The sequence below is a fragment of the Bos indicus genome, chromosome 21 (genome assembly GCF_029378745.1).
Source record: "Bos indicus isolate NIAB-ARS_2022 breed Sahiwal x Tharparkar chromosome 21, NIAB-ARS_B.indTharparkar_mat_pri_1.0, whole genome shotgun sequence".
NCBI classification, from domain to species: domain Eukaryota; kingdom Metazoa; phylum Chordata; class Mammalia; order Artiodactyla; family Bovidae; genus Bos; species Bos indicus.
The window spans coordinates 56,641,280-56,692,686 of NC_091780.1; the positions used below are offsets into that span (position 1 = coordinate 56,641,280).

General features: G+C 36.5%; 1 protein-coding gene and 1 pseudogene across 4 annotated transcripts; one reads left to right on the top strand and one right to left on the bottom strand.

Moving 5' to 3' along the window:
• Positions 1–277: 277 nt before the first annotated feature.
• On the bottom strand, positions 278–44,561 carry TC2N (tandem C2 domains, nuclear). Of its 4 annotated transcripts, none has more exons than XM_019983878.2 (12): positions 44,476–44,561; positions 31,131–31,253; positions 29,542–29,775; positions 21,688–21,855; positions 20,243–20,334; positions 19,097–19,172; positions 18,237–18,337; positions 17,733–17,849; positions 12,726–12,917; positions 7,524–7,638; positions 5,099–5,298; positions 278–2,892 (listed from the first exon to the last, which is right to left on the bottom strand). In XM_019983878.2, the coding sequence occupies exons 2-12, from the start codon at positions 31,195–31,197 to the stop codon at positions 2,782–2,784; spliced, it is 1,473 nt and encodes a 490-aa protein (XP_019839437.2). In that variant the 5' UTR covers positions 31,198–31,253; positions 44,476–44,561; the 3' UTR covers positions 278–2,781. The 4 variants fall into 4 exon arrangements, with proteins under 4 accessions (XP_019839437.2, XP_019839438.2, XP_070631660.1 ...); XM_019983879.2 differs by lacking the exon at positions 44,476–44,561 and adding an exon at positions 44,336–44,469; XM_070775559.1 differs by lacking the exon at positions 44,476–44,561 and adding an exon at positions 43,782–44,260.
• On the top strand, positions 27,918–28,217 carry LOC109575629 (ribosomal biogenesis factor-like; annotated as a pseudogene).
• Positions 44,562–51,407: the final 6,846 nt, after the last annotated feature.

The following is a 51,407-nucleotide window of genomic DNA, read 5'->3' on the forward strand; positions in this document are numbered from 1 at the left end:
ACTTCAGCAGTAAGTTCTCTAGTTCTGCTAAAAAATAATCATAGAAAACCAAACAAAAGCCAAAAAATGAAGTTATATTTCAATACGGACTGCAGCTATTTAATTGTATTAACCTGAAAACTTATAAATAAATGAACTGTTAGAGATTAGCACTGTGCAAGCTGTTAGCTATCAATGTGAACTCTCCCTGCTTTTCTCGGTTGCCCAGCATCATTTTAGTTCCCTCTCATTTATAAGTGGGTAAAGGTAAAAAATGCCAAGTAAGTACAAAGAGAAGTGATTTTTTGCATAGTATTTAAATTTTTATTACAAGTTTCTAATGTTTTTTCTCATGAGTAGCTATTAATACAACAGTGTATTTCTTTTTCTATTTCTAGGTAAAGCTTCAAGGAAACAGTAAGAACATCTCCTAGTCAGTACTACTTTATTTGAAAAAGGCTTAAGTAAACACTAATTAAAATATTTGGGATCTTAGTTGGGTCAAACACTTCTCTAACTGAAGTCCTTAAAATACAAAGATTTTCTTTTAATTTTTTTATTTACCTAGGATTCTAAGACACACAAGAAACCAAGACGTTGTATCTTTCCTTCAAATTATACACTACACACATATTCAAAATATTGATAATTAAAATAATTAGAAGTTTCATTAAATACATGACTACTTGTAATAAATTTAGGAATTGAAAGCATTACTAGTACACAAAAAAATTGCTAAAATAAAATTCTAGATTTTTAAAAAACAATACAGTCTGTTACTTATCTAAAAGACAATGATACATTTACTTCTTTCTTAACTATTCAAATGGTTGTATTTGCAGAGAATTTTTAGGGCAGTGACACTACTCTGCGTGAAATTAGAGTGGTGGATACATGTCATTTGTGTATTTGTCAAACTCATAGAATGTACAACATAAAGAGTGAACCCTAATATAAACTATGGACTTTGGGTGATGATATGTCAATGAAGGTTCAGTGATTTTAAGAAATATACCACTATAGTGCAAGGTGTTGATAGCAAGGAAAGCTGTGTAAATGTGGGGGTAGAGGGTATATGAGAACTCTCTGTACCTTCCTCTCAATTTTGCTGTGAATCTAAAACTGCTCTAAAAAAATAAAGTCTATTTTTTTTAATTGTTTTAAATGACTGCCATGTGTCTTAAAGACTCAAAACACCTCCTCTCAAGGTGATTTCTCTTGAAAGTCCATGAGTACTCACCAATATGCCATTTTTCACAAATCTAAAAAAAAATTATTTCAAAAAGCAGAGTGTCAGAGAGTACCTGTCAACACCTCCAGTATACCGTAACTCTAGAAGCAGAAGCAAAGGGCATGTCAACTATGCATGTTTTGTAGCTTGAGGAGGTGGTACTCAGGAAAAGGGGAATTAGTGTTTATTTGGGAAATCTTAACTGATGCTGGGAAAGATTGAAGGTGGAAGGAGAAGGGGACGACAGAGGATGAGATGGTTGGATGGCATCACCTACTCAATGGACATGAGTTTGGGAGTTGGTGATGGACAGGGAGGCCTGGCGTGCTGCAGTCCAGGGGGTTGCAAAGAGTCGAACACAACTGAGCGACTGAACTGAACTGAACTGAATGAGATATACAGAACAAGAATTAGAAAAAAAAAAAAAAAGAAAGGGCATGCTTAAATTACAGCAAAGTATACTTCTGACCTAAAATATCACTATTTATCTGTTGGCATGTGTGGGACAAGGTAAGAGAGAAAAAAATAGAAGATGAATCACTTAGACTACCCATTAGCAAAAATAAAGTCATATTTTCCAAGATCAGGAATGGTATCACTGATTTCTCCAAATGTGTTTTTTTGATCACAGCTTGTCTGACCAACTAAATTGAAATTATCCCTACATATTGAGTTGTAGTGAGTACCGGAGAAAAACTGTAACAGAAAATATGTATTTGCTACATAATGTTATCATGTATGGTCAGTTTTAAAACATAGGAAAATATTCTAATGTTGTGGATTATAGAACAAGTAATTTATATTTAAAAAACTAAAAACAAATAAGTGATTATCATAAAATATTGAATTTGTTATTTAAGTTCAATTAATTCTGCTAATTAGGATGGGCTATATGGATGATAACCTTACAGAAAAATGTGTGTACACTGAATTTCCAATTAAACTTCAACCTTATGGTGTTTTCATTTATTCTATTCTTGCCAAAATGTAGTTTTCTATGTCTGAGATTTCTTAGAGATAAATAGCTTATAAAGCGGCAATGTGACAACTTATGGGTAAATAATGATAAACATAGGCCACAAAGTTTCCCCAAATAAGAAGAGTTGAAGTGGTTCAATTTATTTTTGCTTTCTGAGGGAAAATATGTAGCAAGGAGTTAAAACAGTAGAGTTAAGCTATAATCAATAATGACTAGCACTGAAACAGTGGCAGTCTTCTATATGTCCACTTGTACTAACAGAGACTTGATATATTGGATTTTTAATATCTATGTAAAGCTTTAAAATACTCATAACTATTATACAGCAGTAACTATCTATGACTGATATTCCTACTGACTTTATAATTTATTTAGTTGCCCTACTGTCTAAAACATTTCCTTTACTTTGGGTATCTGATATAATTCATCCCATTTTTTACCAAGTTTAATTTTCTATTAGATCCATTATATTACTGTAATATGGCCTCCATAAATAAATGTACTGATTTGTTTCTTTAAATTGGTAGCAAATTAAAATCATAAGTCCTCGAAAAGAATGCCAAGTTCGTCACCAAATTAATGTGCGGCGTCTTCAAGATGGATTTAATTTGTGCCACTTAACAACAACCTTTTCTGGATGTGTGACTGTCTCTTTCCACTGGCTCACTGCTTCAGTGTTATTACTGTCTTCACTTATCCAAATCTGTAAAGGAATAGTATAGTCATTTAACTTAACACAATAATGGTAACTGAGTTCATACAACTGATTACTCTCACTAACGAAAGACAATTGGAAGTTTGGGTTACCTATTTTCAACTAAACATATTTCCATTTTTCCAAAAGTTTGTCTCTTTGAAACTTAAATTTTAAAACACTTAATCTAGTCACTGAAGACTATTTTATATCACTCAATTCAATTTAAAAATTCAATGTGAGATATTACAGAATCATTTCCTCCAAAACAGTTTTTAGTATCCTTTCTTAGGCAATTAACCTAGAAGCTCAACTTAAGACTGATCCCAACCACTTAAAAACATTTTTGTAAATACTAATTGAGACTAATTATAATTTAAATTGATTGGTGTGTGCTAAGTTGCTTCAGTCGTATCCAACTCTTTTCGACCCTATGGATTGTAGCCCATCAGGCTCTTCTGTCCATGGGATTCTCCAGGCAAGAACGCTGGAGTGGGTTGCCAGGCCCTTCTCCAGGGGATCTTCCTGACCCAGAGACTGAACCTGCATCTCTGACATCTCCTGCACTGGCAGGCAGTTTTTTCACCACTAGCGCCACCTGGGAAGCTGCAAATTGATTGGTAAGGAATGTGTATTTTAAGTACCTTTATATTAAATACAACTGTAATTTTAATTGAAATCTAATAAATCTAATCTAAATGAAATCATTCTTGATCCATAACTTTCAATAAACCTATCACTTATGTAACTTTAGATAGCATATGTGAGTGAACTTGGAAAAACTGTAAAGCATTATGCAAATATAAGTTATCACATTATATGTTATGTATCATGGAGGCAAGGTGAACAAGGAAACAAACTTGAATTCTCAACTCAGCCATAGCACTAACAAATGATGTTACTTTGGAGTTAACTTCTTTGAAACTCGGTTTCTAATTCTTCTAAATAAATAAATTGGAGCAGGTCACTTCAAAAGGTTTGTTTTTCAAACTTTTCTCTTTTAATTTCTTGGTCTGAAGAACTTTCCTTCAAATAAAATCATATAAAGAATCCCAATATATAAAACATAACAGGAAAGTGCTTTGGCTAATAGACGAGTGGGAGATCTTGTTTCCACATGTGGCTACCTGACCAGGGTGGCTCCCTGAGGCTCCCAGAGGAGCCAGAGGGAACAGATAACCAACAGGAACCTTTCCAGAGTTATTCTTAACTACAATCTCAACTGAGAAAGCGGCATCACCAAAAAACATTATTCTGAAAATTGTCAGGTAAATCTCCTATTCCTTTCATACATGGTAGTTGAGACTTAATGATACAGGAAAACTTTACAGGCCCCATGACTTTGAAAAGTATGCTAGTTATACTAATTCTTGAGTTCAAACTCTTTTCCAAATAAGAATAAATGGAGAACAACAAAAATGTAATATTTTTCACAAACATTTTAGGTAGAATATATGAAGTCAGTTAATATCAATCTTTGAAAATTCACATATAATTTGAAGATTCATGTAAAGCGCTAATAACATCTTGCTGTCAAACAGAAGCTTTTAAAACTAATAATACAGATTTTGGAATTTAAATGTGAGTCAAACAATTGTAATTAGGATAAAAAATAATATACACCTAATACAATGTACCCAATAAGAGAAAAAAAGAACTACAAAAGGAAACAAGTTCCATAGGATTGGCAAGTAAGTAAGTGTTATGCAGTCTTATAAAAATTGCCAAGAATTTTAAAATAGGTTAATCCAGATAACAATATTGACTAAATAATATCACAACCACTGTTAAGATCAATGTTTTCTAGGAATTCAGCTTTACCACAATGGAGCTAATAGCATACAACCATTAAAATGAACATGACACAATAAAGCAAGCGTTAAGAAATCTGATTCAAATACTTAAGAGTTTCCTCTTTCACAAGGAGAGTATTGAAAAACTCAGGGAAAAAAACTCATTTTAAAAATCCTGGTTGCTCAGAAATTAAAACTATTTTTGTATTAAAGCCAAAAGTCTGACAATATTTGATTTTTGCAGTAAATTTTCTTCCTGCAAACTTTTTTTACAGTAAATGTTTTTTTGAGTTTTGCATTGAATTTAACTTTTGATTTCACTCTATTCAGCCTCAGTTTTAACCTATTTTTTTGTTAACCAACTGTTTAAATGCTACTGTTTAAGTGCAAGGAAAGAATATGAGATAAAACTGCCTACTAACCTGTCCCACAAAGTGTCTTCTTCCTACAGAGCTTCGACTATAAAGCTTAATGAGAAAAATAATTTCTTTTTCACTCTGTATAAGTGGAAAAATCATAGTCTCTCCCCACTTTACTCTTCCATTGGAGGCCTTCAGTAAGCGTGTCTTCTTCTTATAAATCAACTCTCCTGAGCTAAACATTGCCACTTTCACAAAAAAACCTAAAGAATAAGAAATTTTGATAAATAAAATTTTAAATGTCATATAGAGATATAATCCATATATTTGTCATAAAATAACAAAATAAGTACTTTTAAAGATCTGATGAGTTACTACCATTAAGAGAAAACTTCTCTAGTAAACTACAATTACTATTGTAATTTACAAATAACTACTGTCACCTAAATGAATCTAATCTTCCTCTACTGCCATTAAAGACTGGAATTGTAGGCATAAATAACAATCAGCAGTAAAGGAGTACACACTGAAAAGGATTATACAAAAGAGAAGTGCCAACTCCTTGGAGAGCTAAAGGAATTATTTCACAATTTATATAAGTAAAATTATTTGCTGAGACTCCAGAAATTAAACACCTGCCCACTAGAGAAAATCTATTCTTTAAGTAAATTTGAGATGTAGAGCTTCCAGTAATGGTAAAATAGCTTATACAAACCCACTTCTCATAGATTATGATTATAAACTGGGGAAAATATTAAAAACAATTGTTCAAGACACTAAACACAGACCAGAAACAGAAAGAAACTATAGGGGTGTCACCTCTTAAAAGATGGGAAGCACACTAAGTAAAATTCGGGTTTATACAGCATTCATCTAAGGCTGCCCCCCAATCTGACATACAGTGCTTACAGCTCAAGCAGAAAGTGCAGTCTGACTAATTCGAGAAGTGATGGTATAGAGATGGGGCTGCCAGACAACAAGAAAGTGAAGAGTTTAGGAGGCAGCCACAAAGTGAGAATTGAGGCTGACCAATATTTATAAAATGGAGATCACTGATAATCCTGATTACCATTAGCCGTTTTGATTAAAGGAAGACACATGTTAATGTATTAAACTGCACTGTTTTTTCCTTGTTTCCTAGACTTAACCTTTTACGGTCCTGGTAATTTAACTTACTCTTTTAATGCCAAGTTGGACTTTACTTATTTTTTATTTTATGATTTTTCCATTTACCTACATAAATAATGGTAGTCTATAGCTATTTTTTGTGTATGCTATCCTTTCCGTTTTGATGTCAAGAATATGCTAACCTCATAAACCATCTTTTTTTCGTTCTGTGGAACAGCTCATATAGAAAAGGAATTACACGTTCCTTGAAAGTTTAGTAGAATCTGCCAGTAAAATCATCTTGGCCCCTGTTTCTGTTAGAGGCAGTTCTTAAAGTGCTTTTACATAGTTACAGTATTGTTCTATTCAGACTCTTCCCTCTTCTGGAGTGAATTCCAACATTTTTTTTCTTAGAAAATCATTTATTTTATATAGCTATTCAAATGAACTGGTATCATTATAAATGGTGTTATCTTATTTTTGAATCTCTTATGAATTTAAAATTATATCCTCTTCCTTGTTCATGTTTTCTTTTATTTTTTGCTTGATCCAGCCTTCTATAGGTTTATCTATTTTAATATTCTTTCCAAAAGAACAATCTTTTGGTTTTATTAATTTTGTGAGGTTTTTGTTTTCTCCATATTTATCAACTCCAACTTTAGCTTTAATTTCTATTTCTAACTTCCTTTGTGTTTGCTGTTGTTTTCCTAGTTTCTTGAATTGTGCTCAACTATATTAATTTTCAATCTTTGTAGTTACAGTAGACATCATTGCTTCTGCCTACCTCCAGATATTTTCTTTTCTTCTAGTAGGAATAAGGAACACTTTTACCCCCACTCTTAGCCCTTTAGGTAGGACTGACCTCAAACCTCCCACTCTAGGAGTAGCCATGTGAACCAGGGCTAGACAACCAAAATGTCAGAAACTCTGAATATACTCAAAGGCACAAGGTGAGAAAGTGTTTTAAGGTTTGTGTTTTTTCAAGATTTTCAAGGTGTGAGTTAGTTTTTTAAAATTAAGTTTCGAGTTAGCAGAGTATCCAAAAAAGGGCATAGACCTAGAGAGAGGATACACCATCTAGGCTGGTGAAACATACCTGACAGTCCTCTGGACACTCAACCTATATTAACTAATGAGATAAATAAAGAATAGCATCAAATGCAAGAAGGTCACAATTGGATAAGAATCAAGAGAGGAGTGGGTTAACACAATGGCTAAAATTTGAAATCCAATAAAGTAATTTTAAGTTGAAAGGTAAGTATATAAGTTAAATAATAAAAATAACTAAGATTATAATCTTCACTGTAAGAAATGTAGGAAAAATCTATCTGTTATAAATATTTTCTGAAGATTTCACTTTAAACCACTTTGACATACTTACTCAAAGTTAGGGGTGTTGATGAACTTGGAAGGTACTGTGCCTCAAGAATTTGTAACTGAATTCTGCTATTCACTGCTTGAAAACAAGTCCCTAGTTCAAGTTCTGCGTGGCAAACCTGCATATTAAAAAAGTGTTATTTGGTAATTAAGAATAAAGTTTGGGGATATTTCAAAATTCAAAAACAAAGAGCTAAGGCTAGACATTCCCAGGTGGCGCTAGTGGTAAAGAACCTGCCTGCCAACCTAGAGACACGAGTTCAATCCCTGGGTTGGAAGATCCCCTGGAGGAAGGGATGGCAACCCACTCCAGTATTCTTGCCTGGAGAATCCCTTGGATAGAGGAGCCTGGCAGGCTATAGTCCATAAGGTCACAAAAAGTTGGATACGACTGAAATGACTCAGCATGAACACATGCTCTTTACTGTCATACAAAGCTAAGTGTTAAAAGAGAATGCTAAATGTCATGAAGTCTGTCAGTATAAAGTACTTACTGACTTTCATAAATTCTGATAATGTAAATTTCACATATATACTGAACCTTCAAAATCAGGGAGACCAAAGACATGCAAATTAAAAAAAAATTAAATTCCTAAGCAGTTTAAGTAGAGAAAATGTCAGAGAAATAAACACCACAAGAGCACATTTTCAAAAGACTTAAACATAGTCATGGGAATAATCTTTTCAAGTGACTGAAATATGATAATATGATATATGAATATATGAAATATGATAAAAATGTTATATATGAAACACATCATTAGTTTTTCCAGTTGTAGAAATCAGAGGTAGTGCTACCAAAATCAGAAGACAAAGGATTACTACAATGAACAGATTTGTTGATTAAAAGTTGAATTACTATGCTAAATGGAAGTAAGCTGATGACGAAAATTGGCAAGAAGGAAGCTAGTGAAAGTGATGAGCCAGTAAATAATAAGGAAAAGGTCAAATAAAGTCTGAGACAAACAATAAAATGAAGGAAATTTAGAAAGGGGGAGAAGCTAAAATGTGCTCTTCAGTATTGCTGAATACTAAGAGCAGAAGAAAGTGAGTAATCTGCCTTACACAAGCGAACTTACTTACATGGATTCCAGGGTTCTTGGAGTAAAAAATAGAAGAAACATAAAGTCAGCCAACACAAAAACATTACTGTTCACATGTTGAAAAGAGTAAATATAAGATTAAAGAAAGAACATAATGTTAACAGATGTCACTAGGGTCAGCATAGATAAACACAAAAGTCTTGGCTAGTGTTGATTCCAACAAAGTTACAGAACAGCTGACCGATACTTCATCAAGTGATTTATATTTGATAATTACCCCAGTAACTGACATATGGATCAGAAAAAAAAGAACCTTTTTATGTACATGCTATTGACTGAATCTTGGATAGTTTCTAAACATGATATTCTGTAATGGTCAAAATGGCCAAAATTGCTCATGCCTTAAGAAATCAAAAGATACAAAGTGAATCACTTAAAAGTTTAAAGTCAACTGTTGAGGTCACTCCTTCTTGAAAAATCTAAAATGATGATAAAAGTTGTCTATTTGGCAATAATTGCTGAATTCTAATAAATAAAAGCAAATTGCTTTTGCTTTTAATAAGAATGGATTAATCTTTTTAGGTGGACTAATTCAATAGCCATAAATAAAATACCTTTGCTGATTAAAAGAACAAATGCTGCCATCCATTTAAAAGTTATTATTTACAAAACACAAAGGAAACCAGGATAACATTTTTTCATTCATTTTTTCATTATGGTTTTCTACCCTTAATATAACAGATGAAAATACTGAAAGATGGCAAAACTTCTCTTAGAGTTACACACTGGTAGAGTTCTCACAAAACAGAGCAGCATTCAGCAGTGGGTTTACCATTTCTTACCAAGGTTATTTCACAAATTCAATTTATACTCCAATATATTAATTCAGATCATGAAAAACTATCCAAAGTGGTTTTCAACATCACAATAACCAATAACTTAAAATTCTAATCAATTAGTAACTATATATTAAAAGCATTTTTAATGATCTCCATTCCTGAATAATGTATCATTTTTTTAAAGAAAAGAAAATCTTTTTTGTCCTTCCTGGAATGACTGTTGAAAGTGAAAAGTTCAGCATAATTAGAGAAATCCCTTATCTGGTGATTTTTGAGAATATCTTCTTAGGGGACAATACAGTGTTGATGAAAGATATTTTCACATATTGAGGTATATAGAATGATTAGAAGTCATTCTAGTTTATATATGAATTAACTTGACTTTTATACTGATTAAAATAGCCCATTTTGGCCTATCAAGTATACATTGTATATCTGCTTTAATTATTAAAGCCAAGTGTGCACTGATCACAAGTAAAGAATAGCCATGTTAAAAATAAAGATTAAATGCCTCCTTTCCTGGGAAGCCATTGCTGGTCCTCCTTCAATGATAAGACTCCCCTCCCAGGAGCCAAGCCAAGGCCATACTGACTTACTGTGCACATGCTCTTTTTTTTTTTTCCTAAACCCTGAAGGAATGTATCCCTGACTTGTTTGACGTTCTATATTCTGATAAGATGTTAAAACAGTGCTGAAAACCATGCTTCTCCTGAGCAGTTATCTGAGAGGCTGTCTTCCAGGCTATAGCCCTCAGTTTGGCTCAAACAACACTCGTTTCTACCACAGACTGTTTATTGATTTTTTCTCATCAATGTGGTAAAATTAAGACAGGTGGCTCTGGAATCAGAATGCCTCCGTTCAAATCCTTCTTCCCCAAGAAAAGGCTATATAAACTCAGGCAAATGCTTCAGGGTTTTGGTCTCCACAATAGGGGTAACAAGAGCAGCAAGCTCATTAAGTTCGTTGTGAGCATTAAATCACTTAGGACCAAGTTAGTCGTATGCGAAGTTTCTTCAAACATCAGATATTAAATAATTCTTCAGGGATACCTTGTCTCTTGCACACTATTCAACACAGAAATTTGAGTTGTCAACTATTTGTTAAGGTCAAAAGCTTCGTGGTGAAGAAATTAATAGCCCTACATGGAAGTTCTGCTGTTCATGATGTCCCTGTGAAGGATGGATATGTAAGTGTGTCTCTTTCAATGTCACAATTAGAATATCAATTTTCCTCTTCAACACAAGAAACAAAGCATATTATTCTTGCTTTTAGTCAATAATATGAACAGTAATATAAATACACTGATCAAAGATAGCCCAAAAGCCCTTCCTTCAAGCCATCTATCTTTGCATCCCTAGCACATGGCATACAAAATGTTTATAAAAGATCTCTGATATGCAAAATGTAATTGTAGAAACTGTGCTATAATCATTCATCCTGATTCTCCAAGGCAGATTCAGATTATAATGTCTCAATTCCCCAGAAAATACATTTGCTGAGTTATCTTCTGATATACTCTACCAGCCTTTAAAGGTTTAATCTATTGATTATCCATTTAAATAGTAATATGTGCCTTCTGTAAAATATGGTTGCAAATTATTGTCTACTAATCCAGTTAAGTGATAAACTCCTGTCACAGTTTCAAAACAAATTTGCTATTTAACAGAAAATAGTAACCTAATTTAGCATGCTTTCATTCATCATTTATTCTTTCCTATCAACCTACATACAAATGTTCAATGCCAAGAATATGACAGGCCCTTACTAAGGGTATAGTAAAATATGAAGAAAAAAGATGGAAGCTCAGGTCTTATTTTCTTTTTAAAATAGTGACTTAAATAATTCTGAAAGTGAAGTGACAGTTGCTCAGTTGTGTCCGACTCTTTGCAACCCCATGGACTATACAGTCCACAGAATTCTCCAGGCTAGAGTACTGGAGTGGGTAGCCTATCCCTTCTCCAGAGGAACTTCCCAACCCAGGAATCAAACCAGGGTGTCCTGCATTGCAGGTGGATTCTTTACTGAGCTATCAGGGAAGCCTAAGTTATAGTAAATGCTGTAAAGAAAACAGATTTGGTATGAAAACAGAAAATAAAAGATCAGAAATAACAAGATTTTTCAACTCTTCTTGATTATAGTAAATGTTCGTTCTTTACTTTTAATCCCTAATTTCACTTCAATTCAGTGGTTCTTAAGCAAAGCTACACATGAAAATCACCTGAGTAACGTGAAAATTACAAATGCCTCTGGCTCACTCCTCCCCAAATTCTGATTTAACGGTTTAAGTGTAGACATGTTTAACAGCTTCGCATGTGATTCTAATGTGTAACCAGCTTAAGAACCACTTCAAGTCACCTTAAATATTTTTGAAAACAGGTAAAATATGACTCCTAAGTAAACTTAAAATCACATGAAAGTTTGACCTTAAAAAGGGTTATGACTGATTTATATATATGTTATCCTAACACAGAAACTACATAATTAAATCATTAGGAATTCCTAGACAACTTAAAGAGTGTTCAGCTGGTTAACTGAAAGAAGCAACTATTGGGCCTCAAAAATCAATCAACACTATAGACAATCATGTCCTTCACAAAAAATATACAGCTGGAAGATCCTCCATTCTACTCAATTTATGGATAGATACAGTAACTACTCATGACTAAAACTTTCCTAACTTATTTCAAGGCAATCTCCCATTGAGTTTGGAGTTTATAATTCTTTCTTGCTTTCCCTATGTTAACAGCTACCTAAAAAAAAAACAAAAAAATAAATAATTTTTAAAAAGTATTCACTTTTAGGGTTATTATGTTGAAGTGCCCTGCTGTGCTTGGTCACTTCAGTCGTATCCAACTAAGCAACCCCATGGACCTCAGCCTGCCAGGCTCCTCTGTCCACAGGATTCTCCATACAAAAATACTGGTGGGTTGCCATGCCCTCCTCTAGTGGAGCTTCCTGACCCAGGGATCAAACAAACCTGTGTTTCCTGCATTGCACGTGGATTCTTTACCACTGAGCCACTGGGAAAGCCCATTATTTTTAAGTATGAAACATTAATAAAACAGGTATTAGGAGAAGGTAAGCCTATTGTGACTTTTCAATGGAGAAAGAAAAGCAGCTCTGTTAACGTTTTATCAATTTCAAAAAAGTTAAATAATGACGTAATTATTACTTTTTTACGTTACATTTATGTTGTTATTGCTTGAGAGCCTTCCTAATCCTCCAGTATATTCTCATGCTCAAATTATACTCCAAAAAAAAATTCATCCAGTAAATAATTCTAAAAACGTGAAATACTTTGACATTACATATTATATCACTTACAGAAATTTTTGAAGGTGGTGATATGTCCAGAGAGTAATCCATCTCCTGTGTGCTAAGAGTTCTGAGTGACAATGAGCATTCTCCAATGGTTTTCTTTCTGGGAGTTTGGGTTTGAATCTTAAATACAAGTCTCACAGTTTGTAGACTTTGGAGTTTAATAGAAAATACAAAAGTTTCCATAAATTCAATATTCTAAAATAAAAATAAATAAAAATATAAAACATGTAAATAGCATATTTTAAAAAGGGTCATATGCCAACACAATATAAGTAAAAATAACATTTTATAATCTAGGAAAGGGAAATTTAATATTTTTATAATAACAAAAAAATATTTTAAAATGAAAATGAGAATGGCCATGACTTGTTTTTCCAAAATTTATTCTAGCTACTATTTGTCTTAGTTTCACAAATCCTTCTAATTACTTAGGAATTTCAGTATTAACACCAGAATATAGCTTTTTCCCTTTTCAGATATGAGGTTGTTCTCCATCTTTGGTTCTGGAGCATCATTCCTACTGTTCACCACAGTTCTTCAACAGTTAATGAGAGTACTTCAAGACTCTCATGCAAGCTCTCTCTGTATGCAAAATCTAACTTGTTCACATTTAGAGACTTGAATTACTTCCTTAAAGGACCTAGTCTGTCTAATGCTTTTCCCATCTAATGTGGGGGTTAATTTATCTTTACTCTTTCCAAAATGAAAATTGATCTCCTTGACAGAGAAGACAAAGCAAAATATGAGTTTCAAGTTCTACCTTCTCTGATAATCTTCCACTGCAGGCAGCAAGTGTTTTCCATGCGCAGACTATTTTCAGATGTTCTTTTTATTTTTTAAATCCTTGGCTTACTGTGAACTAACATCTTCTTGACATTAGACTGTTTTTTGATTGTAAATGTCCTTCTTTCCATCTTTAGTGCATCTTTTTGAAGGGGAATTTTTTTTGCCTTTAGATATCTGGGCAACTAACATCAATGTTTTAGATACTGTGCCAAAGTGTTCACTTTTATTACAATCACTTATATCTGTGTACAGAATTGTGTTTCTGAGAGTCTCCCAACCACCTGAGCTGTCTTTTTCTTTCTGTCTCAAACCATAGATCACATCAATAACACAGTATACATAAAATGTTTAATTTTTAAATTCATATGCAATGAGCTTATAAATGAAGTAAGTGAGCTGGTTTACATTGTCATAATAGAGGACTCCTAAACAACTTGATAAATAATAAATTTTAAAATATTCCACGCAAGTTTTAATATGAAAACATTTCCCCCTAACTTTTCCCAAGTTGGCTTAGTTTTATTTGAAAGTCAAAAAGTTTAATTTGGGAAATATTCATCTGTGAGTGTCAGGATTAAAATTAGAGTTAAGATTTATTTCCATCCAGACTTTCTACAATGCATATTTTCATAAAGTAAGATCCTAATATAACACATAAATTTTGGTTACTGCCTTTTCACTTATTAAGAACATTTTCCCATGTCCTTAAAAACTCTTCCTAAGCATTATTTTTTCATGGCTGCCTAATATTTTATCACATGGTGTTATGGTTCGAATTGTGTCCCCCTGCTAAAAGTTATGTTGAAGTCCTAACCTTCAGTAAGTCAGAATGTGGCCTTATTTGAAAATAGGGTCATTGAAAATGCAATTTGTGAAGTTAAGATAAAGTTACACTGGATAGGTGGACCTCTAATCCAATATAACAGGCATCCTTGTAAGAAGATAGCCATGTGGCATATAGAGACACATGGAGATGAAAGTCACGTAGCTAGGTGAAAATGAAAGTCAATGATTAGAGTGAAGCCCAGGAATGACAGGGATTGCTGGTCATCACCACAAGCTAGGAGAGAGGCATGTTAGAGATGGATCAGATTCTCCTTCAGAGAAGCAACCAACATTGCTGGCACTTTGACTTCAGACTTTCTCCAAAACTGTGAGAGAGAAATATTTGTTCTAAGCTACCTAGTTTGTAATACACCAATTATAAGAAACTAATATACATGGTATACCATGAGTTTTCTCAATCATTCTCCTATGACAAACATTTAGATAGTTTCCAGCTTTCAGCCTATGAACAAAACCGCCAGAAATACTTTATACATATTTTGTTTGCATCTCTATTTCCATGAAGTGATCCAAGTAGAAACACTATGTTAAAACCTATAAATATTTGAAAGTTTTTTTCCGTTAAAAAAATTGTTTATTGAGATACAGTTGATTTACAATGTTGTGTTAGTTTCTGATGTACAGCAAAGTGATTCAGTTATATATATATATTCTTTTTCATATTCTTTTCCATTATGGTTTACTATAGGATATTGAATATAGTTCCCTATGCTATACAACAAGACCTTCTTGTTTATCTATTGTATATATAGTGTTTTATCTGTTGTTGTTGTTTAGTTGCTCAGTCGTGTCCAACTCTTTTGCAAACTCATGGACTTTAGCCTGCCAGACTCCTCTGTCCATGGAATTTTCCAGGCAGGAATACTGGAGTGGGTTGCCATTTCCTCCTCCTGGGCATCTTCCCGACCCAGGGATCAAACCTGCCTCTCTTGTGTCTTCTGCACTGGCAGGCAGATTCTTTACCACTGAGCCTGATAACCCCAAACTCCTAATTTATCCCTCCCTAACCCACTTTCCCTTTGGTAATCATAAATTTGTTTTCTGTCTGTGAGTCTGTTTCTGCTTTGTAAGTAAGTACACTTGTAACATATTTTAGACTCCACATATGAGTGATATCATATGATATTTATCTCTCTGACTTATTTCACTGTATAATCTTATTTTAAAATTTTAATATATATTGTCAAAATAATTGCCAAAATAACTTTATAGGCTAGAGTGCTCATAAAACTTTCCTAATTTTAATAAGCAAAAAACGTAAAGACAGAGAAAGCAATATGTAATTTAAATTTGTATATCTATGAATACTAGTGAGTGTAAATTTCTTCATACTTATTAGTCATATGAATTACTTTACTGTTAAATGATACATTCTTATAGAAGATAAGTTTCATTTGTATGGAAAAACAGTAACCTTTTAATCCATATCAGAAGACAGAAATACAGATATAATTAAATTGAAATCTAGAATCTATAAAACAAATTCAGGATTATAAGTCTTCCAGTTATGATCATGGAAAATATTTAAAAACCTACCTGACTTCAGGCTCTACTACAAAGCCACAGTTATCAAGACAGTATGGTACTGGCACAAAGACAGAAATATAGAACAATGGAACAAAATAGAAAGCCCAGAGATAAATCCACACACATATGGACACCTTATCTTTGACAAAGGAGGCAAGAATATACAATGGATTAAAGACAATCTCTTTAACAAGTGGTGCTGGGAAATCTGGTTAACCACTTGTAAAAGAATGAAACTAGAACACTTTCCAACACCATATACAAAAATAAACTCAAAATGCATTAAAGATCTCAACGTAAGACCAGAAACTATAAAACTCCTAGAGGAGAACATAGGCAAAACACTCTCTGACATACATCACAGCAGGATCCTCTATGACCCACCTCCCAGAATATTGGAAATAAAAGCAAAAATAAACAAATGGGACCTAATTAAACTTAAAAGCTTCTGCACATCAAAGGAAACTATTAGCAAGGTGAAAAGACAGCCTTCAGAATGGGAGAAAATAATAGCAAATGAAGCAACCGACAAACAACTAATCTCAAAAATATACAAGCAACTCCTACAGCTCAACTCCAGAAAAATAAATGACCCAATCAAAAAATGGGCCAAAGATCTAAATAGACATTTCTCCAAAGAAGACATACAGATGGCTAACAAACACATGAAAAGATGCTCAACATCACTCATTATCAGAGAAATGCAAATCAAAACCACCATGAGATACCATTTCACACCAGTCAGAATGGCTGCGATCCAAAAGTCTACAAATAATAAATGCTGGAGAGGGTGTGGAGAAAAGGGAACCCTCTTACACTGTTGGTGGGAATGCAAACTAGTACAGCCACTATGGAGAACAGTGTGGAGATTCCTTAAAAAACTGGAAAAAGAACTGCCTTATGATCCAGCAATCCCACTGCTGGGCATACACACTGAGGAAACCAGAAGGGAAAGAGACACGTGTACCCCAATGTTCATCGCAGCACTGTTTATAATAGCCAGGACATGGAAGCAACCTAGATGTCCATCAGCAGATGAATGGATAAGAAAGCAGTGGTACATATACACAATGGAGTATTACTCAGCCATTAAAAAGAATACATTTGAATCAGTTCTAATGAGGTGGATGAAACTGGAGCCTATTATACAGAGTGAAGTAAGCCAGAAGGAAAAACACCAATACAGTATACTAACGCATATATATGGAATTTAGAAAGATGGTAACGATAACCCTGTATACGAGACAGCAAAAGAGACACTGATGTATAGAACAGGCTTATGGACTCTGTGGGAGAGGGAGAGGGTGGGAAGATTTGGGAGAATGGCATTGAAACATGTGAAATGTCATGTATGAAACGAGATGCCAGTCCAGGTTCAATGCACGATGCTGGATGCTTGGGGCTGGTGCACTGGGACGACCCAGAGGGATGGTATGGGGAGGGAGGAGGGAGGAGGGTTCAGGATGGGGAACACATGAGAAATAAAGGAATAAAAAATTAAAAAAAAAAAAAAGAAATTAACTACAATCATGTAATTATTTATCAAAGTCAATTGGGATGGGGGAAAGAGGATGAAACTAAGACACTTACTTTCCTTACATACAAGAAAAGTAAATATTTCTCATCAGATATTATTCCTAAATATTTTAGTGATTAAGATTTTCTTTTTAAATGCATCTTATATTGGTCAATGAAATATCAAATATTTCTGAGGCTCAAAATTCTTTTAAAAAGCAAGGCATACATAATTTGTAGTTTCCACAAAATAAAACACTTTCGTATTCTAATTCTTTACATAGGTTAAAGTGACAAACATGAGGAAAACATAAAAAGATACTGAAACACACTTACATTAGAGCCTTCCTTGACTGAAGATTTGAAATGCACTGGTTTGGGCAATGTTAGTATTCCTTTTACAGAAATAGTAGGAGTATCTCCATACCTAGAGGGCCAACTTAAATCTCTGCACTAAAAAAAAAATTATAGTTTGAGTTTTACAAAGGACTCTGACAATTCAAATATTTGATACGTTTCTTGAGTTAATGACAAATAAAACTATAAAAGTAAACTTTAATCTACTGAGATCTTTTGTTTCATCTCCACTAAAATAATCTGACAATTAATGTTCTACACATCATATCAATTTCCCTCTTGAGGAAAACATGTTTTAATCATATCTAAAGATTTTCTTTAGATTCTTTATTAAATACTATTTTCTGCAAAATACTATAGAACCCTAAATTCCAAAGAAGATATTGACCCATTCTTCTGAAGATAGCAACAGTAGATGCTTATAGTTTACACCCTTATTATTCAATTTTGTAAGAAAAGTTGGTATTAGCTATATTAACTTACCTGTAAAACTGTGATCCAGATCTGCTCTACTGAAGAATTATAAAACACTTTCACATTTAATCTCCCCCAGTCTCTTTCATCTCCTGATAGAGTAATTGTGTCTGAATTGTAAATGGACAAAGAGGTTTCAATTACTATGCAATCCTTCCAACCCAACTGAGCTTTTTACTGTGCTCAGTCACCCAGTCCTGTCCAACTCTTTGGGACCCCTCCAGGCTCTTCTGTTCATGACATTTCCAGCCAAGAATACTGGAGTGGGTTGCCATTCCCTCCTCCAGGGGATCTTCCTGACTCAGGGATCAAACCTGCCTCTCCTGCATCTCCTGCTCTGGCAAGCAGATTCTTTACTACCGCTCTATCTGGGAAGCCCAATTGAACTTTGATACAATCCAATTTTAAGAGCACAACTGAAAAATGCTATAATTATTTTTTAAAGTTGTCAGTTTATTAAGTTTAAAGGCATTTAACTTCAATGCCTTTACTGAAGTGCTGGTAGAAGACATACCATAAAAAAATAACTGGCTTAAAAACTAAACCAAATTATAACCCAAAGAATTTAAGTTAAAACTAAGAAAACCTTTCCCAAATAACATTGATACGGTTTTAATACTGAATGCTTCTAGAAATTCCCTCACTAATATACTTTAAAACAAACAAAAGATATTTAATTTTAAAAATGCCTTTATGCCTGAACATTGAAAAATACATCCTCTGATCTGAGTATTCATATGCAGATAACACTGCCAATATGGATAAAATCATCTAAACTTTTCTTAAAACCTTATCATAAATATATTCAAATTAGTATTGGGAAGAAATAATTCCCTTAAGAATATAAAGTAGAATGATTTATTCCTTACCCAGGCTTCTGTTACTCCCCTGAGAATTTTTCCTCGAAGAAGAACTACTAGGCACACTGGACAATGAATCATGTCTCTACAGATAAAATTCATTTTTAGTCAGATGTTACATATCAGATGTTAAGGATTCTGAAACGTATGCCTTAGCACCCACTCTAGTATCAAACTGAGTGCTAACCATTCTGACAGTGTTACTGCTCACAATTTTCCACTTTTAGACAGGAGAGAGGGAAAAAGTTTTCTTTATGTGTGTTAATCAGGAAAATCTTAAATCTCTTACTAGGTAATACATGGCAAAGGCTTTGCTGTTTTTGGTTTGGTTTTGTAATAAAGAGGAAGAGATTACTGTTTATATTTCCTACTTGGAAGTACTAAGTCAGAATATATTAATATTTGGAAGTGCCCTATTACCAAAAAACCTATAAAGCAGTAGTTAGCAATGCACAGTCCCCTGGGCCAGCACTATCAGCATCACCTGGGAACCTGGTAGAAATACAAATTCAGGCCCCAGTGCAGAGCTATTGAATAAAAAATTCTGGTGGTGAGGGCTGGCAATCTGTATTTTAACAAGTTCTTCTAACAATTCTGATGCACATTAAAAAAAAATGGTGCTATAAAGAACTAATTCTACAAAAAATTAACTCAATTGAGGATGATTAAGAATCTATTTCCATTTTAACATATGCACATACATTCACACGGAAAAAGGCCCACAAGTATGTATTTTCAAAATTCTCAATTCTACTTCAAAAATAGAATACTGTGTTAATATTAATAAAGTTCTATATCTCAACAGAAATACTAATATTTACTAACCAGGTAGTTATATTCAACAAGGAAAATTAAATCAATAAGCATTTTTAAGTATACCATTTTAAATTCCAACTGCCTTAAGACTGCCTCAGTGCATACCATAAGAAAGTAAAATTCATTTTTTAAAAAAAAGAGAGAAAAACTACTCTTTTAGTATTCAGCTGGAAGCTTCCTGAAATAATACACATGGGAAATGCCAAGTGTTTATTCTTTAGATATTAGAATAGAAATGTCTACAAAAGATACATAACATGTTGTTCCTAATGAAACATATCTGAATTGTAGCATGAAAATAAATTATTGCTTATAATTAAATTCACATAAATTATTTACCTGAATGAACCGCTGAGATGAACTTGTAAGATCAAACATAGACTTGCTTAGCCCAGGGGAACTGGGAAGTCTATTGGTCCTTAAGTCACAAACTACAAAGGGACATGAGAAAATTACTTATTTTTATAGTAAAGAAGAAGAAACACTAGAAGTCTACTTAATTACCATGAACTAAATTCTATAGGAGAAATAGCATAAACATGTGATGGTTTAGTTGCTAGGTCATGTCTGACTCCTGCAACGCCATGGATCGTAGCCCGCCAAGGCTCCTCTGTCCATGGGATTTCCCAGGCAAGAATACTGGAGTGGATTGCTACTTCCTTCTCCAAGGGGATCTTCCCAACCCAGGGATAGAACTGAACCCACATCTCCTGCATGCAGACAGATTCCTTAACGCTGAGCCACCAGGCAAGCATAATATATGAAAATCTACTTAAGAGACAAAGCCTTCCAATGAAGTTTAAAAAGTTGTTTTTCAATTATTTCACTTTTGTTTGAAACAGGAACCAACACAAATCAAACAACACATTTCTACAACCACATCAAATATCAACCATGAAAAATTCGTTCTTTTTGCTTACATCATCTGATTCTTCATCCAGAAGAATAATCTAAGAGGATGTAAGTCATCTGTTCTAACAGCAATTCAACTATTTAATGAGCACTTATTATATTAAAAATATCAATATTGAATTCCATGTACTGTTATATTTCTAGTCTGTATTTCTAGTATCCTTTCTAAACTATAAGATCCTTGAAGAATGAAACTCTGAATAATAATTGTATAGCCTAGCACAGTGCTGAAATAAATATTTAAATAAGTACTTCTACTTTATTTTCAGTACCTCACCCTGAATTTAGTGGTTGAGAGAGCTACATATATTTTTTTAAAAAACAGTGAAAATTTTGTGGGTCAGATATGTACAAGATAGTCCATAATTGATACAGTCTCAAATAGTAAACTAAAAAAGTTTGGTAATCACTTAGGCATTTTCTATTTTTTTTTTTTGTTTACATTTCTAATCTCATCATTAGTTTCTAAATTTCTCACTTTCACTGAGTAGAACAGAAAATAAATACAGTTAGTAAATTCTTGTTGTAGATATGAATGGATAGATGGTATATAAAATATGTATAAAATCTAAATATTTCTTTAAAAATAGGACAAACAAAACGGAACTTAGAACTAACAATATACAGAACTCATTAATCTTTCAATTTTTACATGAGATATAAACCATAGAGAAGTTATGATGTGACTTAATCAGATCAATTCTGAAGCCAGCTTTTCTCTTTATTTTTAAATTGTTTTTCATTTCATTTCATTCATTAAATTGTTTTTCATTATAAGATTAATCATTTCTTCCAGAATCTTAGATTTAATTTGATTTCTACATTTGTTCAAGAGAAAAGACAAAGAGGAAAAACAAAATTTTTTTTTATACCCGATCCATATAGTCTTGTTGCTTCAGAACGAGGAGGAAAGCGCCGGCTCAAATCAGGTGACACGTGCTGGTACTTGTAGAATGGATTATATACATCATAGCTGGGTCCATGCTGGGCTGAACTGGAAAGTTCTGCCTTTCTGTCTCCAAATGATGCTCTGGCAGATCCTGAAAGCAAGTATTTCTAAAATTTTACAACATCCTTTTCTTGGAATTATTAGCTAACAACTGGTGTACCCAAGGCAAAGGGGGAAAAAAACTTACTAACCTATAACAAAAGAATATATATACAATATGTAATTTCACTTATATAAAGGTCAGAAACAGAAAAAACTAAGCCACAATATTTAGGGATATGTGCTTAGGTGTTAAAAAAGTAAAATCAGCAAGAAAATATGATTGTAATAACTGGAGTGACTGAAAAGGGGGAAGATGGAAGCTTTTGCTTTGCTGGTAATACTCTCTTTCTTTACTTGAGTGGTGACCATACATCCATTTTACTTTTATATTTTACATATATCTATTTTACTTTATAATAAATCACAAATAATTTGTTTTGTTCCTTTTGTCTATGTACATCTGACAATTTTAAAAGTGTAAAACAATAGATCACATTCCTTTCAAAGTTAAGACTTACATTAGAATTAATAGACATAAAATTTTTAAATGTTTAAATCATCACCATCTTTTAATTATTTTCTAAAATGGAAACCACAGTACAAACAAATATTTTCTGAATTAAGCTGAACAATAAAACAGGTGGCTTCACACTGAGTTCAGAAAAGAAAAATAACATATTTGGTTTTAAAGTGAGATCTTATCCTTGTACTCTGGTTCAAATAACTATATGCACAATCCAAGCCCTGTACATAGGCAGAGGGGTGCCAAGAGGGAGGTGTGATCTCAGAGAGCCTTATAAGAAGCCTGTAAACCGTATAGGCCAACAGTTAAATCATTCAGCATATAAACACTACTACAAAAGTCTGTTTATGGTAACAAGAACAGCACTGTCAACAGGAGTAGCATAAAGATGACTCTCTACCTTTATACGCTATCCCTAAAAATGAATATTCTTATTTCATTTTTCCTTTATAAGTAAGTCAATAAAGAATTCCAATTTTCCTCTTAAAAAGATATTATATTTAAAGTTTCAAGATTAATAACTCAATTTACAGAACCACAGTGCTATAGAACTAAATGTAAAGTAGCACAACTGCTTATACCTCTCAAAAGCCCAATTAAAAATTTCAGGATTTATTCAAATGCATTCTCTTAATGGATAGACATGTCATAAAGCAAATATAGTAAAATATTAATAATCAATCTCTATTATCCAAGCAGTAAGCTGCAGTTAAAATCAGATCCAACAGCAAGTACGTAATGCAATGTAACAAATGTCAAATATCTGAAACATGATTTTAGTCATTATTGATAGTGGTCCACCCTATCTTCTCAAAATCTCTGTATCAGCCCAGCACTCACACAATCATACATACATATAAGAGACACATATTTGATTTCTATAATTAGGCACCAAAAGTGCTTTATTGACTCATTAAATAATTTTATTTCCAATATGCTAAAAATCAGGTGGATTTATCACATCTTCATTGAGCCTATAATTTCAGTGTAAACCAATTTCTCACTCATCCAACTGGAAAGTAATTTTTTCTAGCAATACAATGAAAAAAAAAAAAAGACAAAAGAAAAACTACCACATACTGTCAGGTAGGTATTTCTTACTTAGCTTCTGATAATGAAAATAATACATAAAATACCCTAATGTCTAAGAATAGAGAATTTATTAAATAAATTTTATAGTACTTTCATATGATTTATCCTTTACTATTGAGCCATTAAAAATTTCATGATATATGATATGAATAAAACAGATTACAAGGCCATTTATATGGTTTACTCCCAATGCTGTTAACAAGTACAAGAGAAAGATCAACTGATCAGGGTATATTGTAAATCAGAACTTTTAGGTTGTTTTGGAGAGACAATGCTGATATGTGCAAAGCAGGGTATCAAAGCTGATATGTGCTAAGCCAGGCTCAGGGTTCATCTTTCCTTGCTTCTTTAAAAAAAATTATCACTTCTGCCAGACCCAACTCTCCTGTGCATGCGCAGTGTTAAGTCGCTTCAGTTCAGTTCAGTTCAGCTGCTCAGTCATGTCCGACTCTTTGCAACCCCATGAATCGCAGCACGCCAGGCCTCCCAGTCCATCAGCAACTCCTGGATTTCACCCAAACTCATGCCCATCGAGTTGGTGATGCCATCCAGCCATCTCATCCTCTGTTGTCCCCTTCTCCTCCTGCCCCCAATCCCTCCCAGCATCAGAGTCTTTTCCAATGAGTCAACTCTTCGCATGAGGTGGCCAAAGTATTGGAGTTTCAGCTTTAGCATGAGTCCTTCCAATGAACACCCAGGACTGATCTCCTTTAGAATGGACTGGTTGGATCTCCTTGCAGTCCAAGGGACTCTCAAGAGTCTTCTCCAACACCACAGTTCAAAAGCATCATTTCTTCGGTGCTCAGCTTTCTTCACAGTCCAATTTTCACATCCATACATGACCACTGAAAAAACCATAGCCTTGACTAGACAAACCTTTGTTGGCAAAGTAATGTCTTTGCTTTTGAATATGCTATCTAGGTTGGTCATAACTTTCCTTCCAAGGAGTAAGTGTCTTTTAATTTCATGGCTGCAATCACCATCTGCAGTGATTTTGGAGCCCAGAAAAATAAAGTCTGACACTGTTTCCACTGTTTCCCCATCTATTTCCCATGAAGTGATGGGATCGGATGCCATGATCTTAGTTTTCTGAATGTTGAGCTTTAAGCCAACTTTTTCACTCTCCTCTTGCACCTTCATCAAGAGGCTTTTTAGTTCCTCTTCACTTTCTGCCATAAGGGTGGTGTCACCTGCATATCTGAGGTTATTGATATTTCTCCCGGCAATCTTGATTCCAGCTTGTGCTTCTTCCAGTCCAGCATTTCTCATGATGTACTCTGCATATAAGTTAAATAAGCAGGATGACAATATACAGCCTTGATGTATTTCTTTTCCTGTTTGGAACCAGTCTGTTGTTCCACGTCCAGTTCTAACTGTTGCTTCCTGACCTGCATATAGGTTTCTCAAGAGGCAGGTCAGGTGGTCTGGTATTCCCATCTCTTGCAGAATTTTCAATAGTTTATTGTGATCCACACAGTCAAAGGCTTTGGCATAGGCAATAAAGCAGAAATAGATGTTTTTCTGGAACTCTCTTGCTTTTTCCATGATCCAGCGGATGTTGGCAATTTGATCTCTGGTTCCTCTGCCTTTTCTAAAATCAGCTTGAACATTTGAAAGTTCACGGTTCACATATTGCTGAAACCTGGCTTGGAGAATTTTGAGCATTACTTTACTAGCGTGTGAGATGAGTGCAATTGTGCAGCAGTTTGAGCATTGTTTGGCATTGCCTTTCTTTGGGATTGGAATGAAAACTGACCTTTTCCAGTCCTATGGCCACTGCTGAGTTTTCCAAATTTGCTGGCATATTGAGTGCAGCACTTTCACAGCATCATCTTTCAGGATTTGGAATAGCTCAACTGGAATTCCATCACCTCCACTAGCTTTGTTCATAGTGATACTTTCTAAGGCCCACTTGACTTCACATTCCAGGATGTCTGGCTCTAGGTGAATGATCACACCATCATGATTATCTGGGTCATGAAGATCTTTTTTGTACAGTTCTTCTTTGTATTCTTGCCACCTTTTCTTAATAGCTTCTGCTTCTGTTAGGTCCATACCATTTCTGTCCTTTATCAAGCCCATCTTAGCATAAAATGTTCCCTTGGTATCTCTAATTTTCTTGAAGAGATCTCTAGTCTTTCCCATTCTCTTGTTTTCCTCTATTTCTTTGCACTGATCACTGAGGAAGGCTTTCTTATCTCTCCTTGCTATTCTTTGGAACTCTGCATTCAGATGCTTCTATCATTCCTTTTCTCCTATGCCTTTCACTTCTCTTCTTTTCAAAGCTATTTGTAAGGCCTTCCCAGACAGCCAGTTTGCTTTTTTGCATTTCTTTTCCATGGGGATGGTCTTGATCCCTGTCTCCTATACAGTATCATGAACCTCCGTCCATAGTTCATCAGGCACTCTATCTATCAGATCTAATCCCTTAAATCTATTTCTAACTTCCACTGTATAATCATAAGGGATTTGATATAGGTCATACCTGAATGGTCTAGTGGTTTTCCCTACTTTCTTCAATTTAAGTCTGAATCTGGCACTAAGGAGTTCACGATCTGAGTCAGTCAGCTCCCAGTCTTGTTTTTTCTGACTGTATAGAGCTTCTCCATCTTTGGCTACAAAGAATATAATTAATCTGATTTCGGTGTTGACCATCTGGTGATGTCCATGTGTAGAGTCTTCTCTTGTGTTGTTGGAAGAGGGTGTTTGCTATGACCAGTGTGTTCTCTTGGCAAAACTCTATTAGCCTTTGCCCTGCTTCATTCCATATTCCAAGGCCAAATTTGCCTGTTACTCCAGGTGTTTCTTGACTTCCTACTTTTGCATTCCAGTTCCCTATAATGAAAAGGACATCTCTTTTGGGTGTTAGTTCTAAAAGGTCTTGTAGGTCTTCATAGAACCATTCAACTTCAGCTTCTTCAGCATTACTGGTTGGGGCATAGGCTTGGATTACTGTGATATTGAATGGTTTGCCTTAGAAACGAACAGAGATCATTCTGTCGTTTTGGAGATCACATCCAAGTACTGCATTTCAGACTCTTTAGTTGACCATGATGGCTACCCCATTTCTTCTAAGGGATTCCTGCCCACAGTAGTAGATATAATGGTCATCTGAGTTAAATTCACCCATTCCAGTCCATTTTAGTTCGCTGATTCCTAGAATGTCGACGTTCACTCTTGCCATCTCCTGTTTGACTACTTCCAATTTGCCTCGATTCATGGACCTAACATTCCAGTTTCCTATGCAATATTGCTCTTTACAGCATCAGACCTTAAGTCGCTTCAGTCATGTCCAAATCTTTGTGACCGTATGGACTGCAGTCCTCCAGGTTCCTCTGTCCATGGGATTCTCCAGGCAAGAATATTGGAGTGGGTTGCTATGCCCTCCTCCAGGGGATTTTCTCAACCTAGGGATTAAACCTGCATCTCTTAGGTCACCTGGATTAGGCAGGCAGGTTCTTGACCACTACCACCACCTGGGAAGTCCAACTCTCCTCTAGATAACTATAATAACCAATCAAAACAACAAACAAAATACCCTGAAGGCACTAGAGTGTGAAAAAAAAAAGTAGTAAGGATTCTAAACAGCACTTTAGGACAAAGGGGAATGGACACCCGTTTTTAATGACTTTTAGCCTTTGGGCAGGCCAAAATTGGCACTGTATTGGGGGGTGGGGGGAGGGCAGATAAAATTCCAGTAGAAAATCCAGTGTTTCTGGCCTGAAGAACATAGAGCAGAGTATAGAGCAACCACAGCTGCTAGAAATAAGGTGGAAATCTTGAAGAGGAGAAAACCCCAAATTCTGTGACTAAAAGTCTGCTCAAATATCTGGCTGATCCCTGAACCACACATGTGTGATACAGGCTCCCAATAAGGATTAAAAAAAAAAAAAAAAAGTACTAAGCTCGGATAGCAGCTGCCACCAAAGGCACAGAATCTGCCACACAGTACAACCAGGTTAATTAACTGCTGAAGTTAAGGAAGGAGGAAGGAAAGGACGAAAGGAGGAAGGGAAGGAAGGGGGAAAAAAAAACTGTCAAGAGTAATATAACAGATTCCAGAGTCTCCACAACATGACATCCAATGTCCAGAATACAATCCAAAATCACTCCACATACAAAGAAATGGGACTCATTCTCAAAAAAGGACAATCCACAGAATTCAAATCTGGAAGACCCAGATGTTAGAATAGTACACAAAGATGTTAAAACTCAAAGAAATAAAAGAAAATAGGTTCATGATTACTGGGGATGGGGGCAGAAACCACAGAAAAATAGAAACTATGAAAAGAAGAATCAAATGTAAATATTACAACGGAAAAATATATCTAAAATTAAAAACTCACTGGACGGGCTTAATGGCTGAAAGGAAATAATGGAGGAGAGACAGTGAACTTGAAAATAGGTCAATATTACCAAACCTTAAGAATACAGAGGAGATGCGTGCACATGGCGTCACCTGGAACTTGAACAGCTGCACGAGGCTATCAGAGACGATGGCCAAGAACAAACTAAGAGGGCAGAAGTCCAGGAACATTCCAAATAGCCAGCCAAAAAAGCTTTAAGGTTAAAAATAAAGCAAAACCAGCTACCACTAATCTTAACAAGATAAATACTGTGAATGATGAAAAGCTAATAGAGTGAGTAAACCTTTTGGAGATATACAAAAGGAACTTGCACACTTCTTAAAAGGCTTTTCACTTGAACCTCTGCAGAAACAGCTGATTGCTCAGCAGTGTCATGAAAGCAAACCAGCTAATGTTGACGAAACTATAAGATTAGTGGTTCAGTTGTAATACACTGATGATGCATCAAATTGCCCCAAAAGAACAACAAATTAAATGTTTTACATTAAAAAAAAAAATAGAGAGGAGGAAAAAAATTGGGGAAAAAAAGAAGCTTCATAGACAAATAAGACAATATCACACGGTCCAACATACGTGTAATTGGTATTCCGTAAGGAGAGAGAAAGGATGGGGCAGAAAAAGTACTTAGAGAAATACTATAGATCTTGACAGGAGGTTGGATCACATTGGTATACACATTTGTCAAAACTCAACAAACATACACTTACAACGTGGGCAGTTAATTCTGTTTAAAGTTTATGTCAAAAGAAGGAAACTATAAATAACTGAACTCTAGTAAATGATATATATATACTTAAATATTTAGAGAGAAGTGTACTGATGTCTACAATTTACTCTGAAATGCATTCGCCCCCTACCCTCAAAAGAATTACTAATGGTTAAGGAAATGGGTAGATAGATATGTGATAAAGTATATATAGTAAAAGTGTTAATGACAGAATCTATATGGTAGATATACAGGCATTCACCATTAAGTTCTTTCAATTATTCTGCATGTTTGAAAATTTCCATAATAAAATTTTTAGGGAAATAAACCATTGTGACTGTTTCAATGAACTAAAACAAACTATTTCTAAAATACAAGTTACATGTTGCTTCCTTTTATCTTCCTTAGTCCATTGGCCTCTAGAATATCAGCCAAAATTCAACCAATGAATCTACCTCATTCAAGTGGCTGTTTAGATTGGGAAGTGTTTTTAGACTGAGAAGTATAATAACGAAAAAGAAGGGAAGGGAGGAACACTACTTCATTGCTTCCTCATTTCTCTTTACACTAAAATTTAGAACATAATATTTCCTATATTATTGACCAAAACGAGAATAATTTCTCTATTTTTTCTTTCTAAATGTGTGAAGGATTAACTGACATATTAAAATTATATTACTCCTTTAAATAAGAATACTAGAGTGGGTTGTCATACCCTCCTCCAGAGGATCTTCCCGACCCAAGGATCAAACCCCATCTCCTGCATTGTCAGGTGGGTTCTTTACCACTAGTGCCACCTGCAAAGCCCTAAAAAAAGGCCAATTCTACACACAAATGTGTCAGATATCATAATGGGACTTTTCAAAAACACTGTGCACTGAATTCCTCTATAGAAGAAGCAAGACATTTTAAAAAATGAAATGTCAAATTTGTACACAAAGATATTTTATATCTTTATATATATATAAAAGAGCAAATTAAATAACAGCAATAACAACATTTAAATGCTGCATGTTGATTTTTAAATCCTGCCATTTGATTGTTTACCTTCTAGTTCTTCCAACTGTGAAGGAGTTCCTTGCATCCTGGGCTGAATATAAGATAACTTAAACCTGGGCACCACAAATGGTACTTCTTTGCCATCAGATGGTAACTTGGAAAGTAAATAATCCTCAGTACAGCCAACCTGAGGCTTTACAGAAACAGAAGTCAATGGGGGTATAGAGATAGTAGTATTTTGACTATGTGATACTGCTGCTTTAAAGTCTCTTTCCACAGATACTGCATAGAAAAGAAGAGAAAAGAAAAGAAAAAATTACAAATATGCATGGAGATTTATGCATATAATAATCTAAACCTAATATGCTTTGGTACTTATTTAACCATTTTAAAAGAAACTGTTGACACATAAACTACTTTTAGGTCTTATCAAGCACTCTGGAATCTACATTAATTCTGCCTAGCCAATATTTGAGAAGTTAATATACTACCAAAGTGTATTAACTTATCATAATGGTAAAAGCAGTTTCTAAAGAATCTCATTTCCACAAAAGAGTTCATAGACGGAAAACAGGTTAAATTTGTAGTTAATTTCACAGTGCTTTCAAATAAATATTCATCTAGTCATTTAAATAAAATACTGTCAACAAAACAATTCTTATTGTTAATACTAATGGTTAATTTCAGCCTTAAATACCAAAAGCTACTTTGAAAAGAAGCTAAAGGTCTCCATGTCTACAAAAATAATCTTTACTAAACCACAAAATAAAATTTACTTTGACCCTAGTATAATATCAACTCCTCTGTGCTAGCTTCTGTGACCTCTTTTGTTTATTACCTTGAAAGATATGTGATTCCTAGGCTGTGTGACTTAGGATGAGGAAGTAAGAAACATCTAGAGCTAATCTTTATGTATAATTAATACTGTCTATAGACAGAATGAAAGCACAACTACTACTCTGTTGGAATTTATGAAATATTTTATTATGAAAAAGAAGCCTTCATATTCAAATATAGTAGGAAGCTATCTATGCTTTAGACTAAGAAATATAAGAAAGAACCAAGAAAAGTAAAGTTCCAGTCATAACCTTGAAGGGCTGAGAAAACCCATGCAATAGCAAGGGAAATCTCCAGGAGTCCTTGATAAGTGTGGCTCTTGATAAAGTTACAGGTTTCTTCTCTATTGGTCACTCATTCATCCGTGGAAGACATGTTTTAAAGCATTGTTCATAAACTGGAAACTGTCTATATTTAAGTTAAAACATTTGCCAGAGTATGTTATTCCCCAAATACTTCTCTTCCTACTTTTGCTCACACTATTTCATCCACCATAACACGCATGTCTAATCCTCACTTTCTCTTACTTCCTTCTTCCCACTTGGCTTGCTAAAATCCACTTCAAACTTCCGTACCACAGGCCATCTTCTTGTGGTAATGTTCTAGAGTGTCTCCTATGTTGAACTCATCTTTCTCTCCCCTATGCTCCAAGGTACTTTCATACCTAGCTAGTGTGCCTCACATTTATGTTTCTGACCCCCTCATGAAGTTAAAAAATATGTCTCATTTACATTTATATCACAAAATGCCACAAATAAAGGCATTAAATAAATGCTGAAGTCAAAAAGAAGCAAACTCACAGTTGTGTTTTTCTGTTCCACCATAGAAACATCCTCTGCAGCAACTCTTTATAAATTCTGTTGCCATTACATTAAATCTCCAATATCCAGCAAAAGATACAAACTTCCGATTTTAATATTAATCTGTTGGAAGAATAGAATACAAGTTAACATGATCATGCATAATGTCATTAGGCATCATTAAATAAATGATATTATCTGTCTTTCTAAAGCATTATGAGTGCTCCAAAGCAAAAAAAAAATTGTTTAGAGAAGATAGATTTTTTGTTCCTTTACATAATTCTATATAACTTTGGATCCTTCTAAGTTATTAAAATAACATGCTTAAAAATTACTAATTGAACAATCTCAATGTTAAATCTGGAAAAAAATTCCACTCTCAATTTTCTCTTTCAGCTGATATATCTAAATCAATGTCCAAATAAAATTTGCAAGAATATATGGCATTCATAAAAAGTGTGAGAAAATTTTCACTTCTTCCAAATCAATTCTGTTGGTAATCCAAAGGTCCTATGAGGGCCAATAAACAAACAACTTCATACTTTGTGAGTTAGTTTAATGCAGAGAAGTACACTAACAGAAAAATCTGTCTTAAACATACACTAACACATATTCTTCCTCTCTCTCTCTCTCTCTCTCTCTCTCTCTCTCTCTCTCACACACACACACACACACACGTACACGCTAACTAAACCACAAATAAGATCTATTGGAAATAAAGACAGTCTATTCTAAATTTACCAGAAACATAAAATGGTATACAAAGCCAATTGCCCACCTTGGCTTCAGTGACTTTGTTCCAAATGCATTCTCATTTACACCTACTTAAACCAAAATTTTTCATGGGAAATTTCAAATGTATGCAAGAGGAGACAAAATTGTATAACAAACCCCCTACCACCTGGACTAAACAATGATCAGTTCAGTTCAATTCAGTTGCTCAGTCGTGTCCGACTCTTTGTGACTCCATGAACCAGAGCACACCAGGCCTCCCTGTCCATCACCAACTCCCAGAGTTTACTCAAACCCATGTCCATTGAGTCAGTCGGTGATGCCATCCAACCATCTCATCCTCTGTCATCCCCTTCTCCTCCTGCCCTCAATCTTTCCCAGCATCACGGTCTTTCCAAATGAGTCAGCTCTTCGCATCAGGTGGCCAAAGTATTGGAGTTTCAGCTTCAGCATCAGCTTGTGGCAAATCTTAATTCATCTCACTGTTCATTATCTTTTGTCCATCTTTCTATATAATTACCAGTCCTTTTCTTCCTCAGTTTTAGAGGATAAATATTTGAAAGACTAATGCAACGTCCATAATGTAAGTGGTAAAACATTCTTCCAGTTTGTCACTGTCTTTTCAATTTGATGATGGTGTTTTCTGCTATGCAAAAAACAGAAGTGGGAGTGTGTATGTGTATATATAAACAGGCATATATACAAACATACATACATATACGGGTGTGTGAATACTGTACATCCCAGTAGTGTGTGAACAGGATCCAATCCTATCTTCTCTCAATTGACTATCCTAGTATCACAAACACCACTTATTAAAAATTAAAATTTAATTAAAAATTAAAGATTCCATATTTTCTACACTGATTTTAGGATGCTGCTTTTATTACAGACTAAATTTCCACATGCCACTGGGCTTGGGTTTTATAGTTTGTATTCAATTGATTTGTATTCCTGAACCAATACCACATTTTAAAAATTATGGGACTTCCCTTGTGGTCCAGTGGTTAAGAATCTGCCTTCCAATGCAGGGAACACAGGTTCAATCCCTGGTCAGGGAACTAAGATCCCACATGTTGTGAGGCAACTAAGTCCATGTGCTACAACTACTGAGTCCATGTGCCCTAAAGCCCATGCTCTGTGACAAGAAAAGCCCTCAGCTGCAACTAGAGAAAGCCTGCTGCTGCTGCTAAGTCACTTCAGTCGTGTCCGGCTCTGTTCGACCCTATAGACGGCAGCCCACCAGGTTCCCCCGTCCCTGGGATTCTCCAGGCAAGAACACCCAGGTGGGTTGCCATTACCTTCTCCAATGCATGAAAATGAAAAGTGAAAGTAAAGTCGCTCAGTCGTGTCTGACTCTTCGAGACCCCATGGACTGCAGCCTACCAGGCTCCTCCATCCATGGGATTTTCCAGGCAAGAGGACTGGAGTAGGGTGCCATTGCCTTCTCCGAGAGAAAGCCTGCATGCCACAACAAAGACCCAGTGCAGCCAAAAAAAAAAAAAAATTATAAGGCTTATGTTTCAATATCCAGTAAAGCTAGACTTCTATTCTTACTAGTCTTCAATTTCAAAATTTTCCTAGCTATGCTTACTTGTCTGTTCTTACAAATAAACTTTATAATTAGTCCAGACCTAGGAATTAAAAGTCTGATATTTTTATTGAGATCATGTTACATTTATATATTATTTTAGAAAAAAACTGACATCTTTAGGATGTAGAGTCTTCTGATTCAAAATACCTGTTCAAGTTTATGTTTGTATCTTTGGGAGTTTTTTATAGTTTTCCTCATAAATTTTGAACTTCTATTAAGTGTATGCCCATAAAATTTATTTGGCTAAATGGCACCTTTTCTCCCATTATATCTTGTAATTTATTATTATTTTTTAATTTATACATTTTTTCAAAGGCCCTTCTCAGTCTCAGTTTAGAGGATGCATTCCCTGACATGCCATATCATACTAATTTTTCTCATCTTTAAACATCTAGTGAATTTTTTTTTAAGTTTTACATTTTTCATGACATTTCATGACAACTGTTCTATCTCCCCTGCTAGAATAAAAACTTTCCAGAAACAATATTGTACTCACTTTTCTACTTAACACTCAGAACCTTGTATGATACTGGGAATACAACAGGAACTCAGCAAATATGTAGTTGATAGACAATGAAACAATGTAGAATAACTAGGTTATATAAAAACTGGGTTGGGAAGATCCCTTTGAGGAGGAAATGGCAACCCACTCCAGTATTCTTGCCTGGAGAATTCTATGGACAGAGAAGCCTGGCGGGTTATAGTCCACAGGGTCACAAAGAGTCGGACAAGACTGAGTGACTAACACTATATAAAAACTCCTAACATGCCCATCAAACTACATTTCTGGACTTGTCAACTTGCAACTACTTTACATTAATTATGAGGGGAATGTGAGGGGACTGGTTAAAAATGATTACTGCTTCTGGGAGAAGAGTTTTCAAAGTTTACACGGCCTTGAACCATCCAAAATGAACTGGAGATGAGAGAGGGATTCTTATACAAATAAGAATAATGGAGCTAGTTTGTTATGACAGACTACTGGAGAGCAGAGACGGGTACACAGAAAGAAGCACAAACATCAGTGGAAGGTCCTACTTAAGTATTCAGTATAGTACTGATCAGAGCATGCATATAGAGAAACTACACAAGACTGAAGGAAGACCACCAAAAAATGTTACAAAGACCATAACAACCTTTACTAAGGTCAGTAATAATGCCTATCCCCACCAACCAAACTGGAAAAACCTCACACAGAATACTGAATAGAGGACTCAGAGAGACTTGCCTTAGTGGTAGGGAATAAATAGCCCTACATTAAAGACTAGTCTGACCTAACAAATCTTAACAACAAGTCTCAAAAGGATCAAACTATTTCTAAGAAATTTAACTATGTTCCAAAGCAGAAAATAATTATAGAAACCTAAATATATATATCACAAAAGGTAAAATTTACAATCTCTGGTAGCAATCAATAAAAAATTACCTTCATACAAAGAAAGGGAAAAAAATAATGCAGAGAAAAATCCATCAATTGGAACCAATACAGATATGAACAGTTAAGGACCTCAAAACAGTTATAAGTGATTCTATATGTGCAAAAAGTTAAGTAGAAACTTGGAAGAATCAAAAAAAGACACAAACCAACTTCTAAAGAGGACTATAGTGTTTGAGATGGAAAAAATACTGATGGCATTAATACAGCAGATTAGATACTGCAAAAGCAACAATAAGCACAGCAATGAGACCCCAAATGAAATACAAAAAGGAAAAAAAAGAATAAAAACAAAATGAAAAACATATCTCAGACCCATGAAACAATTTCAAGAAGCCTAATATACATGCTTTTGAACTGTGGTATTGGAGAAGACTCTTGAGAGTCCCTTGGACTGCAAGGAGATCCAACCAGTCCATTCTGAAGGAGATCAGCCCTGGGATTTCTTTGGAAGGAATGATGCTAAAGCTGAAACTCCAATATTTTTGCCACTTCATGTGAAGAGCTGACTCATTGGAAAAGACTCTGACACTGGGAGGGATTGGGGGCAGGAAGAGAAGGGACGACAGAGGATGAGATGGCTGGATGGCATCACTGACTCGATGGATGTGAGTCTGAGTGAACTCCGGGAGTTGGTGATGGACAGGGAGGCCTGGAGTGCTGCCATTCATGGGGTTGCAAAGAGTCGGACACAACTGAGCGACTGAATTGAACTGAACTGAATATACATGTATTGAAATTCATGACAGTAATGGGGAGGCAGAAAAAAATTTTTTAAGAAATAATACTAAAATTTTCCAAATATGAGACATACAAAGCTCAGGTCTAAGAAACTCAACAAACACTAAGCTTAGAAACTATGAAGAAAATTATGCCAAGGCACGTCATATTAAAATGGCTCATACATCCAATACAAAACATTTTTTAAAACCACTACAACTCAATAATAAAAAGAAAAGTAATCCATTTTAAAAAGGATTTGGACAGACACATCTCCACAAAAAATGGCCAAAGTGGCCAAAAAAGTACATTAAAAACACATTTAACACCATAATTCATTAAGGAAATGCAAGTTAAACTACAATGAGATAATACTATACACTTGTTAGAAATAATGAAATTGCAAAGACTGACCGTTTCAAGCATGTGGAATAAATAGAACTCTCATTTTCAACTGGTGGGACTATAAAATGGTTTGGCAGTTTAAGTTAAACATACAGCTACCATATGATCCAGACATTTCTTTCCTAGGTATTTATTCAAGAAAAAAGAAATTTTATATCTATACAAAGACTGGTACATTAGTGTTCACAGAAGCTCTATTTGAACAGCCAAAACATAGAAATTATCAAATATCCATCAACAGATGCATAAACAATTGGGTATACTTTAATAACTAATCTGTGGATTGGCGTCTTTCCACCTGTACTGGTAGACTTTCCAGTACTAAATTCTCATTCATTATCTCTTTAAATACGGTTTTTGCCCATTCTATATTTCTTTTCTTTCAGGAACGCCATTCACTAAACTTTCTTAACTTCTCGTTCTGATTATTCTAACTTTCATGTATCTTAATCTCTTTCATATCTTCCATTTCTGTATCTTTGAGCTGTATTCTGAATGATTTACTCTGATCTATATTCCAGTTCATTCATTCATTCTCTTGGGATTTGCCTAATTGCCTAATCTGTGGTTAAACTTAACAAATGAGTTTTGAGTTTTTATTACTGCATTTTTCATTAACAGAAATTACATTCAGTTCCTTTTTCAACCAATTTGGTACCTTCTCAGATTCCTGCTCCCTGCATGTATTTTCAATTGTGACTTTTATTTACTTAAATAGAGCCCATCAGGGTTAGTTTAATAATCAATAATTAGTAATTACAATACATAAGCATTTTCAAGTTTTCCTCTAATTGTCCACTGTTTTTGCTGATTCTTGCTCAGGTTGTCTTATTTCCAGTTGGTTATCTTTTACAGATTATCCACTGACCTCAAAACTTAACTGGTAGAAATTTTTTAAGCCAAAGACGAAAGTATACTCCTACAGAGAATTTGCATTTGTACATATCATTTTAAATTCATGCCGTGACATATAACTTGATTTTAAAATGAGCAAAGGATGTGAACATTTCTCAAAAAAAAAAGAAAAGAAAAATACAGCTAATAAACACACATAAAGGTGCTCAACATCATCAGTTACTAGGGAAATGCAATTCAAAACCTCAATGAGATACCACTTCACACACACTAAGATAGCTATAATCAAAAAGACAGAGAAAAGTAAGCATTGGTGAGGATGTGGAGAAACTAGAACCCTCATACGTTGTTGGTAGGTGTAGCTGATTTGGAAAACAGTTTGGCAGTTCCTCAAAACAAATACAGAATTACCATATGACCCAGCAATTCATACTTGTAGGTAAGTGGAGAATGAAAATATATTTCCTATGAGAATGGAAAACACATTTCCATACAAAAACCTGCATGCAAATATTCGTAAGAGCCAAGAAGTAGATATAACCAACAACCAAGGAATGGGAAAACAAAGTGTGGTATTATCCATACAATGGAATATCAGTCAGCCATTAAAAAGAATAAAGTACTGATTTACAGTAAACATGAATAATCCTTGAAACAATTATGCTAAGTGAAATAAGACACAAAAGGCATATTATATGATTTCATTCATATCAAAGGCCCAGAGTAAGCAAATCACAGAGACAAAAGTAGATTAGAAGTTGCCAAGAGTTGGGGGAAAAGAAGAATATGGGGAATGACTATCAGTGGTATAAGGTTTTTTTCTGGAGGTAATAAAAGTGGTCTGGAATTAAGATACTGATGATGGTTGTACAACTTCGTGGATATATGAAAATCCACAGAATTATACACTCTTAAGGGTGAATTTTACGGCATATATATAGAGAGAGAGAGAAAGAAAAAAGATTTTTAAAATTTACATATTGAAATTTTTTTAGACCACCAAAGTGACGTGTACTTCCCCCGTGATCTGGTAGTTTTAACTGCCCAAGGACAGGTTTTTTCCCCCTTCTGTTTCACTTGGCATTGAGACAACTTTCCTTGCAGATCCCTGAAGGAAGTTTCATCCTTTCCATGACATCACAGACCTTTGGGATCCCAGAATTATGGGCAGAAGTCTCTTGTTGGCTAACCGTGAATAAGCCCTGGACTGACTTCTAACTATGCCTCAAACTCTACAAATCTACCAAATTCTTATTCAAATCTAATCAAATTCCCCCAGTTTAGAAACTACCTTCAAAGCAAATAAAGCTCAAGGGCTCCTACAGTCTTAGATTTCCAGCTTTCTCTTAGATTTTGGCATATAAAATCCTAAGTACCTTAAAAAAAATTTTTTTAATACAGCTATTCTTAGCTATTTTCAGTGTGAAGGTTTTTCCAAAGGCCTTAACTATATTCCAAAAGTAAAAATCCAATATTTACTTTTCAAGTTAAAGTTAACTCCAGTGAGTTAGGACAGGATTTGCAAAAACTAAAGACAGCCTAATATAATCCACAATAAAGTAGCTTCGGAAGTACTTGTGACCTTGGGTGACTACAGCAGATATTTAAGACTTAAATAACATATTTCTATATACTCTGATGAAAAGTTTACTTTAGAAAAACCATTAAACTTTAATTTGAGTCCTAAAAGAAGCATGGATAAGTGACTTGTCTTTTAGGTATGGAGGCTCTTTATATAACTAAGTAAAAGTAAGACTGCAGCAAGGATACACAAAGAGACCAATAAAAGGATAGCCCAGAAACATGTGAACATATGTATGGAAAGTTGACATATGACACTTACAGATTATTGAAAAGAAAAACAGAATATTCAATAAATGATGCTGGGAAGAGCAGATTACCTGTATGGAAAAAAAATGAAACTGGATTCCTACTTCACACCACACAAAAATTAATTTCACATGGGCTAAGGACACAACTATGAAAGGCAACATTTTAAAGCTTTTAGAAGAAAACATCAGACTGTATCTGTTTCGGGGAAAGGAAAGATTTGTTAAACAAGATGTCGAAAGAGCAAACCATAAGGAAAAGCTTGACATATTTAACCACGTTAAACTACAAAATGAATGTGTCTGTCAAAAACCACTATAAAGAAAGTAAAAGACAAGCTGCTGCTGCTGCTGCTGCTAAGTCACATCAGTCGTGTCTGACTCTGTGCTACCCCACAGACGGCAGCCCATCAGGCTCCCCCGTCCCTGGGATTCTCCAGGCAAGAACACTGGAGTGAGTTGCCATTTCCTTCTCCAATGCAGGAAAGTGAAACGTGAAAGGGAAGTCGCTCAGTCGTGTCCGACTCTTCGTGACCCCATGGACTGCAGCCCACCAGGCTCCTCCGTCCATGGGATTTTCCAGGCAAGAGTACTGGAGTGGGGTGCCATCGCCTTCTCCGAAAAGACAAGCTACTTACTAGAAAAAAGATATTTGCCACAAGCATAACTGATAAGGGATTAGTATACAGAAAATGTATATATATATACGCCAGAAATCAACTTTTAAAAGACAAAAAATTAAAAACAGGCAAAAAACACAGCCATTCCACACATCCATAATTAAGGAAATGTAAATTAAATCCCACCATTTCTCACCTACCAGATGGTTGAAAAGAAAAAAATTCAGATTATTACAAATGTACAAATGTCTCAAATGTTGTTGAGAAAGGGAACGTGAATACTTAACACATTGCTTGTGAGAGTATGAACTGTTATAAAGCAATTCAGTATTATCTAGCAAATCTGAAGATCCACAACTCTACTCTGAGGCAAAAAAGCACAGAAAATTCTTACACATGGACACAGAGAAACATGAATAGGTACTGTAATAACAAAATAGCTTTAGTGGCAAAAAGCAAAATCAGATTTTAATATGAAGACTGAAAGCACCCTAAATATCCATCAACAGGAGGATGGATAAACAGTTGTAAATTCATATAGTGGAGTGCTATGCAGCAAAAAAAGGAAATGAACTATAACACCACATAGATGACTCTCATAAATACAATTTTGTGTTCCCCAAAAACATGAAACTGAAAGTACATTACTTATGAATACCTACTTATGTAGTAAAACTATACAAAAATTCAAGGAGCATAGCAAAAGACATGATCAAGAAGAAAGATACAATTATGGTTAAAAAAATATGTATTAGTCTATAGCATGATATAGGTACAGGGCATCTATTTTATCTGTAGTCTCTAAACATGTAGATGTATCAAAAGTACTACTTTGCACACATGAAATAATTTTCATTTAAAAATTAAGCAAGCACATGGCTGTGGTATAAATTATGAAAATACAGAAAACTATATGAAGAAAATAAAAATTAACAATAACTCCATAATCCTGAGATAACTACAGTACTTAAATAAACATACTTAAATGATGTCTTTTCTTCTACTCTCTAGTTTGTTTTGTTTTGGCTTTGGCCTCTGCCCTGTAGCTTACAGGGTTGTAGTTCCCTGATCAGGGATCAAACCCATCCCCGCTAGAGTGGAAGCACGGAGTCCTAGCCAGTGGATCACCAGGGAATTCCCATTCTACTATTTTTACTCTTTTTTTTTTTTTAACAGTTTTATTGAGGTACTGACTTAAGTGAATTGCACATATTTAAAATGTACAATTACATGAGTCAGACATATGTATACAGAAGCGGAAACATCTTTACAATCAAGAAAATGAACATACCCATTAATACAGTCATGGGACAGGGAAGCCTGGCGTGCTGCATTTCAAGGGTCACAAAGAGTCGAACATAACTGAGCAACTGAACTGAACTGACTGATGAATAAATTTGCCATGCCTGAAAGTTACCCCCTTTACATCCATCCCCTTTTCCTTCCCTTGCTGCCCCCTACCCTCAGGTAACCACTGATTGTTTTCTATTACTTTAGTTTGTTGTTTCTAGAGTTTTGTCAGGTATAGTTTGGGCGTAACTTATTCATACACTTCACTTTAGTAGATACTGCCATCAATTTACACTTCTACCAGCAGAGTACAAGAGTTCCAGTTGTTCCACATACTTATCAACACTTGTTTGCCTTTTCCATTTTTAGCCACTTTTTTCATATCCTAAGAAAAATACACATAAAAGTACTGCCTGAACAAAAAATTTAAACTCTCAGTGAAGACTGAAGTTAAACTCAGAAATTTTCATCTAAGAGCATTTTCCCTTAAATGCATGATAATAACTGAAGCAAAGGCCCTAACTGGTATATGCCTCATGAATTCTGATTCAGCCAAAATGTCTGATACCTACATAAGATTTTTAGAAGAGTCATTGAGATGCACACTAGAAAAATCACATGACTTAAAAGTTATTGTTCACTCAGTCGTGTCTGACTCTTTGTGACCCCATGGACTGCAGCACGCCAGGCTTCCCTGTCCGTCACCATTTCCCAGAGCTTGCTCAAACTCATGTCCATTGAGTTGGTGATGCCATTCAACCATCTCATTCTCTGTTGTCCCCTTCTCCTGCCTCCAATCTTTCCCAGCATCTGGGTCTTTTCTAACAAGTCAGCTCTTCACATCAGGTGGCCAAAGTATTTGAGGCTCAGCTTCAGAATCAGTCCTTCCAATGAATAGTCAGGGTTGATTTCCTTTATACTACTCAGGGTTCTCAAGGCAAGAATGTTAAAGTGATTCCAAGGAGCAAGGGACTCTCAAGAGTCTTTAACACCACAGTTCAAAAGCATCAAGTCTTTGGCGTTCAGCCTTCTTTATGGTCCAACTCTCACATCCATACATGACTACTGGAAAAACCATAGCTTTGACTATATGAATCTTTGTTGGCAAAGTAATGTCTCTGCTTTTTTAAGATGCTAAGTTGGGAGCATCTAAATACTGGAACTCAGGTGAAATACAATTCAACAGTTTGTTAAAGTGTGACTTTAACACTGACAACATCTGAACTCAATAGATGAAAATACCACTAAAATAGTGTTCATAATTTGAATTGGGGGGATTAAATATTTTCTATTTAATATGCTCAGATACTTGCTCTCAGCTACTACTTAACCAGCAGACAGGAACCATGCTGGGAGATGCTCTTTAATATAAATGTATCCTATTAGCCTTATATTCTTTCCAATCTGACCATAAACTCCCCTATACTCTACTACCCTATCACTTCTTCAAATCTTTGTGTCTCAAAATAAGGATTCTACACTCACTATCTTTATTTCTTCATCTTCTATTTACTCCTCAAAGTCATTCAAATTTGGCTTCCATCCTTATCTTTTTATTGGGTTGGCCAAAAAGGTTCTTCAGGTTTTTCTGTAAGATATGGAAAATCTCAAAATTTTTGGCCAACCCAATATTAAACTATGCTTGTTGAGTTCAACGACAGCCTTCTAACTAACAAAGCCAACAGGCACTTTATCAGTTCCTATCTTCCTGATTCCTCTATTTCATTTGATTCTAAAATAGATTTCTATCCTTTATTAAAACTCTTCCCTTTCCTGGCTTCTATGAGACCACTGTCTTAATTTGCTTCCTTCTTTCCTGAACTGCTTCCTTGGTCTCCTTGGCTGTCTCTACCCATCACTTAAGTACTGATATTTTCCATCCTTGGTCTTCCTCTTTTTTTTTTAATTCTACTTACTTGAATCATTTCTTCCACTCTCACAAGATTAAGTATCACAAGTCCATGGGTGGTTTCCAACATTCACAACTCTGATCCTGACTTTAGAAAATCCCTGTACCAATATACCTAACTGCCAACTAGACAGCTCTGCAGAAGGTCCTACAAGAATCACAAGCTCATTTTCTCTCAACCTGAATTAGTCCCTCAGTTTGTTAGTTTTATTTGTGAATACACAATTGTAATTCAAGTGGAGCCAATAAAATACAAGAGGAACTTAAAATTGTTGTTTCTTGAAGAGCTTTTAAAAAAAGAGCAAATTTTTATGAAAGTTTTTTCCTCCACACTCAAAGTCATTAGCAAAAGCTACAAAATACATGATAAAATACCTCAAATCCCAGTTCTCAAAGGCAATCAATATTTTCTTCCAGAAACAGCAATTTTTAACTTTGAAAAAGTCACATATCAAAATATTGAACTGGTAAGTACGGAGTGTTGTTACTGTTAACTCTTAATATTTCCAGGCTACTTACAGCAGTAAACAGAGTTGGACACGACTGAAGTGACTTAGCAGCAGCAATCAGGGAAAACACCTCTATCAAACAGCCTACTTGGAGGAAAAATCAGTACATTTTTTTTTTCTCCATTTATTTATTTATTTTATTTTTTAACTTTCCAATATTGTATTGGTTTTGCCATATATTTTATGTATATTTCAGTATATTTTAAAAATGAAAGCAATTCTTTTACATGCTGTATTTTAAAGTAGGGGTCCCGAACTTTTTGGTACTTTTTGGCCCCAGTGACCAGTTTGGTGGAAGAGAATTTTTCCAAGGAGGTGGTGTGTGTGGGGGGAGGCGGGGCAGGGGAGCCAGGGGGGTGCCCCGGGTGGTTTTGGAATGATTTAAGCATATTACATTTATTGTGCACTTTATTCCTATTATTATTACATCAGCTAGACCTCCGATCATCAAGCATTAATCTCATAAGTGGGGGGACCCCTGTTCTAAAGGAATCAATCAGCATTTTTTGTCTTGGCATTTATTTTACCTATACCTACCATGCGTGTGCCATATAGCCACGATTCATGGGTAGTATTTTCTTGATTTAAAGAAAATCATAGTAAAGAAACAAGAAGAAAAAAAAACTGGAGGAGACAGAAGCCAAATCTAAAAATCTGCTGCTGTTGTTGCTGCTGCTAAGTCGCTTCAGTCGTGTCCGACTAGCCAGGTAGATAATTCATATCTTCCAAAATTCAAAGCAAAGTGGTATTTACCACTCCTCCGCGGATTCAAAAAGTTTCAGAAACATCACAGATAGAAACAATTCTCTAACCAGTTCTCATCAGTTTCTCCAGGTAAAAGAAAAGCCTTCTCTTCCCTCTTAACCCAGAGGCCACCCCAGCCCTCCCCAGCCCCTGCTCTCAGAGCCGGTGGTCAGAAGCGCGCGCCAAGGGCAGGGAGTGGGGCGCGCGGCTGGCTCCACCAGGGCTGGGGTCTCCCCTCCGTCCGGCCCGGGGGTCCCAACGAGGAGACCCGTGAACCCAGCGGACCCAGTGCTCCACAGGGCGAGTCTCTGCCCTCCAGGCCTCAGAGATTCCGGTTGTCGAGGAAACTTCCCTCAGGCCCGAGAAGAGCAGGCGTCGCTGAGGAGAATCTTGTACTGAAATAGTGCGACTTTTTTTTTTTTTTAAAGTTAAAGGAGACCAAACCCTACAAAACAATTGCTCCACACACAGCCTCCAGAGGCTGCGGGTGAGGGGGCTATTCAGCCGCCGGAGAGTCCCACCCGGTGGGCCCAGCAACGGCCGCTCGAAGCCACACAGCTTACCCGAGGAAGCGCCCGGGACCCCACACCTGAGCCCCCTGGCTCTCTCCCCCCCCGCGTCCCCGCGGCCTCCACGCTTCGCTCTCGGGGAGTCCCTGCTTCACACGCCGCTGAGGCAGTGCCGCGCGGCCGCGGCTGGTTACCTGCTCGAGGTAGTGGGCGCTGTGGCGTCGCCGCCCGCGGGAACCGTGATTCAGGTCACCTCGCGCTACCGCGCCCTGAGGCCCCGCCCCCGTCCCCTGAAGACCGCCCCGCCCTCTCTCCAGGTCCGCTCCGCCCCGCCCCCTCAGGTCCGCCCCACCCGACGAGAGGTGCGCGCGGACCGTGAGGCATGGGGCGTGGCCGTCCGTCCCTGCACCTGAGCGCCAGGTGCCTGCGCCCTAGGCTCCTTCCCTCCTCGCCTCTCCCAGCACAGTTCTCAGCTACACCCTCTGTAAGGGTCTAAGATGAAGCCACGGAGAAGCCAATGGCACCCCACTCCAGTACTCTTGCCTGGAAAATCCCATGGACGGAGGAGCCTGGAAGGCTGCAGTCCTTGGGGTCGCTGAGGGTTGGACACGACTGAGCGACTTCACTTTCACTTTTCATTTTCCTGCATTGGAGAAGGCAATGGCAACCCACTCCAGTGTTTTTGCCTGGAAAATCCCAGGGATGGGGGAGCCTGGTGGGCTGCCGTCTATGGGGTCACACAGAGTCGGACACGACTGAAGTGACATAGCAGCAAGATGAAGCCAGGCAGGGTTTGGAGTGTGTTGAAGGATCAGACGGGAAGTAAAAGACAGGGGTGTTTAGTGGGAATGCCACTCGCCTGATGAACTTCCCTGAATAGGGAAGGAAGGAGCAAATTCTCTTGCCAGAAGATACTTCTGCAAGTAGAGAAACTTCTTGGAAGCCAAGAAACTTTTGTTTGTGTTACTGGTCTTTAGTGTTTATATCCTATTTAAAGCAATGAGAATCAGCTCACAACTCTTCACTTATGACTTTACGTTTCCTACTGCTTTACCTGGTGGCTCAGCGGTAAATAATCCGCCTGCAATACAGAAGACAGGGGTTCCATCCCTGGGTTGAAAAGATCCCCTGGAGAAGGAAGTGGCAACCCACTCCTGTATTCTTGCCTCGGAAATCTCATGGACAGAGAAGCCTAGCAGGCTACAGTCCATGGGGTTGCAAAGAGTCAGACATGACTGAGCATGCATATACTACTTTACCAGCAGCAGGTACCTTGGAAGGAATCCCAGAGGTATCCACTACTTGTCCTGCCCCATTCTATGCTGGAATCCCATCTGGCACACTTTGGCACAGTTGGCTGGCCCTTTTCTTTTTTGCCTTCCTTTCTGGGAATCTCTGTTCTTGGAAAGTTGTTGAATGAATTCCTAGATTATCTGTTGATGAACGGCTAAGTTTTGAGAGGCTGATGGATTATAAATTGAAGTTCAGTTCAGTTCAGCCGCTCAGTTGTGTCTGACTCTTTGCGACCCCGTGGACTGTAGCACACCAGGCTTTCCTGTCCATCACCAATTCCCAGAGCTTGCTCAAACTCATGTCCATTGAATCGGTAACGCCATCCAACCATCCCATCTTCTGTCATCCCCTTCTCCTCCTGCCTGCAATCTTTTCCAGCAGCAGGGCCTTTTCCAATGAATCAGTTCTTCACATCAGGCGGCCAAAGTATTGGAGTTTCAGCTTCAGCATCAGTCCTACCAATGAATATTCAGGACTGAGTTCCTTTAGGATTGACTGGTTGGATCTCCTTGCAGTCCAAGTGACTTTCAAGAGTCTTCTCCAACACCACAGTTCAAAAACGTCGAATTAAGGTAATCATTTTCTTTCTGGAGAGTAGTCTTTCTGAAAATGGGTTCTGTTCATTTCCAGGATCTAGCTGCTAGAGTGGGAGTTAGGGTGGGGAGGAGGATGCCTTGATCCTGAGAACAAATTAATCTGGGGAAAGAGAGACTATAGCTTCTCTCCTTGAGTTGACAGGGCTTTCAAGGCCTAAGAACTGTGCTTTACTTTGTATCATCCTGTATTTCTCAAGTTATTTGATTCGAGGAGTGGCAGAATATGCCACCCCAAAATATTGGGATACTTTGTTATTTTGAGGCACCTGAGAATCAGCAGTTGGAAGAAGGGTACTCTGAACTTACTTTTTCTTTCTGAAAGCAGGATATAGAACTCCCAAGTGAACAATGTCCTCCCTATATCATGAGGAAAGAAAAAGGCTTATCACCAGAGATGAGAGTCAAGGAAGGGGGAAGTCTACACAAAGAAACCTTTTTAAAGTAACCTTTATATTTATATTCAATTCTCCACTATTAATTGCCCTGGCTCAAGTCCCTTTGTTGCCCCCCGTTTTTGCTCCTTACTGCTCTGTGTCCAATTTAATGTATAACTAAATGTTAGGCTCTAACTGCTTCTTTGGGTCTTCATTTTCCTATGGGTATGCCCATGAACATGTAAAAAAAAAATCAGTGTGCTTTGCTCCTGTTTATCTGTGTCAATTTAATTCTCAGTTCCAGGTAGAAACCTTAAGAGTGTAAAGTTTTTGCCTTCCTTCCAGACCACACCAACTCTCTTCTTGAGAAATGCTAGTTAGCATCCTGGGGCCTCAATGTCTCAGCAAACACACTTTGATAAACACTGCTTAAAAGTCCTGGATTATTCACTTCAGTAATTTTTCATTCTATTACAAATGTTTGCAGAGTTCTGTACTCTTTACACAAAGCTTTCACGTGAGTCATCCCATTTAAGCCTCACAATTATGATGTAACTGTTTTTATCCTAGTTTTACAGCTCAAAATATTGACGGTCAAACAAGCAGTAGTTACTCAAGTATCGAGTCTAGATTAACTCTGGACTTCAGACTCTAAAGCTTTAAAAATATGTATTATATAAAGTGTGTAGCTAATGTGCTGTATTTAAGGATCAAATGATTCTGTGTGTATGTGACTTCACATACACACACATACACACACACACACATATACTTTCTCTCTCATTTGACCCTTAAGTAGAGCACTTCCTTGTTTGGAAATCTCTGGATTCATGTGTTACTTTTCCAGGGCAAGGACCTTTACCTATCTTTTACTCCCTGCAGCACCTGACATCATAGTGTAGGGCACAGAAGTGTCACCTAAATGTGCTGGATGAACAATGAGTGACTGGTGGGGACTTCCCTGATGGTCCAGTTCATTTCAGTTCATTTGCTCAGTCGTGCCCGACTCTGTGAGCCCATGGACTGCAGCATGTCAGGCTTCCCTGTCCGTCACCAACTCCTGAAGCTTGGTCCAACTCATGCCCATTGAGTCGGTGATGCCGTCCAACTATCTCCTCCTCTGTCGTCCCCTTCTCCTCCTGCCTTCCATCTTTCCCAGCATCAGGATCTTTTCCGATGTGTCAGTTCTTTGCATCAGGTGGCCAAAGTATTGGAGCTTCAACTTCAGCATCAATCCTTCCAATGACTATTCAGGACTGATTTCCTTCAGTATTGACAGTTAAGAATTCACTCTGTAATGCAGGTGATGCTCCCACATGCCACAGAGCAAATGAGCCTGTGCACGGCAACTACTGAGCCCATGTACCACGACTAGAGAGTCTGTGCACTGCAGTAAAAGATCCTGTGTGATGCAATGAAGAGCCTGTGTGCCTCAAGTAAGACTGGATGCAGCCAAATAAAGAAGCAATCAATATAATACTTAAAAACAAAAAAAGAGAGTGAATGTTGAATGAATGCGCAACAGTCCTTCCTGAACTGGATGGGGTGCTTGGTTCCCTGACGGACAACCTTAGCAACCTCCTCACTGATGCAGAAGTCCCCAAACAAGAGCTCCCCAAATTGCTCCTAATTTTCTTCCATCTAAAAAGGCCTATTAGAAGAACTTACTTGGCTGACAGTTTATTGAAAACAACAAAACCAGTTCCTTTGTTTTCTTTGAAATGTTCCCCTTTCCTGTTCCACTTTCAGAGGCAACGCTGCATTGATAATGTACTAATGGAGAATATGGTACATCTTTCTCTGTGACCTTGTGATGCCTCTTCCCATAGAATGATGGTGTTTGAAACATTCTGAGTGGGTTTATTTTTTTGTTTAGTGTTTGTTTTTTTAATGTTAAACATTAATGATTTTAATGTTTAATGTCCTTTTATTTGAGGCAGATATAAGGAGAAACAGATTTAGGTTGACCTGGATAACACATCAGCCTAGACTTTGCTATGTGGCTTATTTCATTTGATAGAGACAAATCACTTAATCCCTGTCCTAATCCTCTTCATTCTTCCTTGATTTAGTGCAGTTTATAAATGCTTTGTGACTCAGTCCAGCCCTACATTGCCAGTCTCCCCTAAAACTAACCCCACCACACATTTTTGACCTTCTGAATTAATTGAAATTCCCTAAATTACCAAATTTGCACTACTGTTCTCTTTACTTCCATTTTATGTGTATCACTGGTAAGATCATGTTCATTCAGTATCACTTCTTCTGGAAGATGAAACTCCACAAAACCCATCTGAGAGTGCATTAGGTGCCCTTCCTCAACATTTCCTTCATAATCCATTCATATCTGTATCCTGGCACCTACTCAATAACTGTGATTATTGGCTTTCCCCCTTTTTTCCTATCAAACTCATTCTATGTGAGTTACCAATAAACAGGAATTATAACCCACCTCCTTCTTGAGCATACTCATAGCTCCTCACATAGCAGCACTCAAATATTCATTGAATGAATGAAAAACAAATCTTTAAAAGAATGTGAATTCCTAGAGTACTTGTAAAATAATTTCACAAATATAAATGGTTGTAGGAACACAGTGGGGGTGGCATACAGATTTCTGCTCCCCTCCAAATTATTTCTTTGTCATATTCTGCCTTAGAAAAATATAACAGCAGAAACCTATACATATTCATTCTTTAATTTATTCACTTGATGTTCAACAAACTTTCTTGAGTGCTTGAAGTATATCAAGTACAACCCTAAGCATTTGCTTCAGGGAGAAAGTGGCATTTCAACAGAGTCACAGATGGTCATCAAACCTTAATTCCTTCTTGTGGCCTCAGAGCTAAACTTCATTTTCTATTCCCCTTGCATCTAGGTAAAGTCATATGACCAGTCATCACCAATGGAATTTGGAGTTTCACTTCTGGATCTACACAATTAAAAACCGGGAGTCTCTTTCCTTTCCATCCCTTGACCACCTTGGACCCCTGTTAAACCATTACTAACCATGGCATCACTGATTCAATGGACATGAGTTTGAGCAAACTCCAGGAGTTAGTGAAGGACAGGGAAGCCTGGGGTGCTGCAGTCCATGTCCACAAAGAGTCAGACATGACTGAGCAACTGAATAGCAACAACCATCACTAAAGCTAATAATGCAACCAGATGGAAGAGGTCCTGGTTTCTGATTGACTCCATGGAACAAAGCTCCACCCACCTCCCACTGATCTTGATTGGATTGTGATATGAATGAAAAACAAACTTTTTTGTGTAAACTACTAATATTCAGGCATTTTTTTCTCCAGCTAGCTTTATCTACCCTGATTAATACTGCCATACATGACAATATGTAGATTACATAAAACACTGCTGCTGCTGCTAAGTCGCTACAGTCGTGTCCGACTCTGTGCGACCCCACAGATGGCAGCCCACCAGGCTCCGCCATCCCTGGGATTCTCCAGGCAAGAACACTGGAGTGGGTTGCCATTTCCTTCTCCAATGCATGAAAGTGAAAGTGAAGTCACTCAGTAAGTGTCCGACTCTTCATGACCCCATGGACTACAGCCTACCAGGCTCCTCCATCCATGGGATTTTCCAGGCAAGGGTACTGGAGTGGGGTGCCTTGCCTTCTCCAACATAAAACACTAGAAAACGTCTAATCCTACTCTAGGCCTTGATTGAAAGTGAAAGTGTTAGTCACTCAGTCGTGTCTGACTCTTTGCAGCTCCATGGACTGTATTCTGCCAGGCTCCTCTGTTCATGGGATTCTCCAGGCAAGAATACTGGAGTGGGTAGCCATTCCCTTCTCCAGAGGATCTTCCCAACCCAGGGATTGAACCCAGGTTTCCTGCTTTGCAGGCAGATTCTTTACTGTCTGACCCACCAAATGGCCTTGTGTAGGAAACATGAAAATTGATCAAAGAAAGCATTGTCCCAAATGGATAATGAAAAATCCTTATGGATACACAGATCTTTTTTTCTCTCTCTCCGATGGTCACCTGATCCAAATGTTGACATCTTGACCTGAAAAGAAGCGTGGCACCACCATTGCATCATATTCATCATCTCTATCAGCCCTTGTCAGTCTCTTTCATGCACTTTGAAGGGTTTCCTAGTGAGGCTCAGCAAGTTCAGTGCTACTCAAAGCAGAGTATGTACTAAAGAGTGATGGATAATAGGAATACAAAGATAGGCTCTGAAGGCTCTTGAATATCTTACCAAGGAGATTGTGTATTAATCTGTAGGACATATAGTTGAATAAACTATGGCCTGTTTGTGGTGGGATGAGTTTTTTTTTTTTTTCCTCTCCTTTGCCCATCATCTTCTTTCCTGGGTAACTGGTACCCACTTAAAGCTAAGGTAACGGTGGGAAAATCATAGATGCGCCACGAAGAAATATATTCATGATGAGGGCCTCTTTTCTCAGTGCCCTCGCCCACAGCCCTTCCCTGCTCCAAACCCATTAGTTAATGAAACTTCAGAGCACCAAAAGGCTGATAGTTTCATGGAGGCCAAAATGAAAAATATTCAGCTCCTAAGATGGGAGGCAATTGCACTGGTAGAATCAGAGGATGATTATAAAGGAGGAAAGAAAAAAAGAGAGGACCCAGGAAAAATAAAAAGAGGGCTTCCTACCAACCACAAGACCAACTTGCCTGACCAAGCTGAGATGCTGGTCCAAAGAGGATGAGAGGATGAGAGACGCCTGGAGCACGTCATGTGACATTGCCCCAGGATTCCAGAGCAAAGGCCCCCAGACTCACTGAGTAAAACAAACATTTAAATCCCTACTTCCTATGAATTCTGTATGAAATGGAAGAAATGATTCACACCCCAAGTTAATGACTGCATTCTTCCAGA

What these genes read in the sequence shown, in the direction of transcription:
- TC2N (XM_019983878.2), bottom strand. Translation starts at nt 31,197, where the DNA reads ATGGCAACAGAATTTATAAAGAGTTGCTGCAGAGGATGTTTCTATGGT. An exon ending in GGGGAGTAACAGAAGCCTGG is followed by an intron (nt 18,338 to 19,096) that starts GTAAGGAATAAA and finishes TTTACAATTCAG; the next exon opens with ACACAATTACTCTATCAGGA. An exon ending in CACCACCTTCAAAAATTTCT is followed by an intron (nt 7,639 to 12,725) that starts GTAAGTGATATA and finishes TTTAATATGCAG; the next exon opens with GTTTGCCACGCAGAACTTGA.